The following is a 72089-nucleotide window of genomic DNA, read 5'->3' on the forward strand; positions in this document are numbered from 1 at the left end:
TTCTGTCACCATCCCATTTCCACCATCCCATTTCTCTGCTTCTCTTTTCAGCAATATTTATTGAAAGAATTCCTATTTTTGATCACATCTCCCAAACCCCCATGCTCTCTTCAACCCACTTCAATCAGCGTTCAACCCCATCTACTTCACAGAAGCTTACTCTAGTCTGTACCAACACTCCCTTGGCCAAATTAAGCCAGCCAAATTTGGGGGTTTTTTTGGTTTGTTTTTTGTGGGGTTTTTTGGGCTCTGATTTTATGTGACCTCTCAGAAACATCCAACATAGATGACAGCTCCATCCTCCAAACCTCTTGCCTACCTGCACCCCCCCCAACCATGTCTTGCAGGATGCCACGTTCCTCTGGATCTTCCACCTTAATTTGGCCCCTAAATATTGGGGAGATCAGCACTCTCCCCTCCGCTCCTCCCAGTCACCCCTTCTTCTTAGGTTATCTATCTAGTCTCAAGACCTTAAGTACTACCTACATGATAACTGTTACTAAAGTAGGTTCGATTTGCTAAAGCCCTGACATGCCGAAATCTGCAGCAAAGAGAGGATGTATTTGCAAGTCAGTCACGCGAGGAGACAGGAGAGATCTCAGATCTGCCTCTCTGAAAGCAAAGGGCTGGGGTAATTATAGGATAAAGAATACGAAGCAGGGTGGTCCGAGGCATGGGGAACGTGGGGAAAGGTGATTGGAAAAAGGTGTGGTAATCCTTCTGTGCTGTGCGGGGGTAACTAAGCTACAGGTCTCTGCACATTCAAAAAATTGAGGCATTTGCCAGGCTCTGAGGGTGGAGCTTTTGGCCCTCTGACGTCAAAAGGTCACCAAACTAGACACTCGCGCATGCCCAGTTGGAGAGTTGGTGGTTGTAACCAGTCTTAACCAGCTCAGCTGGAACTAGACACAGCTGACTGCAAACTTCTTATTGTCTAGCCTAAGTGCAGCTTGGGGGACAGGCAAGTCTTTTGAAGACAACCTTGATAAGCGAAGTCAGGTGAAACGGATTTGACTAATGATCATCCATGGTTTCATAACTAACCCTGACCTTTAGATTCAGACTCCTATTCAGCTGCTCACTTGGTATCTCCACTGTATAACAGATGTCGTAGTAAGATACCTAGAACAAAACTCTTGAACTTTCCCTTCTCAATCTATTTCTTGCCTATTCTTCCCCATCTTGGTAAATGACCTGACCATCTACTTAGTTGCTCAGACTAGAAACATGGGAGTCACCTTTGACTCCCTTCCTTAACTTCCCACAGCCAACTTATCAGCAGGTCCTGTCAGTTCTATCTGCAAAATATATTCTGAATCACTCTACCTCTCTCCAACTTTGTTGCTGCCATTTTAGTCCAAATAGCCATCATTTCTCCTGGGTTCCTGCCTCAGCCTTCTGCTTCCACTCTTTCCCCCTTCCCGAAAAATCAGTTCTCTATACCATTAGCTCAGGGTTTCTCAACTGCAGCAGTACTGACCTTTTAGGCTGCCTATTTGTTTGTTGTGAGGGCTGTCCCAGGCATCATAGGATATTGAGCAGCATCCCTGGCCTCTACCCACTAGATGTCAGTAGCACTTTCCAGTTGTGACAACCAAAAATGGCTCCAAACATTGATAAGATGTCCCTGGGGCGGGGGGCAAAATCTCCCCCTGTTAAGAATCACTGCCATAGCAAGAGCAATTTTTATTTAAAAAATGAATCATAGATAATAATGATAATAAATATTAAAATAAAAATAAAATAAAAAATAATGTCACCTCCCTACTTTAAACCCTCCAGTGACGCCCCAGGTCTTTTGCGTGTCCAGGAAGGCTCTGCATGATCTAACTCTTCCAATTTCTCTGATTTTAAGGCTCCCGGTGGCCTTACTTCTATTCCTCATATAAATTAAGCTCATTCTCACCGCAGGATGTTGCCCTTGCTATTCTTTCTATTTAGGATACTTCTCCCCTAACTTCCTAACTTTTGCATGACTTCTCTCTGCACATAATGGCAATTCTTCTCACTACTTCTCTCACTACTCTGCCTTATGTGTCCGACTTTACATTTCCACATCTCCTTTCTTCATAGCATCTACAGATACCCAAAATTACCTTATGTCTGTGTCTCTCCAACTACAGTGTAAGCTCCGTGAGGGGAAGCTCCTAGTCTGTGGAACACCCTGACTGCATCTCCAGTGCCTAGAATAGTGCCAGGCACACAGTAGCTGCCTGAGTAATATTGGTTTTTAAAATTCTTCACGTCTTGGCTAGACATACTGAAGGTGTTACACGTGAAGCTTTGCAGTCTAATGTTTGCAGGTGTTTTTTAATAGAACAGGAAGGATACCTATCACACAGCTCAAATGAATTCCTGTGTTGACACCATGTGTTTGATGTGACAAATGTGGAAAATGCCCCTTTTGTAAGGAAAGGCTGCTAGCCTGATGGGATTGTGATTGGAGCCCAAATGCCAATAAACAAAGTTTGGCAAAGTTAACACCATGAAACTCTTCCTTTCAAGTGACCTAAGCTGTGTGGAAACCCATTCCCAGAGGTGAAATCCTAATGAATCTGTCTCCTGTGCCATCGAGCCTTCTGTTAGATATAAGCTTTGTCAGGGGAATGAGGTATTGATGTTTTAATGTCTGTGGATTATGGTAATGTGCTTAACTATATTGATCTGTTCAGCATTCTGTACTTGCTTTGGCTGCCATCCCAAAAACTCCAAGAGAAGGAGATGTCCAGATGGTCATAACACGGGCTATGAAAAGGGATCAAAGAAGTAGCACATCAGTGTTACTCATAAAATATTAGACATCACATTTTGACACTTCACTTAAGCCACAAGCCTAATGGGAAGGTGCTTAACGGGCTAAATTAATCCTACCACTGACAAAAATCGTGTGTGTGACAAGAATAAGAACTTCCCAGCTGACCTGCAGTCTGGGAGGGACAGAGAAGTAGCTTTCCATGGGTGAAACCTTGGGCTGTGCCATTCAGGCAAGGACCTCAGAAGTAATGCAGTAGTGGGTCACACAGACAGAGGAGGCACAGAGCACTGGGGGGTCCAAGAAGGCCTGGCAAAAGAACCAGAACAAAAATCAGAAGGGTGAAAAGTACTCAGGCTGTGAAGTTGGGCAGTCCGGGGTTATCCCCCAGCTCTGCCACTTGCTGATAACTTCTTATCTGCATACCTGCCTGTGGGTTATTTTACTTCCTGATGCTTTCTTTTTTTTTAACGTATAAAATAAGGTAAATAATGTGTCTTCTCTCATAAGATGGAAGGAGAATAAAATGTGCTAATGTAAAGTACCTGCAGCAGAATAGGCACGACAATTTTCCTCTTCCTTGTTCTCTATTTCCTTCCAGACTCTGTAGTGTCTACTGTAAATAAGAAACCATGTGCATTACCTACCTGACCTTGAAATCAGCAAAGACCTTCAGAGAGGGAGCCCAGAGTCACTCTTCTGTTCCCAGCAGAGTTTTTGTCAGCTGCCTCAGAGGAAAGATTAGCATGTGTGAGTTGCTGACATTGAGTCGCCCTCTGTTCAGTAAAGGTGATCTAAGGTTTGGCAGCAGACATTGGGGGATGGGAGGGAGTGCTTGGGGGAGCATCTGCTCCCACTACCCCAAATTGCCAGCCTGCAGGAGAAGAGCAGGGAACAGCAGACCCCTGTCCTGCTAGGCTGATTCTCGTCACAGATGCCACAGACACTTTACAGCTATTATAATAAAAGCTGAGTCTGCCAGCCCTGGCTTCATAAGATGAGGGAATAAACAATAACTTGTAGATTAAATAACACAGGACATGTTACATTCAAGTTTGAGAGTTTAGTAGAAACTGAGAGCATAATAAATAAAAAGGACTGCAATAGCCTTTAATAAAGCAAACAGACCAAGGAGTCATTCATTTACCATATGAAGGATTTGTTTTCCAGGGCAATCATGCAAAAAGGCTTAGCCTATACTGCAGATGAAAAATTGGCCTGACCCTATCCTGCCTAGCTGAATGAACTCTGCAAACAGGATTTTCAAAGTGCTCTTTTTCAATTAATGTTTTAATATTTTGAGCCTTTTCATGGAAATTATAGCTTTAGCTGCTCAAGATGACTTAAGCGACTGCCTGATTTACACATGCACCCAAGCAATGCCAATGGCCTTTGCAAATTAGATTTTTTAAATAATTCACATGGTGGCTTTTTAATGTACTCAAGTGCTTCCCATATGCTGCATTCTAGCCTCATTCTGAAAAACAGATTTTCAGACCATAGTGCACATTTCAACTCTTTTTTCATACTTTCCCTTTCCCTTTTAGATAGCTTCAACACTGCTTTTATTTATCAGAATAGTGAAAGGAGAGTCATAGGACTCAAGATGAGATGTCAGTCATCAAGGTTTCCTTCACGTTGAGTCTCAGATCATCGCCAGTCTTCAACCCTCTCTCCTCATTCTAGCATCTGTATTGTTGCCGCAGCCCCTTGCTGTTTGATCCTCTCCATACATTGTGGCCAAGGTGTTCTTCTTCTTTTTTTTTTTTTAAAGCATCCCCAGTGACCAATGGCTGGGAATCCTCTTACTAGTTTTATTTATTTATTTATTTTTGGCTGTGTTGGGTCTTCGTTTCTGTGCGAGGGCTTTCTCCAGTTGCGGCGAGCGGGGGCCACTCCTCATCGCGGTGCGCGGGCCTCTCACTGTCACGGCCTCTCCCGTTTTGGAGCACAGGCTCCAGACGCGCAGGCTCAGTAGTTGTGGCTCATGGGCCTAGTTGCTCGGCGGCATGTGGGATCTTCCCAGACCAAGGCACGAACCCGTGTCCCCTGCGTTGGCAGGCAGATTCTTAACCACTGTGCCACCAGGGAAGCCCCAAGGTGTTCTTCTTAAAACATTGCTCTCATCACTATTCCCTGCTCAAGAAATACAGAAACACCCTGCTGCCTCCAGTCTAAACTTTCAATTCCCCATACTGGCTTTTTTTCTCCATTAAAAAAAAAAAAAAAAAAAAAAAAAGGCTATTTTTTAGAGTAGTTTTAGGATCACAGAAAAATTGATCAGAAAGTAAAAGAGTTCCCCTATACTCCTTCCCCCACACACAAATAGCCCCCCTCCCTGCCCATTATCAGCATCCTGACTTAGAGTGGTACATTTGTTAAAACTGATGAGCCTACATTGATACATCATTATCACCCAAAGTCCATAGTTTACACTAGGGTTCACTCTAGGTGTTGTATATTCTCTGGGCTTGACAAATGTACAATGACATGTATCCCCCATTGTAGTACATACAGAATGATTTCACTCCCCTAATCCTCTGTGCTCTGCCTATTCATCCCTCTTTCCTCTCCAATCCCTGGCGACCACTGATCCTTTTGCTGTCTCCATAGTTTTGCCTTTTCCAGAATGTCATATAGTTGAATCATACATTACACAGCCATTTCAGATTGGCTTTTTTCACTTACTAATATACATTTAAGATGCCTCCATGGCTTTTCATTCTTTTTAGCACTGAATAATATCCCATTGTCTGGATGTGCCAAAGTTTATTTATCTGTACACCTACTGAAGGGATTCTTATTTGCTTCCAGGTTTCAGCAATTATGAATAAAGCTGCAATAAACATTCATGTGCAGGTTTGTGTGTGGACACAATTTTCATCTCATTTGGGTAAATCCCAAGGAGTGTGATTGCTGGATTGTATGGTAAGAATACGTTTAATTTTGTAAGAAACTGCCAATTTATCTTCCAAAGTGGCTGTTCCTTTTTGTATTCCCACTAGCAATGAATGAGAGGTCCTATTGCTTCACATCTTTGCCAGCATTTGGTGTTGCCAGTGTTTTGGATTTTTGCCATTCTAATAAGTGTTGCAGCCTGACTTTTTTTTTTTTTTTTTTGCAGCCTGACTTTTAAATCCTGATTTCAATTTACCTTGTCTCTCCAAATGTGTTTGCAGTTTTTTCAAACAAGAGCATCCTACTGTTGTCCAGCTTGTGTTCCAACTGAGTCTCCACCAGCCTCAGTTCAAGCTCTGCGCCTTTACCCATGCTTTCTCTCACATGAAAGTACGCCACCTTCTTCTGTGTCAAAATATCCTTTGCTCTTGTCTGTGGGATCTTCTTGACTGTACCAGACATTATTTCCCTTCCTTTGCTATGAATTTCTCTAAGGATATGGTTGTCAACCCTAGACATCTTTAAGAGATACTGGAGGCTAGGTCCCATCCCTAGAGATTCTGATGTTTTTGAGCTGCGAGCAAGGACTTTTAAAAGTCCTCCAGATGATTCTAGATGTGCCCCCGGTGTCAAGAACCAAACACTGGGACTTACAGTCTTCACTGGACTATCAAGTACATTGTATGATCCGGTTCTCTGGAGGTAGGACTCAGCACCAGTAATTTTTAAAGCTCCCCAAGTGATTACAATGTATAGTTAAGACAGAGAACCACCAGCATTCTACCTTACAATTTGCTTCACATGTATTTTCTCTACCCAGTTAGATTCCCAGTTAATAAATGGGGTTTCTACTTTTTGATTGCTGATCCCACCCCACCCCCTATTCCTAAAACACACTGTAATACTGAACACACAACAGAAATTAGTCAGTAAGTAAATATCTAAGTAGGTAAGTAAGTAAGTCCTTCTGGTGGCCTGTTTGATTTTATCAATTGTTTAGGCCCAAGGATTAGAGGCAAGATCATAGGTTTCAATGTCAAAATGGTTATTTATCTTCACTCAAATTAAATTACTGCCCCATCACCAAAGGCTAAAAATTTACCCTCTGCTAATTGCCTGATAAATGTGCCATCTTTTAGAGCAAAGACCAGCTGAGCAAGTGTAGATGATATGGTACAGCCTGTCACACCATTGAGGAAAAGAAAAATGTCAATAAAAGATGAGGAAAAGAAGCATTCACATTCATTACTGATTTTTTGTTTTGAGGATTTTGCTGAGTCTTGTTCCATGGTTTTGTTATGATGCCACCATTATCACTTGCTGACTTAAAAAAAAAAAAAAAAAGACTGTCAACCAGACAACAAATGCTACTTGCTGGCCCACCTAAGCTGAGCTTCTAGATTTTTCTTACCAACTTCAGTCCATCCTGAAAATATGATTCAGCCCTCTAGAAATTAGTTTTCTTCATTTCTTTCCCAGGCACAAAGCGTATCAGGAAAAATCCACTGATGGTCAGTCACAGCAAAGTTTCCAGGGAATGAGTCCCTTCCAGATAGTGATGCCAAATATTAGTCCATTGACTCAGTTCTCTGCTGGAGTGGTTGAACTTTGCCTTTCCTAAAATTTACCTCTTTTAAAGTTTTCTGCTCACTATGATGCTGCTATAATACCAGAGCAGTAAGAATGTTTATTTTGTGAAAATATATTGCTTTCAAGGATGCACATGATGTTAAAGTGAACTAAGCCCATCAAAATGCAGAAGCCAGGTTCTGGTTCAGAAAGTTGACTGAAAACCTGTATTTATTTCTTCTCCCCCATGTCCCATAGAAATGACAGTAAAGATAGCCAAAGAGGGATAAATCCATAGTAATATGTGACATGCCTCCTTTCTTTTACCCTTTCAAAAAAGAAATCTCTTTTGAGTAACCTTTAAATATTTCTCTGAAATGTGTTGATAAGGTCCCCTGATACCATAAGGATGTAGAAATCCTCCCTCTCCTTTATCATTTATATGCTCTTCTAGGCATATATAGCCATATACATCAGCAATACATTATGAGCTGGCTTGCCCTGGATGGACCAAGCTTTGGAATGTTTGCCATGCCCACAGCCCTTTTAAGATGTGATCTTCCCAAAAGTTGCCTCACTGTTGCGTGTGGTCCCAGGTGAATGAACAAGGGCAGCCAATCAATAAACCTACTGGCTGGAAACACTTTAGGGAGCCAACAGGTGAGCTTTGCCTAAAAAGCTCTCTCTCAAGAGTTCTGAATTTAAGGCGTTAGCATGAACCATTTGTTTTGGGAACGAAGTGAAATACACAAGGAGAGACATCAAAGTCATGAATAATCACGAGTAATGAGGGGCAATAAATAGAAGCCATGTAAAAGAGAGGAAAATGGAGAGAAGTTGGTGGGAAACAGCAGGAGTAGTAAAAGCAGAGATAATAAGTAGATGAATGGACCAGTAGAAGAAAGATAGGGCTTTGGGGAATCCGTTTTAAGGACAGTCTTGACCAGAATGCTTTTCTGGCTTTTAGCCTTTCATGAAAATAAAAGTCCCATACACTAAAAATATCAGTGCAGGAAGTTGGAAAAAGGCAAAGACTATAAAGTTCCTTTTCTAAGCTACTTACCAAGGCAAACACAACCTCCCAGATTTTTTTTCTGCTTAACTGTAAAGAAGCTCTTCAAGTATATGTAGCCTATGGCAGTGAGGAAATAAAGGGAAAAAAGGTCTAGATTTCAGTCCTAGGATTCCTTTTGAATTCAACATCTGATTCTATATGTTGTGTTTATATGACATCAAAGTAACTATTTTAACTTGTGGGGTAAAAAAGGAGTCTTTGACACCACATAGACAAGAGACTCAAGGATTTTTCTTGTTTAACCTCTCCAGTTAGCATCTATAGAAAGAGCCCCTCTACTGCCAGACTGCAGTGTCATTATTTTCCTCTTCCATAGAGGAGCTGTAAATCACTCAGAGGATAAACTGGCAGGTGCTATATAAACACTGAATGCAACTGAACATTCCTTTCAAATAGTGTCATGGTAAAACTGACAAGGCTCAAAGGATTTGCAATACTCTGAAGAAGAAAGCAATACAATAGCCTCAGAAATACTGACATTGCTAGTGAAATAAATCTACAGTATTGACTTTGAGAAGAAAACAACAAAACAACAACAATGTCTATATGTAAAAGGAAGCAACCAATGTTAAAGTAAATAAAATGTCTTCCTATAACCAGAAATACTGCTGCTTCCCACAGGTTTAAAGTGCTTTTATGCTGCAAAATTACAGTTTACAGTTGCTTGTGTGATTAAAGAAGTGCAGTGAAAATGCCTACCTATCTTCTGGAAGAAACAAAAGCCAGGTATGAAGTAGAAAGGATAAAAGCTATTTCCTGTTATTTTTCTCAGGACTTAAAGTCAGTTCACTGCAACAAATGTTAGCTTCATTTCTACATGGAAAGCCCTTCATTTTCCTTTTCTCTTTGATCCAAGTCACACTAGTTTATTGAGCATCTACTCTGCGCCACTGGTGAAAGATGCTGAATATTTAATGACAAAGAAGATTCAGTGGGGGGAGTGGGATTCAAATGGGGACGAGAACCTATGTGGCTGGAGGGCAGAAAAGATACCAGATGGGAAGTAACATCTGAAAGAGACCTTTAAAGAATGAGCAGGTGGAGATGGCTACAGATTGTGTTCCACATTGAAAGAACTGCACAAGCAAAAGCATGAATATACAGTCATCAGGCTCTGAGACAAGAGCAGATAGTTTGGCATAATTGTAGACGGGTAAGAGGAGATGCTTGAAAAGGTAGATGAAAGCTGTATTAGTCAGAATTCTTTAGGTTCAGGATTCTTTAAGCTCAGAAATTGGCCCACAACTGGAAAGTCAAGGGGTGCTCTGGCTTCAGTCGTAGGTGGATCCAGGAACTCCCACCTTGCTCTCTAAATGTCACCTCTTTTCTCTCTGTTGGTTTCATTATCATGTTTTACCTGTTAACTCCTGGCAGCTTCAGTCTTTTATCATACCAATTCTAACAGTCTCAACAGAAAATGAGCTTCTTTTTCGCAACTGTTCAGCCAAAAGACTCAGAATAGAGAACACTGGTCTGATTTAAGTCATTTCTGCCTATCCCTGAACCAATTACTGTGTCATATGTCCACCCCTAGAGCCAAGAAGAGGGATGGGTGCCAGCCAATCCATATGGACGAGGGGATGGGGAGTGGGTCCCCATAAAGAATCTTAAAGACACCTACCAAAAAAAGAACTGGCTTCTGGGAAGGAAAAACAGCAGGTGTCCCAAACAGGGGCCATATTTTGGGGGCTCTGAAACCAAACTGAAGAATATGCACTTGATTCAGCCATGGAGAGTCACCGAACATTTTTATGCAGAGAAGCAGCATAATGAGAACTATTCCAGAATGATCTAGCACGAAGATGAAGGAAAAAATAAGAGAGATGAGATATAAGAGGATCCAGTAATAATTTCTGAAAAAGAAAATGAGGGTCCAAACTAGAATTGTGGCCCTGATGTGAAGGTGATGGATTAGAGATGGAAGATGTATCAACTTGGTTATTGGTTGAATTCTGTGTAAGAGAAAGAAAATGAGGCAAATGAGGCAATCAAAGATTGTTGTTTTCAGATCTGGTCAACTGGAGAAACAGGGAGTCAGGAGGAGAAGTAGTTTGGGGGTGGAGTTAGGAGCTCGGCGGCACTGAGTTTGAGGATAGATGATGCTCCCAGTAGAGATTTTCATCAGGCAGCTGGGAAGTGAAGTCTGAGTAAAATCCAGAAGCAGAGCCAGGTCCATACAGGTAACAATGGGAAACATCAAGGTAATCCCAGGAGGCAGTAAGGTGGGCATAGGACAAGAGCAATCCGGGAGCAGAGAATGACCAGTGGAGCTGGTTTCCATGTTCACACCCATTGGTTGTGTGTGAGGTCCTGATAGGTACTGAAGAGCAGTCAAGGGCCTGGGGTTTTGCCCAGGTGGTCACCATGGATAGGTAACAGAGGTAAGGAAAGAGGACAGGGCAGATTGTTTGTGTGATCAACTGATTCTTTTCTTGATGTCTTCCCTAATAATTGAAAGTTTTCATTTCTTCCTTCCACTGTCTTACTTTTCATTATTCATATATATTCTGATCCTCCAAGGTTGTTAGCTGGTCTGCATAATCTTTCTATTCCCAAGTCTCTAGATTATTGTTGTCAAAATAGCTCCTCTGTGGTTTATCAGTTCCCCCCCACATCTGTCACATTCATTCCAGCAGTTCTTGTGAAAGAAGCCATTCCAGCATGGGACTAAGAACTTTGCTCTGGATCAGAGTTACTGTGTGACTGTGGCCAAATTATTAGCCTTTTGAATCCTCAATTTCCTCATCTGAAAAAAAAAGTTAGTAACCATACCTACTTCATAGGGTTGCCATGAAGATTAAGTAAAATACATGTGGTGCAAAAGCAATAGTGATGTGTTTAACTTACCCAATTTTGTATCTTAGTGGAAAATAATTTGCGAGGAAGGAGTTCAAATCTGGATAAGAATTCCATCTTTCTGTTCTTGAATTTTTTACTCCACTCCTCATGGGCCCTGCTCCATACTCCCCTCCCCAGAAGCACATGGACAAGCTCAGTGTGAGATTCCCATGGACAGCCTTCACTTTCACAGGTCACAGCAACTGAACAGACGGAAGAGTGAGGTGACCTCCTTCACCTTCACTGTGAGCACTGTGAGGCCGTTGCCATGGCAAAGACTCTCCTGGTCCTGGGTGTGCAGCAGCAAAGGAGGATGAGGCGAGCTCCCAAAACTCTGAGCTGCTATCTCCTCCTTCACAAAGAAACCAGGATACCATTAGCATTAGTTCCACCCAGGTGAGGACCTAGGGGTGTGTGGTGTGTGTAGGGTGTGTTGTCGCCAGAGGTATGTAGGAGAGAGGCTGGCATATAATAGTAAAGGCGAAAGGAGCAGGACAGTGTTATAAGCACAGACCAGCAAGTGAACTAGGAATACAGGGGTTGAGAAGGAAATGGTGCCATCTGGAAGAGATGCAAAAGGCAGGACAGGGTTGCCAAAGCCAAGTGTGTGTCTGAGGCCAGCCTCTATCCTCTCACTGTATAGAGGGTAGAAAAGAATAGAAAGCGTTAAGGAAGCCCAGGAATATCTACTTGAGAAAATTCGCTTTACGAGATTTTCTGCTTTCTTGTTTTGCTACGGATTAGAGTCAAGAGCCTACACCTGCTTTATTCTTTAAATGTTGTGGTATCCCACCAAAAGAGTGAAGCAGGAGGACATGGACAGCCAGCACAGGTGGCCTTGGAGGGGAACAGGAGGCCTGTGTGTGCTGCAGGTGCGGCCGCACGCAGCAACACTGATTCCGCATTCCCACAGTGGGACCAGGCCAGCCCCAAGAGCATATGTAGGAACGACTCTTTAATGAATCGTGCTATTTTGAAAGGGCCGTTCATCCGTCAGGCTGACCCAAAATAAATACAACTGTCACAGTCGGAAGCCCTGAAGAAAGCCCTTCTCTTTGGCACTCTGATTACAGCTGGAGCTGACATTCCCCAGAATGCAGTGATTTATGCAGCAGGAAGACGACTGGCTGCGGGGCAACAGGGAGATTTTCTTCTGCAAGAATTTCTGTCGTGGCCTTTCCTGACCCTTCACCCTGGTGATTGAAATTTAAAAGTAAAATGAATGCCTTTTCCATGAGTTATTGAGTTTTCCTACCCTGTACTTAGCATAACTTGCTACTTGGGGGGAAAAAAAGGGATAAAGGGCGCTGTTCAGTCAAATGTCTGAATTAATGATCTCCCTAAGCGTCTTGGATTTAAATGGTAGGTTTGAGGGTGTAGAGAACGTGGGTGTGTTCAGTGAGATATGCAGCTTTAATAGGGCTTGTTATAGAAAGAGAAGCTAATCAGCAAAACGGTGATGAAACTCCAGTGAGGATGATGACCCCAGTTTGAAGTGATTTTAAGCTGTTCTAGTGAACCAGAGGAACTTGGTTTCCAAGTGCTCTCTGCTCATGTTGACCTGGTTTCAGGAAATTGATTCACAAAAGCACCAGCCCTGACACTACCAAAGGGGGGTGGTAGAAAGAGGACAAAGCGTATTTATCTTAGATTTGCCAAAATAAATCTGGTGATTTAATTGAAAAAGAATGGGTATCAATTAGAGCTGGGGGCAGAGAAAGCCAAAAGGAACCATATGGCAGCTCTTCATTTCCCTGAAATTGCTTTACAGAGAATTTTTATATTTAAATCAAAAGTTTCCAAGATCTTTTTACAATAGCCATCTGACACTACAGGAAGTCAGAGAGAATGGATGTATGTTGTACTACAATGGACAAAAAAACCTGTGCACTCAGCACCAGCCTGTGGGTTGACACTGTTTTCTTCTAGCTAGAAGTTTACCCTAAAGCCATCAACATCTGCAACAAGGCAACTTAAAGAGAGTGAGGCTGGAAATACAGAGGTCCACATTAAACAGCTGAGATAAGCAGTGTAATGCAGAGAGAACAGCATCTGATTGGAACCAGGAACACCTTCATCCAAGCTGGCTGCTTAGACAGCCCTCACCACAGCAACCTCACACTGGAAGGACAAAGAGAGGTCTGAGAGAGGGGCTTCCTGAAAGCCTTCCATCCACTAAGCATACCTACCAAGTGTCAAGAGCCGAGGGACTATACACAGAAGCGAGGCACAGCATTTGATGAGTAAGAAATGCCTACATAAACAGCCATAATGCAAAACGCAATGTCATAAGCATACAAAAATCTCATAGTTAGCTTTCTGACAATCTCTGGGAGCCACGAGGCCTATCAGTAACTGCCTGGCAAGTCAAGATGTGACTACAGTACCCAACAAGCACTTATTTAACAGCAGCCATTAGAAGGTATACACCACAAGGCAGGGGATTTTGTCTGTATGGTACACTGCATTACTGTTCCCAAGAGAACAAGAACAACAACAATAGCAGCTACCCCTTACTGAGGGCCAATTATGCCAAGCACTGTGGTACAAAGTGTACATGTATTAACTCATTTCATCTTTTCAACAACCTAATGAAATAGACATCATTATCCCCATTTTATGGCTGAGGAAACTGTGACAGATCGGAAAATCAACTTGCCTAAAATCTGACAGAGCTAAAGGACAGAGAAGCAAAGATGGAACCTGAGCCAACCACTGAAGAATAGGTAGGAGGAAGGCATGGAGGTGGCCCAGCAATAAGAAACGCAGAAGTACAATACGAGATAGTTAGATGCAGGTCAGATTGCAAGCCAGGGTTTGGCAGCTGTGTCAAGTTTGTACAAGGGGATGACAGATAACAGAGAATGTTCTTGCTGGATAGCATTGAGTCTAAGGCTTCTCACACTTTAATGTGCATACGAATCACCTGGGGATCGTGTTAAAATGTAGACTCTGATTCTGCCAGTCCTGAGATTCGGCATTTCTGAGAAACTTCCAGGTGATGTGATGTTCCTGGTCTAAGGCTTCAATTTAAGTAGAAAGAATCTAGTTGATTGGTCCCGAATACTGGCCTAAGAACCAGTGCTCAACAGTCTATAAGGTCCACAAAGCTAAGTAAAAACAATAAAGACAAACTGAGTGGTTTTGTTTTTTTCTGCTTACTAGATTGCCAGGTTTTTTAATAAAAGGATACCACTCAGAACAGCCAGATGGAAGAGGCTCACAGGCCAAGGTATGGGGAAAGGGGTACAGTTTCCATGCCCTCTCCAGGTGTGCCTCCCTCCCAGCACCCCCATGTGTTCACCAACCCAGAAGCTCTCCAAACTCCAGTTGCTGAGTTTTTTATATAGTTAACTTTATTCAGCATTTTCTTGTTATTTATGTTAAGTTGTAATTCACTTTATTTGCAACACAATCCTATTAAGATAGACCAACTGTATGAATATCAAACTTAATCGTAGACTAAAACACTGGAAACCCTATGTCAGTCTCCACATTTTTTTTTTTTCAGAAAATCTAGGAACCAATGATGTGATCCAACTTCTTATTTTATAGATGGGGAGACTGAGGCCTGGAGTGGAAAAGTGCTTTACCAATTGATAGAAGATGTAGGCTGAGAGTCTCCTCGTTCTGAAAGGTAAAGCTAAGGCTACAGAGGTAGGTAGATTAGAACACACTGCAGAGAGCATTACTTGTCACATTGAGAAACGCAGATTTTATCATATAGGCAAAGGCAAATTATTGAATATTTTGACAAAGAGAAGTGTCAATGAAAATTATGAGTTAGGGTAACTAATCTAGCAACACAGCACAGCATAAGTGCCCAGAGGCTGGGAGATCAATTCAGAATCTTATGCCTTATTAGCTTGATCTATAAAATAGAACCTAAGATGCCACCAGTTATAAGAAGCACTTATGTACCCCGAAGAAAGAAAAATGTCTGTCAATAGAACTATGAAAAAATGATTTCTTATTGCTTTGGAATGTTTATTTTATATGTATTGAATTGCTCTTATATACTAATTTAGACATTACTTTTCTATTATGTATCATTCTTATGCATTCATAAAAATAAACCATGAGCCAAAAGGATTGGCTAAGGCCATGGTTCCCAAAATATGCACCAAGCCACCTCAAGGAGTCACAAGGAGTGGTTCCTCAAGGAGTGAACTAACAGGGGTACCATGGGATGATTTTATTTTCAGAGGAAACACAGTAATACTTGACATCTGTTAGACACGGTACCAACTATGAGCTCAAAGTTATTTATAATTTCAACGTTAGATCAGGCTACACTCTTTTTGATGACATCGTATTTTGTGAATCTGGGTTGTTGGCAATTGCTGCGATAAAAAAGCAAGTACTGAAAAAATAACGTGGAACAGGAGATGAGAATGGCAGTGTCCAATTTGATTCCAAGGTTTGGAAAGTTGTGTAGTACCTCCAAAGCACATCCATACCATTAGTAAGTAATTCTAGTTATTTAAGAGTGAAATTAAAAGTCATTTTTTCAAATGGCTATTAAGTTGTTGGACCAAAGCATTAAAAAAAATGAAACTGTTAGTAATTCTTTTAGCCTAGGGGTGCTATGAAAAAGTACTCAGACCCTAGAAGTGTCATGAACCAAGAAAGTTTGAGAATCTCTGGGGTAAGGTATTCCTAAAGCTTCTTCACATTCATAGTGCAACTCACCTGGATCACTCTTTGTTTCAAAGTAGTCTGCGCCCATGTTTTATCTATATAGCACCATCCTCTGTGCCATGGATGCATTGGTGATATGCCATATTTTTAAGAATGCTCCACTACTGTTTCTACAATTTTTAAAGACCCATTCATCCTGAAAATTTTGTTGCTGGCAAATATCCCAGTTTGTTCAATAGAAGGTTTTTAGGCAATAACCAGACCTCATATTCCTTCCTTGAACAATCTATTAGGAGGTAGCAGTTGAGAACAGTGAATTACATTTATTTCACCAGGAAAAATATGTCAGAATGAGCTAGCATAGGCAATAAAAAATACACCACTACTGCTATCTTCTGTTAATACACCACTACTACTACACCAATAACAATTGTATGTTGACATTGAGAGTAAAACCTGTTACAATTTCAAATATATTAAAATGTGAAAAAAGGTATATGTAGCAAGAAACCAACAAAATATGATATCTATCTCACAATGCCATGAGAGTTGAGGTAATAATGTGAAAAGGTGTGTTGGAAGCTATAAAGCACTACCAATATTATTCTGATTAGGCACCAGGAGATAAGGACCTGAAGGAAGGTATTGAAAGAGGCCATAGAAGAAGGGCTACAATGTTAAGAGGCACTGAAGTAGAATCAACAGGATTTCAAAATTAGAACACAAACTTGGGTCATTCAGCAACTCTCAACTCATGAAGATTGTCCTAAAAGTGCTTGGTGAGGTACCTGTACCCACCATAACTCATAAGTTAGAACTTATGAGAAACATACAATCCACCTGGCAACTCCTTGGTCCTCTGTTACATCTTGTTCCAAAGTCACGGCCACAGATTCAAGTTACGTGTGCTTGACCCTGATATTTATTCAGTGGTAGAATCTAGAGCCCTTAGTAAACTTATGAAGAAAATGTCCTAGATATTTACAGAAAATCACATACATTTCATTCTTGAAAAGCAGTTTAGGTTGGTAGCTAAATTTTAAACTGGTTTTGGTAGAAACAGTCCTAGGTTATAGGACTGTTTTTCTTAAAACATTTATAGGACCTTTTTTTCTTTTTTTTTTTGGACCTTTTTTTCTTAATTGAAGTGTAGTTGACTTACAATATTAAATTAGTTTTGGGTGTGCCAAAAAGTGATTTGATATTTTTATAGATTATACACCACACAAAGTTATTATAAAATACTGACTATATTCCCTGTGCTATACATTACAACTTTGTAACTTATTTATTTTATAACTGGTAGTTTGTACCTCATAATCCCCTTCACTTATTTTACCCTTCCTCCCACCCCTCTCCTGTCTGGTAACCACTAGTTTGTTCTCTGTGTCTGTGACTTGTTTCTGTTTTGTTATATTTATTCATTTGTTTTGTGTTTTAGATTCCACCTATAAGTGAAAGCATATAGTATTTGTCTTTCTCTGTCTGATTTATTTCACTAAGTATAATACCCTCTAGGTCCATTCACGTTAACACAAATGGCAAGATTTCATTCTTTTTTGTGGCAGAGTAATATTCCTCTGTGTGTGTGTGTGTACACCATATCCTCTTTTCTCTTCATAAATTTATTTATTTATTTTTGGCTGTGTTGGGTCTTTGTTGTTACACACAAGCTTTCTCTAGTTGTGGCAAGCAGGGGCTACTCTTCATTGCGGTGCACGGGCTTCTCATTACGGTGGCTTCTCTTGTTGCATAGCATGGGTTCTAGGTGTGCAGGCTTCAGTAGCCGTGGCATGTGGGCTCAGTAGTTGTGTCGCACGGGCTCTAGAGTTCAGGCTCAGTAGTTGTGGTGCATGGGCTTAGTTGCTCCGTGACATGTGAGATCTTTCCAGACCAGGGATCGAACCCATGTCCCTTGCATTGGCAGGCAGATTCTTAACCACTGCACCACCAGGGAAGTCCCTACACCATATCTTCTTTATCCATTCATCTGTTGATAGACACTTAGGTTGATTCCATATCTGGGGTGTTGTTAACAATGCTGTTATAAACATTGGGGTGCATATATATTTTCTAATTAAGGTTTTTGTTTTCTTTGTATAAATACCCAGGGGTGGAATTGCTGGATTGTATGGTAGTTCTATTTTTAATTTTGGGGAGAACCTCCATACTGTTTTCCATAGTGGCTTCACCAATTTACATTCCCACTAACAGTGCACTAGGTTTCCCTTTTCTCCACATCCTCGCCAACACTTGTTATTTGTGTTTTTTTGATGATGGCCATTCTGAGAGGTGTGAGGTGATATCTCATTGTAGTTTTGATTTACAATTCCCTGATAATTACAGTAGGCACAGGAAAAGATGTTAAGCATCTTTTCTTGTGCCTATTGGCCATCCGCATGTCTTCTTTGGAAACATACCTATTTAGTCCTCTGCTCATTTTTTAAATTGTATTGTTTGTTAACTATACCTTCTTTTTAGCTGGATCTCTAAGCCTCAGTTTCCTCATGTCATAAAATAGAAATAATTATAATACCCCCTTCATAGGGTTGAAATGAGGATTAAATGAGATAAAGCATAAATCACAGAGCTTGTCTTACATTTAGTATTTAAATGTCAAAAAGACCAAGAGGGGCTTCCCTGGTGGCGCAGTGGTTGAGAATCTGCCTGCCAATGCAGGGGACACGGGTTCGAGCCCTGGTCTGGGAGGATCCCACATGCCGCGGAGCAACTAGGTCCGTGAGCCACAATTACTGAGCCTGCGCGTCTGGAGAGGCCGCGATAATGAGAGGCCCCGCGCACCGCGATGAAGAGTGGCCCCCACTTGCCACAACTAGAGAAAGCCCTCGCACAGAAACGAAGACCCAACACAGCCATAAACAAATAAAATAGTGTTTAAATAAATAAAAATAAAAAAAAAAAAAAAAAAAAAAAGACCAAGATATTCTAGTTTTTTTGCCACTTCTTTGACATAATTGGATTCGTTTCTCATTGGAGTTTGTTCTCCTGCCTAAAATTTCATTTGGAAAAGTTTCATGAGCAATTAATAAACTGAAGCCAAATGTGAATCATATGTAGAATCTTTTCACTCATTCCATCTTCACAAGTATCTCCCTAGTCTGTGCTGCCACCATGTTTTCACTGATGCAGAACTACTCCTTCTAACTAGAAATCTTGCTTCCACTCTCAGCTCACTGGAATCCGTTCTCTACCCGCATTTCTAAATTTTCTTCAGAGTCTGTCACTACTCATGTTAAAATACATCCAGCAGCTTCCCATTGCACTAAGAATAAAATGCAAATTCAGTACCTAGACTTTCCAGCTCTACTGTTTCACCTCACTTCCTGCCATATACTTACCACTTCTCTCCACCCATGTTGACCTGCCTTTTTTTCCTTCAACACGCCAACCTCATTCCCACTGTAGGGACTTTAATGTTCCCTGTGCTTAGCACTTTTCACTCTCTGGCATTTTCCTTGTTTGTTAATTTATTTAACAACCATGTTTTCTTCATCCACCCCCAGCCCCAGCCTTCAGAAGATAAACTCTGTGAGAGCAGATATTGTTTTGCTCTCTGCTATATACTCAGTGCCTAAAGCACTATCTGGCATTTATGAGGTATTCTATAAATAATTGCTTCATCATAAATAAACACATACAAATTAAACATCAGCAAAATACCATTACATATGTACCCTTCTGGGTACACATTTCTTAAGAGACAACATTCTGTAAGCAATAAATAACAGCATATATTATAATTCATATCTGACAGTGAAGAACTGAAAGAATCTTACCCAGATACTGATAAACTGAATTTGCACAAAGCCAAGGAAATGATGTTTTATTGTCACCTCCCTTTGTTTTAAACTGTTCTGTAACCAAAAGCTAACTGTAGGATTTTTCCTTTTACATCTAGAAAGTCTTCTGGTTCTGGTTCCTGAAAGATTTTCTTGTCAGTTTATTTGCTCAGACAATACATCTCAAAGATTGACATTCTATTGCAAATTGAATCCCTTACAATTACTTGATCCTCCTAGCATTTAACAAGTAAGCTATTCCAAAATTCCAGGCTAGTAGTATGCTCTGAATAGCTATCAAAGGAGGAGACATTTATCTCCCTATGTATCAGTAAACATATAGGAATCTCCCTTTCTCTCTCTCTCTCTCTCTCTAATTTTCTCTGTTTGTTATTGGTGGAGAAAATGCCAATTTACAGTAGAGATTTATTTCTTCAAATTCTTTACTCATGAAGCTGGCAAAAACTGAGAGCCAGATACATTTATTCCATTCTGAAGGACTAGTCTCTTTCAAGCAATCAGCAGTAACAGCATATTAATCTGTCAGCATAATAGTAGTTGTCTGAGGAAAATCTGTAACTTAATTACTGAGAAGGTACAGCAGAAGAAAATGGTCCTCAAACTCTGAATCAATGTAAATAAGATTCTATTCAATTCATTTAAATTAAAATGTTCATTGAACAACCACTATTACTCTCCAAGTACAATGCAATAGCAAGTCAGACACCTGAAGAAAGAGCTTTAGGAAAAGTGTATAAAGTGTCAAGCACAAGGCTAGGCACACAGAAGGTGCTCAGCAAACACTGGATTTCTCCCAAAGTCTCTTTTTTTTTTTTTTTTTTTTTTTTGTGTGTAACAATCTTTTCATTTTCTTCACATTTCCACAATTATTAGCATTCCAACTGCCTATATGTCAGAAAAAATATAGACAAAATACAGCTCTTTGTACAGGAAAATACTTCACTCAGGGACCAACTACTTATAGGAAGATTTTGGGAGTAAAACATCTCAATGGTGTGATGTTATTGCCTACTTTCATATTTTTGTTTCTTTTTTTTTTTTTTTTTCACACACACACACTGTATTTTATTTTTACAAGAGATAAATCGACTGACACCAAGCATTGTACATGGATGACCACAACAAAACCAACAATGATTGCAATTACCAAACATGAAACACACTCATACTATGTCATAGTATTGACATTCAGTCCAGTAATCCTCCACTGTAACAGCTCCTTTACTTTGCAGTGAAAATTGATTTGTATATTCTTTGCCTCTGAGTCCTTGTGGAATTTTTTTTTTTTTTTTTTTTTTTAAATTCAGACAGAAAGTCACAAAAATTATACTCATCCTCATCAGTTCACTCAGTCCCATGTAATTAATTTTTTTTTTTCATCTTGATCTTTTGTTAGCACTTTTATGAGTTCATCAGTTTTTCATTAGAGTTCTGAAAATGCTTATTCATTCAGTTCAGCAGTACAGTCCGTTACCAGAAACCTGTACTTGTCAGAGTCTTTTCCATGTATTTCTTGAAGATGAAACCCTTTTATAGGAACATATTTGCAAAATCATCAGAGTACACCCAGAACTGTCTGTAAATGACAAAAGACTTAAAAATGACCACGGTTAAAGATTTGATGACAGTTCATAATAATGCAGTTGACAAGAAAATTAGTTATTTCTGAGATATACATTTTAAAGTAATAACTAGGATTATTACTTATAACATTATACCAGAACATATAAGATTTTTAGAAATTTCATGTAATGTCTGAAACATTTATATTAACATATTTCCATACATATTTCCATACAAATACAAATATGATTTTTAGAAATTTCATGTAATGTCTGAAACATTTATATTAACATATTTCCATACATATTTCCATACAAATACAAATATAAGATTTTTAGAAATTTCATGTAATGTCTGAAACATTTATATTAACATGTTTCCATACAAATAACCCAATGAAAGTTTAGTATTAGTTGTTTTGTTTGTTTTTTTATACTGCAGGTTCTTATTAGGCATCAGTTTTATACACATCAGTGTATACATGTCAATCCCAATCGCCCAATTCAGCACACCACCATCCCCACCCCACCGCAGTTTTCCCCCCTTGGTGTCCATATGTCCATTCTCTACATCTGTGTCTCAACTTCTGCCCTGCAAACTGGCTCATCTGTACCATTTTTCTAGGTTCCGCATACATGCATTAATATACGATATTTGTTTTTCTCTTTCTGACTTACTTCACTCTGTATGACAGTCTCTAGATCCATCCACGTCTCAACAAATGACTCAATTTCGTTCCTTTTTATGGCTGAGTAATATTCCATTGTATATATGTACCACAACTTCTTTATCCATTCGTCTGTTGATGGGCATTTAGGTTGCTTCCATGACCTGGCTATTGTAAATAGTGCTGCAATGAACATTCGGGTGCATGTGTCTTTTTGAATCACGGTTTTCTCTGGGTATATGCCCAGTAGTGGGATTGCTGGGTCATATGGTAATTCTATTTTTAGTTTTTTAAGGAACCTCCATATTGTTCTCCATAGTGGCTGTATCAATTTACATTCCCACCAACAGTGCAAGAGGGTTCCCTTTTCTCCACACCCTCTCCAGCATTTGTTGTTTGTAGATTTTCTGATGATGTCCATTCTAACAGGAGTGAGGTGGTACCTCATTGTAGTTTTGATTTGCATTTCTCTAATAATTAGTGATGTTGAGCATCTTTTCATGTGCTTCGTGGCCATCTGTATGTCTTCTTTGGAGAAATGTCTATTTAGGTCTTCTGCCCATTTTTGGATTGGGGTGTTTGTTTCTTTGATATTGAGCTGAATGAGCTGTTTATATATTTTGGAGATTAATCCTTTGTCGGTTGATTCATTTGCAAATATTTTCTCCCATTCTGAGGGTTGTCTTTTCGTCTTGTTTATGGTTTCCTTTGCTGTGCAAAAGCTTTGAAGTTTCATTAGGTCCCACTTGTTTATTTTTGTTTTTATTTCCATTACTCTAGGAGGTGGATCAAAAAAGATCTTGCTGTGATTTATGTCAAAGAGTGTTCTTCCTATGTTTTCCTCTAAGAGTTTTATAGTGTCCAGTCTTATATTTAGGTCTCTAATCCATTTTGAGTTTATTTTTGTGTATGGTGTTAGGGAGTATTCTAATTTCATTCTTTTACATGTAGCTGTCCAGTTTTCCCAGCACCACTTATTGAAGAGACTGTCTTTTCTCCATTGTATATCTTTGCCTCCTTTGTCATAGATTAGTTGACCATAGGTGCGTGGGTTAATGGCTGGGCTTTCTATCTTGTTCCATTGATCTATGTTTCTGTTTTTGTGCCAGTACCATATTGTCTTGATTACTGTAGCTTTGTAGTATAGTCTGAAGTCAGGGAGTCTGATTCCTCCAGCTCCATTTTTTTGCCTCAAGACTGCTTTGCCTATTCGGGGTCTTTTGTGTCTCCATACAAATTTTAAGATGATTTGTTCTAGCTCCGTAAAAAATGCCATTGGTAATTTGATAGGGATTGCATTGAATCTGTAGATTGCTTTGGGTAGTATACTCATTTTCACAATGTTGATTCTTCCAATCCAAGAACATGGTATATCTCTCCATCTGTTGGTATCATCTTTAATTTCTTTCATCAGTGTCTTATAGTTTTCTGCATACAGGTCTTTTGTCTCCCTAGGTAGGTTTATTCCTAGGTATTTTATTCTTTTTGTTGCAATGGTAAATGGGAGTGTTTCCATAATTTCTCTTTCAGATTTTTCATCATTAGTGTATAGGAATGCAAGAGATTTCTGTGCATTAATTTTGTATCCTGCAACTTTACCATATTCATTAATTAGCTCTAGCAGTTTTCTGGTGGCAGTTTTAGGATTCTCTATGTATAGTATCATGTCATCCGCAAACAGTGACAGTTTTACTTCTTCTTTTCCAATTTGTATTCCTTTTATTTCTTTTTCTTCTCTGATTGCCGTGGCTAGGACTTCCAAAACTATGTTGAATAATAGTGGTGAGAGTGGACATCCTTGTCTCGTTCCTGATCTTAGAGGAAATGCTTTCAGTTTTTCACCATTGAGAATGATGTTTGCTGTGGGTTTGTCATATATGGCCTTTATTATGTTGAGGTAGGTTCCCTCTATGCCCCCTTTCTGGAGAGTTTTTATCATAAATGGGTGTTGAATTTTGTCAAAAGCTTTTTCTGCATCTATTGAGATGATCATATGGTTTTTATTCTTCAATTTGTTAATATGGTGTATCACATTGATTGATTTGCGTATATTGAAGAATCCTTGCATCCCTGGGATAAATCCCACTTGATCGTGGTGTATGATCCTTTTAATGTGTTGTTGGATTCTGTTTGCTAGTATTTTGTTGAGGATTTTTGCATCTATATTCATCAGTGATATTGGTCTGTAATTTTCTTTTTTTGTAGTGTCTTTGTCTGGTTTTGGTATCAGGGTGATGGTGGCCTCATAGAATGAGTTTGGGAGTGTTCCTTCCTCTGCAATTTTTTGGAAGAGTTTGAGAAGGATGGGTGTTAGCTCTTCTCTAAATGTTTGATAGAATTCACCTGGGAAGCCATCTGGTCCTGGACTTTTGTTTGTTGGAAGATTTTTAATCACAGTTTCAATTTCATTACTTGTGATTGGTCTGTTCATATTTTCTATTTCTTCCTGGTTCAGTCTCGGAAGGTTATACCTTTCTAAAAATTTGTCCATTTCTTCCAGGTTGTCCATTTTATTGGCATAAAGTTGCTTGTAGTAGCCTCTTAGGATGCTTTGTATTTCTGCGGTGTCTGTTGTAACTTCTCCTTTTTCATTTCTGATTTTATTGATTTGAGTCCTCTCCCTCTTTTTCTTGATGAGTCTGGCTAATGGCTTATCAATTTTGTTTATCTTCTCAAAGAACCAACTTTTAGTTTTATTGATCTTTGCTATTGTTTTCTTTGTTTCTATTTCATTTATTTCTGCTCTGATCTTTATGATTTCTTTCCTTCTGCTAACTTTGGGTTTTGTTTGTTCTTCTTTCTCTAGTTTCTTTAAGTGTAAGGTTAGATTGTTTACTTGAGCTTTTTCTTGTTTCTTTAGGTAGGCTTGTATAGCTATAAACTTCCCTCTTAGAACTGCTTTTGCTGCATCCCATAGGTTTTGGGTCGTCGTGTTTTCATTGTCATTTGTCTCTAGGTATTTTTTGATTTCCTCTTTGATTTCTTCAGTGATCTCTTGGTTATTTAGTAACGTATTGTTTAGCCTCCATGTGTTTGTCCTTTTTACGTTTTTTTCCCTGTAATTCATTTCTAATCTCATAGCGTTGTGGTCAGAAAAGATGCTTGATATGATTTCAATTTTCTTAAATTTACTGAGGCTTGATTTGTGACCCAAGATGTGATCTATCTTGGAGAATGTTCCGTGCGCACTTGAGAAGAACGTGTAATCTGCTGTTTTTGGATGGAATGTCCGATATATATCAATTAAATCTATCTGGTCTATTGTGTCATTTAAAGCTTCTGTTTCCTTATTTATTTTCATTTTGGATGATCTGTCCATTGGTGTAAGTGAGGTGTTAAAGTCCCCCACTATTATTGTGTTACTGTCGATTTCCTCTTTTATAGCTGTTAGCAGTTGCCTTATGTATTGAGGTGCTCCTATGTTGGGTGCATATATATTTATAATTGTTATATCTTCTTCTTGGATTGATCCCTGGATCATTATGTAGTGTCCTTCCTTGTCTCTTGTAACATTCTTTAATTTAAAGTCTATTTTATCTGATATGAGTATAGCTACTCCAGCTTTCTTTTGATTTCCATTTGCATGGAATATCTTTTTCCATCCCCTCACTTTCAGTCTGTATGTGTCTCGAGGTCTAAAGTGGGTCTCTTGTAGACAGCATATATATGGGTCTTGTTTTTGTATCCATTCAGCCAGTCTATGTCTTTTGGTTGGGGCATTTAATCCATTCACGTTTAAGGTAATTATCGATATGTATGTTCCTATGACCATTTTCTTAATTGTTTTGGGTTTGTTTTTGTAGGTCCTTTTCTTCTCTTGTGTTTCCCACTTAGAGAAGTTCCTTTAGCATTTGTTGTAGAGCTGGTTTGGTGGTGCTGAATTCTCTTAGCTTTTGCTTGTCTGTAAAGCTTTTGATTTCTCCATCAAATCTGAATGAGATCCTTGCCGGGTAGAGTAATCTTGGTTGTAGGTTCTTCCCTTTCATCACTTTAAGTATATCATGCCACTCCCTTCTGGCTTGCAGAGTTTCTGCTGAGAAATCAGCTGTTAACCTTATGGGAGTTCCCTTGTATGTTATTTGTCGTTTTTCCCTTGCTGCTTTCAATAATTTTTCTTTGTCTTTAATTTTTGCCACTTTGATTACTATGTGTCTCGGCGTGTTTCTCCTTGGGTTTATCCTGTATGGGACTCTCTGTGCTTCCTGGACTTGATTAATTATTTCCTTTCCCAAGTTAGGGAAGTTTTCGACTATAATCTCTTCAAATATTTTCTCTGGTCCTTTCTCTCTCTCTTCTCCTTCTGGGACCCCTATAATGCGAATGTTGTTGCGTTTAATGTTGTCCCAGAGGTCTCTTAGGCTGTCTTCATTTCTTTTCATTCTTTTTTCTTTAGTCTGTTCCGCAGCAGTGAATTCCATCATTCTGTCTTCCAGGTCACTTATCCGTTCTTCTGCCTCAGTTATTCTGCTATTGATTCCTTCTAGTGTAGTTTTCATTTCAGTTATTGTATTGGTCATCTCTCTCCCAAAGTCTCTTGATTTTGTCCTGTGACTCTGGGGATGTGTCTTTAAAAGTACTATCAAGCAACTCGACTCAGGTGGGCAAAGGTGGGGGCAGTAGCCCAATGGGACAGCCTTGTCTGTGCCCAGCATGGAGCAAGACACTCACGTACATAAAATCTCATTTCTGTCCTCATAGATAGGTATTTTATTCCCATTTGCCAAAATAGGAAACGGAGGCACTGGGAGATTAAATAAATTGCCCAATAATGTGTGATAGATACAGAATACAAATTAAATCTTCTCATCCATAGCCATACTCATCTCACTCAGGACACATTTATTGATCACCTTGAATCCCTGAGGCTGAGGATTCAAACAAACAGGACATGCTCCAAATACCCAAAGAGCTTTCCTTTAATGTGGGATGATACATATAAAACAATTAACTGTCTTTTTAACATCTTTATTGGAGTATAATTGCTTTGCATTGTTGTGTTAGTTTCTGCTGTATAACAAAGTGAATCAGCTATACGTATACATATATCCCCACATCCCCTCCCTCTTGCGGCTCCCTCTCACCCTCTCTATCCCACCCCTCTAGGTGGTCACAAAGCACTGAGCTGATCTCCCTGTGCTATGTGGCTGCTTCCCACTAGCTATCTATTTTACATTTGGTAGTGTATATATGTCCATGCCACTCTCTCACTTCATCCCAGCTTACCCTTCTCCCCTCCCCATGTCCTCAAGTCCATTCTCTACTTCTGTATCATTATTTCCGTCCTGCCCCTAGGTTTTTCAGACCATTTTCTTTTTAGATTCCATATATATGTGTTAGCCACGGTATCTGTTTTTCTCTTTCTGACTTACTTCACTCTGTATGACAGACTCTAGGTCCATCCACCTCACTACAAATAACTCAATTTCGTTTCTTTTTATGGCTGAGTAATATTCCATTGTATATATGTGCCACATCTTCTTTATCCATTCATCTGTCGATGGACACTTAGGTTGCTTCCATGTCCTGGCTATTGTAAATAGAGCTGCAATGAACATTGTGGTACACGACTCTTTTTGAATTATGGTTTTCTCAGGGTATATGCCCAGTAGTGGGATTGCTGGGTCATATGGTAGTTCTATTTTTAGTTTTTTAAGGAACCTCCATACTGTTCTTCATAATGACTGTAACAAGTTACATTCCCACCAACAGTGCAAGAGGGTTCCCTTTTCTCCACACCCTCTCCAGCATTTATTGTTTGTAGATTTTTTGATGATGGCCATTCTGATTGGTGTGAGGTGACACCTCATTGTAGTTTTGATTTGCATTTCTCTAATGATTAGTGATGTTGAGCATCCTTTCATGTGTTTGTTGGCCATCTGTATATCTTCTTTGGAGAAATGTCTGTTTAGGTCTTCTGCCCATTTTTGGATTGGGTTGTTTGTTTTTTTGATATTGAGCTACATGAGCTGCTTATATATTTTGGAAATTAATCCTTTGTCAGTTGCTTCATTTGCAAATATTTTCTCCCATTCTGAGGGTTGTCTTTTCGTCTTGTTTATGGTTTCCTTTGCTGTGCAAAAGCTTTTAAGTTTCATTAGGCCCCATTTGTTTATTTTTGTTTTTATTTCCATTTCTCTAGGAGGTGGATCAAAAAGGATCTTGCTGTGATTTATGTCATAGAGTGTTCTGCCTATGTTTTCCTCTAAGAGTTTTATAGTGTCTGGCCTTACATTTAGGTCTTTAATCCACTTTGGGTTTATTTTTGTGTATGGTGTTAGGGAGTGTTCTAATTTTATACTTTTACACGGAGCTGTCCAGTTTTCCCAGAACCACTTATTGAAGAGACTGTCTTTTCTCCATTGTATGTCCTTGCCTCCTTTGTCATAGATTAGTTGACCATAGGTGCGTGGGTTTATCTCTGGGCTTTCTATCCTGTTCCATTGATCTATATTTCTATTTTTGTGCCAGTACCATACTGTCTTGATTACTGTAGCTTTGTACTATAGTCTGAAGTCAGGGAGCCTGATTCCTCCAGCTCCATTTTTCTTTGTCAAGATTGCTTTGGCTATTCGAGGTCTTTTGTGTTTCCATACAAATTGTGAAATCCTTTGTTCTAGTTCTGTGAAAAATGCCATTGGTAGTTTGATAAGGATTGCATTGAATCTGTAGACTGCTTTGGGTAGTATAGTCATTTACACAATGTTGATTCTTCCAATCCAAGAACATGGTATATCTCTCCATCTGTTTGTCTTATCTTTAATTTCTTTCATCAGTGTCTTATCGTTTTCTGCACACAAGTCTTTTGTCTCCTTAGGTAGGTTTATTCCTAGGTATTTAATTCTTTTTGTTGCAGTGGTAAATGGGAGTGTTTCCTTAATTTCTCTTTCAGATTTTTCATCATTAGTGTATAGGAATGCAAGAGATCTCTGTGCATTAATTTTGTATCCTGCTACTTTACCAAATTCATTGATTAGCTCTAGTAGTTTTCTGGTAGCATCTTTAGGATTCTCTATGTGTAGTATCACGTCATCTGCAAACAGTGACAGCTTTACTTCTTCTTTTCCGATTTGGATTCCTATTATTTCTTTTTCATCTCTGATTGCTGTGGCTAAAACTTCCAAAACTATGTTGAACAATAGTGGCGAGAGTGGGCAACCTTGTCTTGTTCCTGATCTTAGTGGAAATGGTTTCGGTTTTTCACCATTGAGAACGATGTTGGCTGTGGGTTTGTCATATATGGCCTTTATTATGTTGAGGAAAGTTTCCTCTATGCCTACTTTCTGGAGAGTAAAACAAGTAACTTTTTAAAAGTGGAAATATTATCACAGAGGTACACTTGGTAGGATAGAAGAGAAAATAGCTCACTTTGCCAAGGTGGAGTGAGGGTGAGGGATAGTGAAGACTTTACCAGGATGTAATAACAGATGAGTCTTGAAAAAATGAATAGGAGCCCATGGGGCAATCTATGGGAGGAGGAGAAAGAGGAGATGGTGGCGGTGCAGGAGTGAGGTGAGTTGGGCATAGGGAACTGCAAATGTGGGTCCAGGGGACTTTAGGGAACAGCAAGTCATTTGATTGGTCTGGAATGTGAATGTGTGATGGGGGTGGCAGGAGTTGAGCCTGGAGGAGGGAGCAGAGGCCAGGCAGGAGGGCTTTGTGTCAGGCTGAAGAGTTCAGACTTTATCATGAAGGTCACAGGGACCCAATAACAGATTTTTAAGCAAGAGGATGGCATCCTTAGAATGGTATCATCTAAAGGTCCTCCACCAGTGGTTTGGAAGAAAGATTAGAAAGAGACTTATTCAGGGAAGCAGGAAGACCTGAGAAGAGGCTTCTCCTCCAGTCCTGGCAAGAAAGGCCCCAATCCAAAGCAGTGGCTCAGAGATGCTCCTGTCTGGGCCCTCTCCACTGCATAGCTCAGCGTGGTGTGCTCCTTGAAGCAGCTCTGTTCCCTCAGCGAAGTGAACTGACTTCAAGGAACAGGAGAGCCCTGCTCTCAGCCAGTGCCTGGCACTCACTGTCCTGTTCAGTCCTCCAATTGGATTTTGACCTTGCAAGAGTCCTGAAATTAGCCCATTAGTCACTCCTTTGCATCAAGTTAAGGAGACCCCTATTAAATTTACAGCAGATGCCCTAAGAGGAACGGAACATTATAAGCCACTAATGCCCTGCCCTTAATTGCTTCCCCAGATTTATTAGGCGGCTCCCCAGCAAGGCCCTAATCAAAGGGGGACAGAACAGGTAAATGTTGATGAGGTGAGGGCATAAATGAGATTCAAGGCACTGGGCACAAGCTGGGAGGGACTGCGCTCAGCAATCCGGGCAGAAATGGAGCACCAAATACAAAGGAGCAGAGTCAAGAAAGAAGGAAGGGCAAAGAGCTTTAAAGACAAAGGAGGCCGGCTGGGCTCATCGGGCATGGATTCCACTTAGAGCCCTTTCACCATCTCTGATGGGTCCTCTGTCCTAAAAAGAGATCCTCACCTGGGACAGCAATGGGGACTAATCAATGTCATTTTTACATCCAGCCAGTTCCTATAACATGCTGAGCAGAGTACTGGATGCTTTCTATGCGTCCCCTTAGTCAACCCACATGACCATGCTCTGAGCTACACTTACTGTTTCCAGGTTTCCCAGGAGGAAACTGAGGCTCAGAGAGCTTAAATAAATTGCCTACAGTCATACAACTGAGCACCAGAGTCAGGATTTGAGTCTAGATCCATTTGGCTCCAGTATCTTAACCGCTAAGTCAATCACGCCACGTCTTACCACTCACTCCAACAATCACTACCTCAACTCTTCTCACTGGTTTAGGGTTCCCATGGCCTGCAGAGGTAGTTTGATGTTTAGAAGTCCTTGGATGCATTTAAAAAACCCCAGTCCAGCTCCGTTTGCACCCCATATGGGCACCTTACTGCATCCTCACCATAGCCTGGCGCTGCATTCTGTGGTGCACCAGGAGACTCTTATTCCCTGCAGTCTGAGCCCCAACAGAAGAGTTTACATACCAAGGGAGCTGCTGGATTCTTACAGCAGTAAGTGGTAGAACTGGAATTACAACCCAGGTCTGTTTGACCGTAAAGCAAATGCATATCTATTCTATGACCTTCTCAGGTGATGTTTGAGATAAACTTGAACAATGAGTCACAGGGGTGCAGAAAAGTAGAAATTGTAGGCAGAGGCAACACCGTCGGCAAAGGCATGTAATGTAGGCCTGATGCGGCAAAAAAATGCTTGGAGTACGATGAGGAGCTTAACGTGCTTGTGAGAGAAGACAGATGGCAGGAGATGAGGCTGGAAAAGAAGTCTGGATTGATGTTGGAAGGTGATGATCTGGGAAGCATTCAGTGGAGGGGAATGCCCTCATTGATGAGATGATGCAGGCATCTGAAGACTGTGGGGAGAACACAGCCTGCAGTGCTGTTGGCTGGTTACTACTAAGTTGTATTGAAGCCTCACAGAGGGATAATTAGGAACCAAGAGCTCCTAACAGTTAAAGGGTCAAAGTGAGCGCTTACCTGGTAGTTTACAATGAGGCCTTTATAGCCTGCAGAGGGAAAGCATCATAGCTGAGGAGCATAATCAAGATCTGGTAGTTGAGGTTCCTGAACTCTAGTGATATTTAAGTACTCAGCCAAAGCAGGTATGTGTGATAAGGACTGAAATTGGGAAAACCTGGGACCCTGAAATGTGAAATGGGGACATCTGGGTGGGTGCTTCTTTGTAGAGCTCCCGGAAATATCAGAGCTTGACGAAGTGGCCCACCTCTCTGGAGGAAGAGCTAGCAGCCCCAAGAAGGAAGATTCTGCTGTGTTCTTTTCCCCATAAAGCAATAGATAACCCCCTCAGGAGTTAATTCTACCTGCACTTCTGGCTGCAGACTAATTTCTAGGATTAACCCCACATAATCTGACTGGGGACTTACTGTACCTAAGAAGGAAGGAAAGAGATTTCTGTTGAAGGAGCTGCAAGAATTAATCAGCATGTATTATATATGAGCTGGGGGATTGCCTCTAGGATTGAATTTGGGGGGGGGGGGGTACTTGGTCAAGGGAATCACAACATAAAACTGGATAAGCAAAAATTCAGTAACTTGAGACACTTTCTCAGGACACAGGATTTACCACCCTGGCAAGGACTCAAGGGGATGGGACAAACCTTCAGCTATGATGGCTCTTAGAAGCCTGGAAAACACAATGTCCTATGCTAGACAAAGTAGAAATGCCTGAGTTGTCCTGCACATAATATAGGAGGGAATAAAAAGGCTAAAGAAAGTGGGATGCTGGAGTAGATATATTATTGAAACCAGAAGACCTACTGCAGGATTATATATTCCACAGAGGGGCCCCGAAGGTACCAAGGCCACTGGGAATGTGCTGATGAGAGGGGCACCAGCAGCGTTCAAGAGTTCAGGGCCGGCCTCATCTGCAGGCCAGGGAAATCACAGAACTGAATTCATGATGGGAAGTGAAGTAATAGCGGCCAGTCAGTGGAGCTCAGCCATTAAAAGCCAGAAGGCCACAATTATCATAACAACCAACAAGGATAGAGGGGCAACCAAGGATACTTGATCCAGGAAGTTGTGGAGAAAATTAAAAGAGCATGGTATCCCAAGGGGCAAAGTTGATCAGTGCCACTTAACATCCACAAGCAGAAGCAAGACCAGAGGGCACAAATAAGCTGCATGAACAGATAGCCTAGCCCTTTACCGCAGCTGTACAAGAACCCCTGTCCCAAATCACATCTATGACTATCTATAGGGCCCTTTATGACCAGCTGTAGGAAGGGAAAAAAGCCTAAGCTTGGTTTGCATATGGATCAGGTCAATATGTGGGTACAAACTAAAAATGAACGGCAATTGTATATAGCCGTATTCAGAGATGGCTCTGTAACACAATGGAGAGGCAAAATCTTCCCAGTGAGCAAGTAATATGTCTCATCATTAACTGTGTGTGTAACAAAAAGTGACTCAAGGCAAAAATATATATAGATTCTTCGGCAGTGACCAATGACCTAACCAGGTCATTAACCAGGAGCCTAAAAGGTAAAGCACTGGAAAATCAGAGACAAGAAGTTCTGGTGTAGACACAAATAGATAGCAAATGGTAGTGGGTACAAAGTATGAGGATTTTTGTTTTCCACAGTAATGCCCAGCAGAAAATATCTGCTATGGAAGAGATAGTGAACAAGCAAGTAAAAAAAAAAAAGGCAGTTGACATTAGCCAGCTTTCATTACTGGCACCGCAGAACGGGAATGATGACCCAGTAGAAGAGATGAAGGCTACACATGAATCTACAACATGTACTTCCATTTGCTAAGGCTGATCTAGCTGCCACTGCCTCTGAATATTGAACCTGTGAGCAACAGAAACAAATCGGTGTTGATCCCTCAATCTGGCATTACTCCTTAAGCAAACCAGCCATCTACTTGGTGGCAGGTGAACAATATTGAGACCCTTCTACTTTAGAAGGGCCAGTAGTGTACCCTCAGAGGGATAGATACCTATTCTGGATATGAGTTTGCCTTTCCTCTTCATAGATCCTCAGGCAGCATCCCTGTCTTGAGGCTTACAGAATGCTTGATCCATTGGATGGAATCCCACATAACATGGCATCCAATCAGGGGAACCACTTCTCAGCAAAGAACACAGTTTGTATCACCCACTGTCCCATCCAGAATCAGCCAGCCTCACAGAGTACTGGAACAACCTACTGAAGGCACATCTGAAGTACCATCTTTAGGCACAGCATGCTACAAGCATGGGCTGGCATCAGAGGACCTCTAAATGGTCTCAATAGGAAGAATACATACATCTGGGAACCAGAAGTAGGCACAGAAGTGGCCCCACTTATTTTGACTCTCAAGACCTACTGGGGAGCCCTGTGCTTCTCCCCCATTCAGCTCTGGTCTCTGCAGGGCTAGAGGACCTGGTCACCAAAGGGGCACACTCTTGTGAGGAAGCATAACAAGTGTCCCTGTGAACTACAAACTATGACTGCTGCTAGATCACTTTGGACTCCTCAGGTCCAAGGACCAGCAGGTGAGAAGAGGAGTCACCATCTTGGCAGAGATAATTTACCCCAACCAGCAGAAGGAGGTAGGAGCTGTATTGACAAAATGAGGGCAGAAAAGATATGTGGAACCAAGATGGTCCACCTGGCTGTCTCTTGGTACTCCTGACACAACTGTAACTGTGAATGGGCATGTGCAGCAACCCTGCCCTGAGAAGGGTATGATTTCCAAGATATCAGACCCATCAGATATGAGGGTTTGGGTTATACCACTAGGTAAGCCAACAAGACCAGCAAAGGAGATATCTGGGGGTGAGAGGAATTTAGAATGGAAGGAGGGAGAGCATGGTTATCATTATATGGCAGTCCTGGAGAAGGGCTGTCCAGATCTCCAGCCTGCTGTAAGGAACATAGTTCCTGATAATTCCTCCTTGCTGCCCCTGGCAGCACTAAGACACACTTCCCACAGGCTGCTCCCAGTCACTGACTGAGCACAGCCGTGGTAGGAGAGCCAGTCCACTCCTGCTCAACACAGTTTCTCTAACAGGAAACTTTTTCTCAGTGATGTCTCATCAGCACAGCTGAGATTTTCTTAGAGCTTCGCTATGGCCTGTGACTTTTCTCATCCAACCCTTCCTTCCTTCTCTACTTGTACAGGATCTAAGAGCTCTCCCTGCCTATGCCAGCTCCTGTATCCTGCCCAGGCATTTCCCTCAATATATCTCTCGCGTGTCTAATCCTCTCTCGGCAACTGTTTTTTCAAAAGTCCCAAACTTTTACACCTCCTATACTTTATGTTCCATGAAGGCAGGAATCATATCTGCCTTGTTTGCTACTGTATCCTCAGTGCCTAGCACCATTCCTAGGAATTGAATTAATCAATGCACTCGTTAATCATAGCAGCATCGATTACATGGAAGGAGTGGAATCCAGACTGGATGGAAATGGAGACAATAAGTCCAGGACACACTGTCAGGAATACTGGCAGTGAAAGAGAAATAAGACTGGGGGTTGAAGGTAGCTAGAGGAGATTGACAGGAGTTCTTTTTGGATTGGAGAGGCTTGGTCACATTTATATGCAGAGGAGAAGTCAATGAAGAGGGCAAGACTGAAGGTACACTTGACATGGAAAAAAAATAAGTGAGGAACAGAGCTCAGATGGGAGTAGAGGAGGAATGAGAAGTTGAACACCTGCCTTGGGGTCTCTATATTTTTAGTGTCATAGGAGGAAAGATCATCTGCTGAGAAAGAGAATGGGTAGTGAGGGATAGTAGGGTTCATGAGGGGGAATGAGGCAACTAGCCCCCAGTGGTGAATGGATACAAGAACACTCTGGGCCATGTGTAAGGCTGACAGAAGGAGTTCTTCTGAGGCCAGAATCATGAATCTATAATTCCAGCCACGGGATTTTCTTCAGCATCCCTTAGGGGTCCCTATGAAGAACTGGAGATGTTAGACAACTATGGTGATACAGGGTGGGGAAAGGCAGCCTATGAGGAGGGCTCTGGGGTGGAACTATAGGAATGAGAGGAGGTTGATGGTGACTGATTTTAAGCAGTGATTTACCAAAGTCCAAGTTTGGAGGAAGGAACTCCCATTGAGGGAATAATAAACTGACCACATTTCCTCCCTGTATCTTGTCTAATTCTCCCACATGAAAGTATTTTCTGCCCACAGATGAGGTCCTGGAGGCTCAGAGAGGTTTGTAGAACATGCCCAATTTCCCTCAATTTTTGTGTATTGAAAAACTCTTCCAAGATGTAGAATTGGCTCATTCCACAAGAAGGTTTTTCTTCAAGGGAACAGAAACAATTGCCCTGGTTATGTTCAAAATGGGCTCTGACAAGAATTTTAAGAAGTTTTGCAAATGAGATTGCTCCCAGAAACTTGTTCGCTCATTATGAGGGCCCTCATCCATTATCTGATAAAGATAATTTGAGTCAAGTAAAGGGTGAAGTTCAAAATGAAAGCAATAAAGGATTTATTTTCAAATCTGGTGATGACTGTGTTCCCATGAGCATCCTAGTGAATTCAGATTTATGGACATATGTGACTCTGCAACATGTCTTAAAATTATACTGCATTCCCTGTGGTGCCATCTTTGACAGCTGGTCCCATGTAAATGTGAGACTGGACTATTAACCACACAACATCACAGATGAATGTGAGAAGCATGGTTCAGGCTGTCATTCGTTTTAATTTTTTAAGAAATTAACTAGAAGAAATGTGAAAAGATTCATTATATACAGAAGAGGAAGCAAAATTTCTTTCCTGATGTTTTCCTATTGGAGTTGAAAGAAATAGTTCACTGAATTATCAGTAATGGATAAGCTCTTCATTAAGGAGGAATTTTATTAAAATAATATTTTAAAAATCCAAAATGAATCAAATCTACCAAAAATTTGTGAATTGTTTAAAAAAAAAAAAAGTTCTATAGGAGTACCAGGAAGAATTTGTGCTACAGGTTGATTCTGAATCCCTGTTAATGTGGTAAGACCCTTGCTCATTACAAGTAATACCCAATTTACAGTGGGTTTATGTTTCCATTTTTTCATAAGTGGGTAATTTAGAGCTTCAGAGACATCTTGCTAAAGAAAAAAAAAAATACTGCCACAGAACCAATATGGGTCAGACTCATAGTAGGAGTTTTAGATACCTAATCCTTTAGATACCTAATCCTGCAAGGCTGCCCATTTCATAAGTGAGAGAGTGGAGGCCCAGAGGTTACCTGTGTGGAGCTAGTCAGGACCAGCAGTGTCAGTCTAAGCTCTGCATCCTGTGAGAGGGCCATGGCATTCGAGAGGAAAGACATGAAGCTTAGAGAAATTCTACCTAATTCTTAGTCCTGGAGCAGGGCAATGAAGAGGGCAAGTGCTCAAAAGGGCAAGTATCCTGAAGGTCTGGAGCCTTAAGGTTAAGAACTTTTTATTTTCTAAATCCTGACCTTTTTTTTGAATAGAGAAGGAGGGCTCTGTTAATTGAATAAGAGGGAAGAACCCAGCTATAAGTAGAAGAAGTGGAGGGGTGGTGGGGTCTAGTGGTTGATAGTTGTGCCCAGTGGCTGACTTGGGTGCAGAGGCAGCAGATGCAATGATCAGCAGAAAACCACATAATGACAAATAATGAGGATCTCAGTGCAGTTCTGATGAGCTCAACACCAGGCTACTTGGGATTCCTATATAATGCTTATAATGCTAGAGAGGAAGGCCTCCTAAACAGGACTTATACTGAATTTCTTTGCATGCAATATGATTTTGAAAACTTAAACAAAATATCCTTTGTTGTCCCAAAGATTTTTTAAACCAATCCTGCCCAGTTATATACATACATTTCTGAATGACAGATATTACCTTAACCATCCCAGAAGCTTTTGCAATCCTTATAAGAGGCTTTGATATTAATTAATTAAATGAAATTCTCATTGGTGAGAATTTTAAGCAACGTAAAATAATGAAAATTTAAGAAAAAGTCACGGGAAGATAGTCATCTGGGCTTTGGGGGATCCGTTAAGCTGCCTTGCTCCTTAGCATACCATTCCTCCACTTCTGAAATTACAAGATCTTTCGAAGTTCCAAGATGGTTTCAGCTCTTAAAGTTTCCAAGGTGATTTTCATTTGTTTATTTGTTCCCTCTGGTGGAGATGTCAAATGCAGAAGTTTGTGTAACACAAAATATCCAGGTACACATAGCTATTGCTATGAATCAAATCTTCTCTATACCAGGGAAGATCTCCCAAACTACTCTCATTTTATTTCTCAGTAGCCTTTAAAATAACCAGGTAAGATCAGTCATTTGGGTTTAGAGACCCAGAAACTGATTGCTGGAAGCATTTAATCCTTAATGTTGCCTCACTGAAATAAACCAGTCATTTGTCTTTGTCCATGAAATAAAACTAGATTGACTAAGGTCTCTTCTCAATATTTATTTTTTTCTCTCCTAAGTATGTATTACACTTGATCAGAGCAATTAGACATGATCCAATTCAGGTAGGAAGGTATTTTCAAAAACCTGACAACCAATCTGAATTCCAAATCCATGAAGGAGACTTGCCAGAATGCTGTTAGTGTGTGCAAATATACGCACTGTTCAAAATCAAAGAGAAAAAAGATGAAATTCTGTTAAAGGTGGCGCAAGATAAAGGCATTGAAACTCCTGTTCCTGAGAACTGCTGCTGAGTTCTTTCAATGTGAGGTGCGCTGCTGCGTGCAGACAGGACATAAAGGGATCAAAGGAACAAGTAAACAAACAGAAAGTGTTCTCAGAACTCCTGCTTGATGGCCTCAAAGAAGAAGTAGAAATAGATCAAATCAAAGCCTTTTTTATAGGTGCTGAGATGGCTTTTTAAAGATCAGCATCCTAAATGCCAGATGGTTAATGAAGGTCAGGCAGGCAACTTTCATAATTTGTCATTATGAGTTTAGTCGTGTGCCTTTATTAGGAACTGGTGGATAACTTCCCAGTTGGCAATATTTTAGGGAGTATTTTTCCTATAATAAGTAAAGTTTTAAAAATATGAGCATAAAAGTATAGCATAAAAGTAATTTAAAATTCTTTTTTTTTTTGATAGAGTTAGGAAGGCAAATGAATTCTCAATAGCCATGTTTATGCAGCCAAATGAGATTAATTGCTTGCTTCACTTTCAGCTGGAGCGGTTTCTGTGAATCTGAATCACATTTTTGCTGACTTTTGAGTTCAAGAACAAAAGTTAAGGCAGATAAAGCTGAAGCAACCACTGTTAAAATGGCTTTTGCAGTACAGATTTCAGAGGCTAGAGGGCATAATTGTTTTAGCTGATCCAAAGCAAGGAAAAGCAAAATCTATTCATCTGTTTCTTACACAGTGACCTAGAGGCTTTAAAATTTGGATCATGAGTGCAAGCTCGTTTCTCATTAAAAACCAAATCGGTATCAGCAGAAAGGAGCAGCAGAATAAGATGTGCATTTTCTATGGTTGTTGGGGGTGTTTTTGCGGAGGCCTTGGGCTTGTGAGAGAATGTAGAGCACGCTCAAAGGGACCCTTTGGTTCTGCATATATTCCTATCTTTAGGTTTATCAAGCGGTCTGCTTGATCTCCACTTGGGCTAGTTTTCCCCCAAAACCGCAGCCCTCCCACCAAAGAATATGTATATATGTATGTATGTATATATACAGTGTCGTCAAGGATCTTGATAAGTAATTGAATATCATTAGGAAATGAGAAGGTTGATTCCAGGTAGTGAGATTTGACTTTTATGAAAATTCTTTCTTTTTAAAATGTATGAACCTCGATAATTTTTCTTCCAAAGTGGTTAGCTAATCAGTGACATTGTATGGAACTAACGTGGTTTCTACCTTTATTTGGCCTCTTCCTACTTAGGACTTTATGGGTCTTCTTTGCCATTTTACCTTCTTTATTATGATATACTTCTTATTTTCCCTCCTCACATATTGTATGTGACCCCGAGCCCCAGATCACCTACCTCTTCATTCATTTATTCTACTCCTGTTCATGCCAACATACCCAAATGGAAGAACAGTGGAAAAAGTAACTTCCACACTCACAAATTCCTCCTTAATTTCATCATGTCTTTGCCTCACAAACCACAATTCCTATGACCACATTCAAATTTTTCTTGAATGACAGTTGTCTTTCCCCTGTTTCTGCACACCGAAAGCCCTCAAACAGGATATTTGTAGACTAATGAATGCAAGTACTCAAGGAAATGATGGGGGTCTTTAAGAAGTTTCTAAATAAGGATAAATGTCTCATTAAATAAAATGTTAAACACTTTTTGAAGCAAATCTTTTCACCTCCACCTCCAAAATATATTCCAAACTTATCTATGGTAGGCAGAATTTTGGTCCCCATGATCGTTATTCCCGGATGTTACTCCTGTGAATATGTTACTTTGTGTAGCAGAATGGATTTTGCAGGTGTAATTAGGGTCACTAATCAGATGACCTTAAAACAGGAAGATTATTCTGAATTATCCTGGTGGGCCCAATGTAGTCACATGAGTTCTTTAAAGCAGAGATATTTCTCAAACTGTAGCAGAAGATGAAGTCATATTTGAAGCATGAGAAGGATGTGTTGATGTACCACTGTTGGCTTGAAGATGAAGAAGACCATATCAAGGAAATGGAAACCTAGTCCTATAACCCCCAAAGAATTGAATTCTGCCAACAACCTGAATGAGCTTGAAAGCAGAATCTTCCCAAGAGCCTCCAGATAAGAGCACAATCCAGCCGATACCTTGATTTCAGTTTTGTGAGGCCCTGAGTAGCATACTCAGTTGAGAGATGCTGTGCCCAGACTTCCAACCCATGGAACTGTGCTTGTAATTATTTACAGCAACAGTAGAAAACTATTAGACCACTCCTTCTTGTTATGTGGGATTTTAAAAGTCTTTGCTATTTAATGTCTTCATTTTCACTCTTCTATTATTTATAATTGAAAAATAAAGTTTTATATCTGCTTCTCAAGCTGTGAAAAATAAGTCCTAAAATTCAGACTTTCCCTTCTTTTCTGATGGACTATTGTATGTATTGGCCTTTTGATGAAAGAATACAATTCTCTTTGCATTAGCTGAATGTCTATCAAGGACAAGGTCCTATACTATTCAGTTTACAGATCCTACTTCCAATCTTCAGAACAACTTTTATGTCCCAGAAGGGAATATAAATGTTCAAATTGGGGAAGAAACAGTAACCATCTCAGATGGTAAGAAGAACAGGAAACAGTATTCCAAAGGAAGCAGGTATGTAAGGAAACAGTTTATTTTTGAATCTGACTCCAATTTGCAAAATATCCAGAATTTCAGGAACCAGCTACAGAGCAGAAATGTTTCTATTTTTAAGTCTTATGACACAAACTGAACTGTCCAATAAATGAAATTTAAAAATTTTTATATGACAGCTTAATTGTTTACTTTCGAGTCCTATAAAAGAAACATGGTGCCAGACCAGTAAAACAGTCAGGGAAAACTTTATTCAACACAGTTGTAATAGGGGAGAGAAACTGAATTCAACTCCACTGAAACAAAAGGTGGGAGGATTTTTAAATGCTGGGATGAGCTAGTGGAAAAGTACCGGGGACTTTAGGGAAGTTGGTCACTGTGATTAGACCATCCAGATTTACTAATTGTCACTTTTCAAAGTTAGGATCCTACCTTCCCCCAGAGACTATGAGACAGGGCCTCTATCTTTCTTGATGAATTACATTTCAAAGGGATGGCTCCCTTGTTCTTGAGAAAGACATTTCTGGGTTGTATAAAATTTACATTACAGGGCTTCCCTGGTGGCGCAGTGGTTGAGAATCTGCCTGCCAATGCAGGGGACACGGGTTCGAGCCCTGGTCTGGGAAGATCCCACATGCTGTGGAGCAACTAGGCCCGTGAGCCACAACTACTGAGCCTGCGCGTCTGGAGCCTGTGCTCTGCAACAAGAGAGGCCACGATAATGAGAGGCCCGCGCACCGCGATTAAGAGTGGCCCCCACTTACCGCAACTAGAGAAAGCCCTCGCACAGAAACGAAGACCCAACACAGCCATAAATAAATAAATTAATTAAATTTAAAAAAAAAATTTACATTACAAAGAGACAAATGATTTACAGCTGCAAGTTTTCTAAAATAAATGCTCTAAGAAAAAGTTGGTCAGGAACCTATAGTCAAGAACAAGCTTGTCTAAAGTTTAGTCAAGTTGAGGGGAATATTAAGCCTATCTTGGTCAGTCCCCATTTTGCTTACCTTCAGGAAATTTAAACATAGTCTTTTTGAAGAGTTTTACTTCTCAATTCCAGGATTTATTCCAACCCCTACCTACCTCTCAGCAGTTAAGTTGTGGTTCCAGGCACCCCTCTGAATATCAATTGTCCATCTGCCCAGTTTATGGCAGAATGGTCCACTGTGCTGGTTAGCACAGCTCCTTCAAGACCAAAGGCTCTCTGCTGCTTCTATGCTATATTTAGAGCACAGGAATATTACTTGTAAGTGGCTTGTGAGCCAGTCCGCCTACATAACCAGGATAGTTCTCTCTCTGCCACATTTCTTATCTAATCAAACTAACACTTAGCCTGATGGAGACAACAGGAGTAGAAGAAATAAAAAGAAAAATAACAGTTAATTTCTCAAACATATTTTCCTGCCACACATCCTAAAGAATAGGCGGATTCAGGCAACAGACACGAAAGCATTAAGATGCTAATGTTTTGCATTCACATGCTAATTCAGGAAACAAAGGAAATGTATCTCATTAGCCTAAAGTCATTAGAGTGAGCGTCACCATCCGTTCAGTGTAGTTTCTATAGTATTCAAAGAACTTGTCAAGATGGAGCAGTAAATTTAAATATTAAATACATTTTCTTTTCAGTAGCACCCAGTATTGGAAATCATTCAATTTTAAAATATGCTTTTTACTCTCATATTTTTAAAAGTTTTTGATTGTGTACTATTGTTAGCTATATAGGGATTTTATTTTTTAAGTTTTTTTTCTTTTTTACCTTTCTGATAATCACATTTAGTGAAAAAAGAATAGGACAAGGTATAACATACCACATAGAATGCATCTATTTGTGTAATTCTGCAAAAATAAGGTATAGTCATTTTTTTTTTGAATTTTAGAATTTTATTTATTTTTTTTATACAGCAGGTTCTTATTAGTTATCCATTTAATACATATTAGTGTATATATGTCAATTCCAATCTCCCAATTCATCACACCACCACCCCTCCCCCACCACTTTCCCCCCTTAGTGTCCATACGTTTGTTCTCTACTTCTGTGTCTCTATTTCTGCCCTGCAGACCGGTTCATCTGTACCATTTTTCTAGGTTTCACATATATGTGCTAATATACGATATTTATTTTTCTCTTTCTGACTTACTTCACTCTGTATGACAGTCTCTAGATCCACCCACATCTCTACAAATGAAGCAATTTCGTTCCTTTTTATGGCTGAGTAATATTCCATTGTATATATGTACCACTTCTTCTTTATCCATTCCTCTGTCGATGGGCATTTAGGTTGCTTCCGTGACCTGGCTATTGTCAATAGTGCTGCAGTGAACATTGGGGTGCATGTGTCTTTTTGAATTATGGTTTTCTCAGGGTATATGCCCAGTAGTGGGATTGCTGGGTCATATGGTAATTCTATTTTTAGTTTTTTAAGGAACCTCCATACTGTTCTCCATAGTGGCTGTATCAATTTACATTCCCACCAACAGTGCAAAAGGTTTCCCTTTTGTCCACACCCTCTCCAGCATTTGTTGTTTGTAGATTTTCTGATGATGCCCATTCTAACTGGTGTGAGGTGATACCTCATTGTAGTTTTGACTTGCATTTCTCTAATAATTAGTGATGTTGAGCAGCTTTTTATGTGCTTCTTGGCCATCTGTGTGTCTTCTTTGGAGAAATGTCTATTTAGGTCTTCTGCCCATTTTTGGATTGGGTTGTTTTTTTTTGATATCGAGCTGCGTGAGCTGTTTATATATTTTGGAGATTAATCCTTTGTCCATTTATTTGTTTGCAAATATTTTCTCCCATTCTGAGGGTTGTCTTTTCGTCTTGTTTATGGTTTCCTTTGCTGTGCAAAAGCTTTTAAGTTTCATTAGGTCCCATTTGTTTAGTTTTGTTTTTATTTCCATTACTCTAGGAGGTGGATCAAAAAAGATCTTGCTGTGATTTATGTCAAAGAGTGTTCTTCCTATGTTTTCCTCTAAGAGTTTTATAGTGTCCGGTCTTAAATTTAGGTCTCGAATCCATTTTGAGTTTATTTTTGTGTATGGTGCTAGGGAGTGTTCTAATTTCATTCTTTTACATGTAGTTGTTTAGTTTTCCCAGCACCACTTATTGAAGAGGGTGTCTTTTCTCCATTGTATATCCTTGCCTCCTTTGTCATAAATTAGTTGACCATAGGTGTGTCGGTTTATCTCTGGGCTTTCTATCCTGTTCCATTGATCTATATTTCTGTTTTTGTGCCAGTACCATATATACAGATTCAATGCAATCCCTATCAAATTACCAATGGCATTTTTTACAGAACTAGAACAAAAAATCTTAAAATTTGTATGGAGACACAAAAGACCCCGAATAGCCAAAGCAGTCTTTAGGGAAAAAAACGGAGCTGGAGTAATCAGACTCCCTGACTTCAGACTATACTACAAAGCTACAGTAATCAAGGTATAGTTTTGTATATAATCTCTGTACATGAGGATGAAGCCTATGATAAAATTTTTAGAGATCATTTATATGTTAAATATGGATCTGGTGTTCACATCAGGAATAAGCATCATAAGTCCATGGAATGATTTCTGAAAAGATTGAGAGATAAAAAGTGAAGACTTTTTTTTTAGAAAACCTTGCAGTTTTAAATAACATAGCAGACATCAACAGACATTAAGGTTGAACTACTCAGTTCATGATGTTGCCATGACAACAGATCTCAAAAACTGAAAGGCGAGGATAAAGTTGAATGAAAATTTGGGTTTTAGACCTTATGATCAAATCCTTAATTTTTTTAAAAAGAAATTTTCCAATGAACAAGGTTCCTGTAGGAATCCCTGGACAATAGTACTTCTCTCTTTGCCTCCTAAGGGTTTCCTGATGCTGCCACTGCACCCAGCCTCTTGAGTCTTTCTGCTTCCCTTGACTGTTGGTTGAAAAGTGACCAAAAAAATTCCATGCCTTGGTAGTGCAACAGAAACAGCTTGGAACGCTCCAAGAGAGACTTTAATAAGAAAACAGAGAAAATCAAAAAACAATATGAAAGCTCCCCAAATCATTTTTCAATGATTCCTAGGTGTGTCTCTCTTGTGTGACCAGTTATGGAGCTATGACTAGGGAGACTAACCTGTCCAAGCTTTCCCAGGAATTCCCTGGTTTTAGTAACTGAAAGTCCCACATCCTAGGAAACCTCTTAGTCTTGGGCAAACTGAAATGGTTCATCATCCTACCTGTCTGTTAGGGGGAATTCCATAAAGGGCTTCTTTTCCAGTCCTTGGACTTTTTCCTATTCAACTCCTCCAGTGTCCCTTGATGGTAGACACAGATGATAAGAAGGTTGAATGAGCTTGTTTCAATTTGAGAATGGAAGGGTCCTGCTTATTCAGATATGTTAGTGTGGCAATAGCTAGTCAGAGGGTCATTGAGCCATGGACTTGTAAATGAGTATTTCACCATAGACCTCAATCAGTACTCTTAGAAACAGATGTCATCAAACTCCAATAGTAGACAGCTGCCCAAAAGTTTATCACACGTATAGCAGGTGCTGGTGTCAAAGATAAGCTGGATCTTTGGGTAGTGTGAATAGTCAAACAACAGCTATTCAACTGAGTAATGTGTAAACAGTCAAAACAAAGTGGCTCTGAAGACTTTTTGACCCAAAAGTCCAGCACGCTTGGTCTTTTGTAGACCCAATGCACAAGTATGGACAAAGAGAACACTCTCAGAAATATCAGAATACCATATACAAATTACAAGTGGAGGATTGACTTTACTAAAATTAGAGCTGCCATTAACCTCAAATATGTGTGGAATTTTTATAAGTGACTTTTATTCTTTTTTATATGTACCCATGTAGAAGTATATATCTATATAGAAAAGAATAGAGAAGACAATGAAAATCACCAATAATCTTATTACACAGAGAAATCCACAGATAACAATTTATCATTTCTTCCTGATCTCTCTCTGTATATACTAACACATATATGCATATGTATCACATAGATATAATATATGTAGTTTTCTAATCTTTTTTTGACCTAACATTTGTTAGGGACTGAATGTTTGTGTCCCCCTCCAAATTCATATGTTGAAGCTCTAATCCCCAATATGATGATATTTGGAGATGGGGTCTTTTGGAGGTAATTAGGGTTAGATGAGTTAATGAGAGTGGGACCCTCAGGTTGAGATTAGTGACATCATAAGAAGAGACACTAGCTCTCTCTCTCTCCCTGCCATGTGAGGACACACCAAGAAGGCAGCCATCTACAAGCCAGGAAGAGAGCTCTAACCTGACACCAAATCAGCCAGCACCTTGAACTTGGACTTCCCATTCTCCAGAACTAAGAGAAATAAATTTCTGTTGTTTAAGCCACCCAGTCTGTGGTATTTTGTTATGGCATCCCCAGCAGACTAAGACAACAACCATGAAAATTTTCCTATGTTAAACCTTCTTCAGATACATTTAAAATGACCAATCATCCACCATACAGTATGAATGTACTATAACTTATTTTACCAAACCACTAGTTTAATTCATTTAGATATACAATGTACACTTTTGGTTGCCCTTCCTATTTTCCAGAAAAGAATAACGATTTTGTTCAGGAATATACTTCTCCTCCATGTAACCTTGCACCTCAAAGAGAAATAATTCCACCACAAAATCCAGGAGTGGACCTGATTGGTCTAAGAATAATATAATTCTTTCCCAGTGATTGGTTCAGAAATGGCATATGGCCACTTCTAGCCAATAAGATATGAAGGGAAGTTCTGATGGAGAGATTTGAGGAAGTTTTCTGACATCTAAGACAGAATCATAAGAAGTAACAGACTCTCTTCTTCTTGAGGCCATTGTGAATTGTGGATGTACAGCCATCTTACTTTCAGCCAGCTTTGAAGACTGTAGAAGAGATTAATGAAACTTAGTTCTTTGGTGACATTGATGAACCACTGAATCACAACCCTGAAACCTACCTCCTCCTCTGTACTTCCTGTTATGTGAGATAAATTTCCTCTTTATTTAAGTCAGCTTGTGTCAGGGTTTCTGGTACTTGCAGCTAAAATATTTTATAAATTTTGCTGTTACAATCACCTTTGTACATAAACCTTTGTCTTTGTACATAAACCTTTGTACATATACCTCAGATTATTTCCTAGGATAGACTCTCTGAAGAGAAAATCCTAGGTCAAAGGTAGGAACACGTTTAATATTCTTCATACCTATTGCCAAATTTATTCCGAGAAAGGCTGCATGACTTTACACTCCCATCAGCAATATTTAAGTGACTATTTCAATGTACCTTTACTAGCATCAAATACTATCCTTTTAAAACCTTTCATTGCTGTGATGGAAAAATAATGGTACCATGTTGTGATATCAATTTGAGTCTTTGTTGAGGGGGTTGAATATATTTTCATATACAGTATTTATTAGTCACATATTTAGGCATCTGTACATTGTCTATGGCTGCTTTTGCTTACTGTTTTCTTAAGTGGAATTTGAGGACAAGTAGTCATTTTAAAATGTTGGTTATAACATACTTTTTATTTTAGTATCTTTCTAGTTTGGATGGAAAGGCATATTATTACAGGGAAGAAATTGATTTTGGCTTTTTAGTTCATAAAATGAAAAAAAAACCCCAAAACCCTGAAACTCACTAGAGACACAAAAAGCTTCTCTTCTTTTAAAGATGTTCTTATCTATGGAGTTTGGGTAAATTCGTGAAATAGTTTGATTGTTGTAACCCAAATTCACATGGAATCTTCTTTTTGATTTCTCTAATCAGTACTCTTAGGCTATCTAACTACTCATTTTAAAGCTTCATTTATTGTAAAACGGATGGCTAGTGGGAAGCTGCTACATAGCACAGGGAGATCAGCTCGGTGCTTTGTGACCATCTAGAGGGATGGGATAGGGAGGATGGGAGAGAGGCTCAAGAGGCAGGGGATATGGGGATATATGTGTATATATGGCTGATTCACTTTGTTGTACAACAGAAACTAACACAACATTGTAAAGCAATTATAAGATATCCAATAAAGATATTTTTTAAAAAAAGAAATACTACAAAAAAAAAAAAAAGCTTCATTTATGACCTGTTCAGCAATATTTAGGTTTCCCTCTACTGTTTTGATAACTCACTATGACTTTCTTCATGTACCTTCTTGCTAAAAATTGCTTTATGTCAGGGCTTAGCAAATTTGTGATCAGCTGGAGAAAAACATGGGTGTGGGAAAGAAAAAATGAGCTCTAGTAATAATACATACTCAAGATATAGGAGCCAACACTTGTCCATTTTTATTCTGAATGTGCCAGTTTTCAGTGTGTCTGCAAAATAGCATAATGCAGTCTTCATTATTAATTTGTTCAATTACACCTTTTTATATAGGTTGGCATTAGCTAGGTGCTCTCTTGAGGGAAAAGGGGAGATGTGATTAATGATACGTACTTCCTCATTGCCAAACTCCTCCCATGATTTTGGCTGGATTGGAAAGAAGAATATTGCCAAGTATGGCAGCCTGCTTTGCCCAGAAGCTTTGTCAGAAGGAAAATTTATGTCACTCTTGAGTCTGGCCTTGTATGTAGGTGTGGAGGAAGAATGGCAGCCTCCTCAGTGTGACTCAACAGGTACCTCTCAGGCAGGAGCACAGGAGCCAGGAATCCTGGATGGGTGATCCTTGAGTCAGACAGGCTTATCCTAGAGGTCAGTCCCCAGACCAGGCAGCGGGGCTGCAATCACTGAAGTCTTGGGGTAGGGCTTTAGTGACCCAGGAGAAGCTGGCAAGGGGAAGACAGGGTAGCAGGACCAGATTAAAAAAAACAAATCCTGGAAACTGAAACATAGTGGTAGAAAGAGCTTCTGCCAGATTTGACTGGCGGCAAAGGAGACTCAGACATGTGGAAGCTCAGTGGTTGGCTCTGCACAACCCAAATTCCAGGTCTGTTGGAAGTAACAAATCTTTGCAAACTAGTTTTAGCAAAAGAGTGCGGTACAAAAGGGTATCATAGGACCCATGGGCAGGAATTCAAGAAGGGATTAGAATCAAGAACAGGAAAATCATCACCAAGCCATGTTCTGCCATCTCTGCTTCCCATTGTCCATCTGCTACATTCTTCTCTCCATGTACCTGTGGATAACTTACCTTGCTCCACACAGAATGTAGCAGCTCCCAGCTCCAGAGTTTACATATTATAGTCCAGCCACACAGACCCCGAATCTTTTATCACCCTTAGTCTCTTGCAAACGTTTCTCTTTTTTTTTTTTCAAACGTTACTCTTTAGATAGATAGATAGATAGATGGTAGGTAGGTAGGTAGATAGATAGATAGATTCTATTCCAATTTCTATTCACTAGTGGGCCCAGCTTTAGCCCAATGAGCTGTGTTTATGGCAGGTGAGGTCACAGTGAACAGACAGGACTGTGGAAACTCAACCCTGGGGATTGGAGTGAATGAGGGGTAGCAGGATGGGCAGTTAAGAGATTATTGTGAACCATTTACTCAAATTCTGAATTTCATTAGATTGGAGAGGAAGAGTGAGGCTATTAATATACTGCCTGCTGCATAATGAGACTGGCCTTTGATCTATGGACACAGCTATTATTGAATTAAGGACAGTAGAAGCCACTACCGACGTAGTTCCTTTCTTAAGAAATATTTCTGAGGAAGTGGCTATGTAAGTGCTTATAAATTGTTTTGTTAAATAAGCATATATATTTAATATGTATTTGTTTTTATACTTTAAAAAAAATACTGAAAACTTTCTGCCATGATGGAACAATAGTGTCTAGATTTGCCCTCCCACCTTCAACAGTTAAAAAATCAGATAAAATGTATAAAATGATGGTTTTCAACCATTAAACAATGAGTACTACAGGACTCACAATCTACAAGAGTGGAAGCTATGACTACCCCAGTTTACTGCCTGGAGAGGCTGCAGAACAGGTAAGCAAACCCAGACACAGCCCAGCACTTTCATGAGTTGAAAGTTCAAGGAGGCCAAGGGAGCTAGAATTTGTGGGGCATGGTGTTGGAGAGAAGGAGAGAGAGAGCTCCATAGATCTGCAAAGGGCCTTCCTCGTATCTTCATTTGAGTAATGATCTGAGTAAGCATGCATGTGAGGAAACTACCCGAGGCCAGGGAATGAACCAAGAGAAAAGAATAAGCATAAACATCACTGGAATTAATGCATTGCTAGGAGTAAGTCATGTTCCTACTAGCCCAGATGAAAAGATTTCCTAATACATAAGGCATTGGGTAGACCCCTCAAGGGCTATATTGCCTTGGTGGTGGGACCAAATTAGCTGTAGACCAAAGGCCATTCTGGTCCAAACCAAAGCTTAAAAGCAAGCCTCAAAATGATTAAAACTCATTCCAAGTGACTTAACTATGTCCCTAAACAGAGCTCATCAATGGTTATCAAAAACAAAAACAAAAACAAAACCACTTAACAACATAAAATTCAAAATGTCTGGTATCCAACCAAAAATCACCAGACATACAAAAAGCAGGACAATATGATCCTTAGCTAAGAGAAGATCAATCTCACATATGTTAGAATCAACAGACTAAATATTAAAACAGCTATTGTAGATGTATTCCATATGTTCAAGAAGATAGACAAAAACATGAATACATGAATATGATAAGAGAAATTGAAAATATAAGAAAGACCTAAATGTAATTTCTAGATGAAAATACAATATCTGAAATGAAATCTGAAAACAATACCTGAAATGAAAAATACATTGCATGGTGTAGAAGAAAAATTGTCACTGGCCATCTGCCTTTACAAGGATTAGGTCACTATCCACTGAAGTCACTGACCTTCAGAAAGGAGTTCAGGGCAGAGATCAGAAATGAGGCACCCTGTGCTCTGGGAAAAACTGGCAGAACAGGCTTTCAGATGGTTAGATGTTTTCTGGAGAAGATTTTATGAGCCCAATTTCTTGCATCTTCTCATATCTAGTAAAGCACTAAAATCCTTAATGGAGACACATCTGCTCCTCGAGACTAGAAGCAACATTCGGCCAAAATGTGTGCTTAATTGCACATAGCCCCCCTTCGCTAAAATCATATATATACTGACCACCCCCCTACTTCTTCAGAGCAATTCCTCAAAGCTATCTGAGGGGATGTCTTCCAGGCTATAATCCTTATTTTGCCCCAAATAAAACTTATGCAGAACTCTTGCATTGTGCTTTTTTTTTTTCTTTCTTAAGTCGACAATGGAATTAACGGCAGGTTAACACTAACAGAAAAAAAAAAATTATTGGACTTGAAAAATGCAGCAACAGAAACTATCCTCAAAGAAAAAGAGAGACAGAAAAAAAAATAAATAGAGCATCAGTGCCCTGAAGAACAGCATTGAGCAGTCTCATACACGTTGATTGGAGTCACAAAAGAAAGGATGGGCTGCAAAATGGAAAAAAAAATTTTTTTGAAGAAGTATTTTCCAGCAGAAGCAAGAAGAACTACAATCCTCCAGCCTGTGGAACAAAAACCACATTCACAGAAAGATAGACAAAATGAAAAGGCAGAGGACTATGTACCAGATGACGGAACAAGATAAAACCCGAGAAAAACAACTCAATGAAGTGGAGATAGGCAACCTTCCAGAAAAAGAATTCAGAATAATGATAGTGAACATGATCCAGGACCTCGGAAAAAGAATGGAGGCAAAGATCGAGAAGATGCAAGAAATGTTTAACAAAGACCTAGAAGAATTAAAGAACAAACAAACAGAGATGAACAATACAATAACAAATAAAAACTACACTAGAAGGAATCAATAGCAGAATAACTGAGGCAGAAGAACAGATAAGTGACCTGGAAGACAGAATGGTGGAATTCACTGCTGCGGAACAGAATAAAGAAAAAAGAATGAAAAGAAATGAAGACAGCCTAAGAGACCTCTGGGGCAACATTAAACACAACAACATTCGCATTATAGGGGTCCCAGAAGGAGAAGAGAGAGAGAAAGGACCAGAGAAAATATTTGAAGAGATTATAGTCAAAAACTTCCCTAACATGGGAAAGAAAATAGACACCCAAGTCTAGGAAGCACAGCGAGTCCCATACAGGATAAACCCAAGGAGAAACACACCGAGACACATAGTAATCAAATTGGCAAAAATGAAAGACAAAGAAAACATATTGAAAGCAGCAAGGGAAAAATGACAAATAACATACAAGGGAACTCCCATAAGGTTAACAGCTGATTTCTCAGCAGAAACTCTACAAGCCAGAAGGGAATGGCATGATATACTTAAAGTGATGAAAGGGAAGAAGCTACAACCAAGATTACTCTACCCGGCAAGGATCTCATTCAGATTCGATGGAGAAATCAAAAGCTTTACAGACAAGCAAAAGCTAAGAGAATTCAGCACCACCAAACCAGCTCTACAACAAATACTAAAGCAACTTCTCTAAGTGGGAAACACAGGAGAAGAAAAGGACCTACAAAAACAAACCCAAAACAATTAAGAAAATGGTCATAGGAACATACATATCAATAATTACCTTAAACGTGAATGGATTAAATGCTCCAACCAAAAGACACAGGCTTGCTGAATGGATAAAAAACAAGACCCATATATATGCTGTCTACAGGAGACCCACTTCAGACCTAGAGACACATACAGACTGGAAGTGAGGGTATGGAAAAAGATATTCCATGCAAATGGAAATCAAAAGAAAGCTGGAGTAGCAATACTCATATCAGATAAAATTGACTTTAAAATAAAGAACCTTACAAGAGACAAGGAAGGACACTACATAATGATCAAGGGATCAATCCAAGCAGAAGATGTAACAATTATAAATATATATGCCCCTAACATAGGAACACCTCAATACTTAAGGCAACTGCTAACAGCTATAAAAGTGGAAATCGACAGTAACAAAATAATAGTGGGGGACTTTAACACCTCACTTACTCCAATGGGCAGATCATCCAAAATGAAAATAAGGAAACAGAAGCTTTAAACGACACAATAGACCAGATAGATTTAATAGATATGTATAGGACGTTCCATCCAAAAACAGTAGATTACACTTTCTTCTCAATGTGCACAGAACATTCTCCAGGATAGATCACATCTTGGGTCACAAATCAAGCCTCTGTAAATTTAAGAAAATTGAATACATATCAAGCATCTTTTCTGACCACAACGCTATGAGATTAGAAATGAATTACAGGGAAAAAACGGGTAAAAATCTCAAACACATGGAAGCTAAACAATACGTTACTAAATAAGCAAGAGATCACTGAGGAAATCAAAGAGGAAATCAAAAAATACCTAGAGTCAAATGACAATGAAAACACGACGATCCAAAACCTATGGGATGCAGCAAAAGCAGTTCTAAGAGGGAAGTTTATAGCTATACAAGCCTACCTCAAGAAACAAGAAAAATCTCAAATGAACAATCTAACTTTACACCTAAAGGAACTAGAGAAAGAAGAACAAACAAAACCCAAAGTTAGCAGAAGGAAAGAAATCATAAAGATCAGAGCAGAAATAAATGAAATAGAAACAAACCAATAGCAAAGATCAATAAAACTAAAAGCTGGTTCTTTGAGAAGATAAACAAAATTGATAAACCATTAGCCAGACTCATCAAGAAAAAGAGGGGGAGGACTCAAATCAATAAAATTAGAAATGAAAAAGTAGAAGTTACAACAAACACTGCAGAAATACAAAGCATCCCAAGAGACTACTACAAGCAACTCTATGCCAATAAAATGGACAACCTGGAAGAAATGGACAAATTCTTAGAAAGGTATAATCTTCCAAGACTGAACCAGGAAGAAACAGAAAATATGAACAGACCAATCACAAATACTGAAATTAAAACTGTGATTAAAAATCTTCCAACAAACAAAAGTCTAGGACCAGATGGCTTCACAGGTGAATTCTATCAAACATTTAGAGAAGAGCTAACACCTATCCTTCTCAAACTCTTCCAAAAAATTGCAGAGGAAGGAACACTCCCAAACTCATTCTATGAGGCCACCCTCACCCTGATACCAAAACCAGACAAAGATACTACAAAAAAAGAAAATTACAGACCAATATCACTGATGAATATAGATGCAAAAATCCTCAACAAAATACTAGCAAACAGAATCCAACAACACATTAAAAGGATCATACATCACGCTCAAGTGGGATTTATCCCAGGGATGCAAGGATTCTTCAGTATACGCAAATCAATGTGATACACCATATTAACAAATTGAAGAATAAAAACCATATGATCATCTCAATAGATGCAGAAGAAGCTTTTGACAAAATTCAACACCCATTTCTGATAAAAACTCTCCACAAAGTGGGCATAGAGGGAACCTACCTCAACATAATAAAGGCCATATATGACAAACCCACAACAAACATCATTCTCAGTGGAGAAAAACTGGAAGCATTTCCTCTAAGATCAGGAACGAGACAAGGATGTCCACTCTCACCACTATTATTCAACATAGTTTTGGAAGTCCTAGCCACGGCAATCAGAGAAGAAAAAGAAATAAAAGGAATCCAAATTGGAAAAGAAGAAGTAAAGCTGTCACTGTTTGCAGGTGACATGATAGTATACATAGAGAATCCTAAAGATGCCACCAGAAAACTACTAGAGCTAATCAATGAATTTGGTAAAGTTGCAGGATACAAAATTAATGCACAGAAATCTCTTGCATTCCTATACACTAATGATGAAAAATCTGAAAGAGAAATTATGGAAACACTCCCATTTACCACTGCAACAAAAAGAATAAAATACCTAGGAATAAAACTACCTAAGGAGACAAAAGACCTGTATGCAGAAAATTATAAGACACTGATGAAAGAAATTAAAGATGATACAAATAGATGGAAAGATATACCATGTTCCTGGATTGGAAGAATCAACATTGTGAAAATGACTCTACTACCCAAAGCAATCTACAGATTCAGTGCAATCCCTATCAAACTACCACTGGCATTTTTCACAGAACTAGAATAAAAAATTTCACAATTTGTATGGAAACACAAAAGACCCCGAATAGCCAAAGCAATCTTGAGAACGAAAAATGGAGCTGGAGGAATCAGGCTCCCTGACTTCAGACTATATTACAAAGCTACAGTAATCAAGACAGTTTGGTACTGGCACAAAAACAGAAATATAGATCAATGGAACAGGACAGAAAGCCCAGAGATAAACCCACGCACATATGGTCAACTTATCTTTGATAAAGGAGGCAAGCATATACAGTGGAGAAAAGACAGCCTCTTCAATAAGTGGTGCTGGGAAAATTGGACAGATACATGTAAAAGTATGAAATTAGAACACTCCCTGACACCATGCACAAAAATAAACTCAAAATGGATTAAAGACCTAAGTGTAAGACCAGACACTATCAAACTCTTAGAGGAAAACATAGGCAGAACACTCTATGACGTACATCACAGCAAGATTCTTTTTGACCCAGATCCCAGAGAAATGGAAATAAGAACACAAATAAACAAATGGGACCTAATGAAACTTAAAAGCTTTTGCACAGCAAAGGAAACCATAAACAAGACCAAAAGACAACCATCAGAATGGGAGAAAATATTTGCAAATGAAGCAACTGACAAAGGATTAATCTCCAAGATTTACAAGCAGCTCATGCAGCTCAATAACAAAAAAACGAACAACCCAATCCAAAAATGGGCAGAAGACCTAAATAGACATTTCTCCAAAGAAGATATACAGATGGCCTACAGACACATGAAAGTATGCTCAACATCATTAATCATTAGAGAAATGCAAATCAAAACTACAATGAGATATCATCTCACACCGGTCAGAATGGCCATCATCAAAAAATCTAGAAACAATAAATGCTGGAGAGGGTGTGGAGGAAAGGGAACTCTCTTGCACTGTTGGTGGGAATGTAAATTGATACAGCCACTATGGAGAACAGTATGGAGGTTCCTTAAAAAACTACAAATAGAACTACCATACGATCCAGCAATCCCACTACTGGGCATATACCCTGAGAAAACCATAGTTCAAAAAGAGTCATGTACCAAAATGTTCATTGCAGCACTATTTACAATAGCCAGGACATGGAAGCAACCTAAATGTCCATCGACAGATGAATGGATAAAGAAGATGTGGCACATATATACAATGGAATATTACTCAGCCATAAAAAGAAATGAAATGGAGGTATTTGTAATGAGGTGGATGGAGTTAGAGTCTGTCATACAGAGTGAAGTAAGTCAGAAAGAGAAAAACAAATACAGTATGCTAACACATATATACGGAATCTAAGGAAAAAAAAAAAAAAAAAGGCCATGAAGAACCTAGTGGCAAGACGGGAATAAAGACACAGACCTACTAGAGAATGGACTTGAGGATATGGGGAGGGGGTGGGGTGAGATGTTACAGGGTGAGAGAGTGTCATGGACATATATACACTACCAAATGTAAAATAGATAGCTAGTGGGAAGCAGCCGCATAGCACAGGGAGATCAGCTCGGTGCTTTGTTACCACCTAGAGGGGTGGGAGGGAGGGAGATGCAAGAGGGAAGAGATATGGGAACATATTGTATATGTATAACTGATTAACTTTGTTATAAAGCAGAAGCTAACACACCATTGTAAGGCAATTATACTTCAATAAAGATGTTTAAAAAATAAAAAAAATTAAAAAATTAAAAAAAAATGATATTGGATGGAAAAAAAAATCCTTAAAAAATGATAACTGACATTAAGCAAAAACAATAACAGTGTACTATGGAGGTTATAAAATGTACAGGTAACATTTATGACAATATGACCACAATAGCACAAAGTAAGAGAGGAGAGAAATGGAAGTGAACTGTAGCATAGTTCTTAAAAGATACTTTCAAGTGGTATAATATTATTTAAAGGTATGTTGTGATACGTTAAAGATGTATATTGTAAACCCTAGAGCAGATGTTGGCAAACTATAGCCTTTGAGCCAAATCTGACCTGCCATCTGTCTTATAAATAAAGTTTTATTGGAATACAGCCAAGCCCATTTATTTTCATATCTGTATGGCCCACAAAGCCTAAAAGATTTACTCTCTGGACCTTTAGAGTAAGATTTGTCAACCCTGCCTTAGAATAACCACCGAAAACCCAGCAAAACAAAGGAGTATAGCTAATAAATCAGTAGTGGAGCTAAAACAGAAACATAAATAAATACGCTTAATCCAGAGGAAGCCAGAAAAAAGAGGAACAAAGTAACAGTCTTCCTGCTCCATCTTATGCAGTTGAGCATGCTGTCCTTGATTCTCCTTCTCTGGCTCGGGCTTCTCCTTCTGTCTCCTTCCCAGATTTCTCTTCCTCTGCTCCTCTCTGAAATGCTGGCCCCTAGCTACCAGCTTGTCTACCTCACTAGCTTGTCTGCCACTTGCCACATGCGTCCTCCTCTCCAGACATGCAGAACCAGCTGAGTCTTTGCCCAAGATATTCCCTCTATGTGGACCTCCTCACTCCTTTCATCCCTCAGTCCCTACACCAGCTACTGCCCTGTGCCCTTGCTAACTCTGGTTAACTCTAGTTCAAGTTTGAGGATTTAACTTAGACATGATCTCATCCATCCCCAAAGCCTTCCCTCAAACCACCCCACACATGCCCAAGCTTGTTTCTGCTATTAAGGCTCTTACTGCATTGAACTGTAATTATAAGGTTACATGATTTTCTTCTCCATGAGACCCTAGGATCCTTGAAGCTAGTAATAATGTCTTATGTGACATTTTTTTTAATACCCGATACCTATACAAAGTAGGGTGTTGAATAAATATTTGTTAAATAAATACATGAAAAGTTAAATGAATATCTACTTGTAAAATAAGGATATTATAAAATAACTTGAATAATTATTAAAGGATACTTATGTGCCAGGCACTGTCCAATGTGCTTTACATGCATTAACTTATTTAATTTTTATAGTAATACCTATTAGAGAGGTATTATTATCCTCATTAACTGATAGGTTAAGTAATTTTCCTAAAGTGGTAGAGAAATAATCAGGATTCAAACCGAGGCATTCTGATCCCACAGCCTAAGATGCAGAATGTTAGAGTTAAAAGAAACCCTAGAGATTGTGTGTTCTAACCCCTTCACTTTAGAGATGAGGAAGCTGAGGCTCACAGAGCTGATATGTCTTAATCTTCAAGAGGATAACTGAACATTCAGAAATATTTATAAATTTGTTGTCTTATTTAATTTATGAACTAAGTATCTTCAAACTATTAACACCTCCAGAGAGTGGCATTGTGTAATCCCAGTTGGGTTACAGGAAAGCAAGCCGTTCTCCTGGCAACCACTGTCTTAATGAAAGAGTGGAATGTGAAGAATTTAATAAACATTTTGAAATCCTTGGAAGAGAGAGAGATGCTGCCAAAGATAGAGGAAGAAGGTTAATTCAAAGAGAATGTATGGATTAAAACACAGCAACAGAAATCTTTGTACTTAAAATTAAAAATGAAGAAAGATAATAGAAGGCAGGAATACAGTAATTTTGTTATCTATAAATAAGCACTCATGATGGACACTGTGTGACCTTATTTGTGCTTGTGTTTATGAAAATGTAATATCCAGTAGTCTATATGCTGAGGTTATTTTTTCACTAATATAGACATAACATAACAAGAAATGAAGTCCTGTATTCCTACTCAGTCCCTGGTAGTCAGGTTTTGTTTGTTCATCTTTGAAAATAAGTAAGAGACTCTGAGACTGGCTGTTTTTACCACCCCCTAAGTAGGATTTAAAATTTTTATATCATGTTTTAGAAATGATTATATTTGATTATTTCAAGTAAAGTTTTTCTTTTTTTACCTCAAATGTTTATCTATATCTGTGAGCAGATATCAATAACAAAATAATCCTTTGTACAGTAGTAATTCTAATGGTGAGACTGGTGATACCAGTTGCAAAGGACAGGTAAAATATGTTCTACATTCCTGGTGTCCTAACACAAAGAGATTATCAAAATAGTTTATAACTGAGACCTAAGAAATAATTGCAGACAAAGCAAACAGGCAGAGAATTTTACAAGAGTAACTTCGTATTCACAGAGTACAAGGTCTGGCAGTTTTAGATTAAGTTTTTGCCTAATGAACTTGTAGTAAAAAAATTCTCCAAATTCCCAAGGTTGGCCACCTAGATGGGTTCAAATACTGAACGTTAAATTAGAAACAAGACTTTGATTATGATGGAAAAAGGATACAGTCTTCTATTATTCATTTTTAAGTTGTTGTTCAGTCTAATTATCCTATGAGGCACTTTTCTAGATTTAAAGAAAATATCCATGGTAACAACCACATATTAAATAAAAATTACACCCTAAGCCACATTTGGATTTTTTGCCCACTTTTTATTAGAAGACCAAAAAAAAAAAAAATCTTTAGAATGAATATATATTTCCCATCAACAATTACAGTTTTCAGCTTTTCAAACTCTGGGGACTTTTAGTCCTCTTAGACCCACCTCTGGATTTATATCAATCTCTCTCTCTCTCTCCTTAAGGAGCTGGGTTGTGGGTGCTTTTCTTTTTATGAGGCAATAACTGCAGTCTCCACTAAATAAACTCAGTGGCTGAGGCATTTATAGGAAATAAACTCAAGACTAAAAAGCTAAAGGGTTTTTTAGCTTAGGATTTGATGATAATTGAGTATTTCCTGGAGTACACCCTCAAGTTAACTCTGTTATACTGAACTGGCATCTCTCTCCCCCTTTCCATTTTTCTTCAAGATCTTAACTGACTCCACATTTAAAAGATAGCTCTAAAAATTCTGTAATTAATTGCTCATTTCTCCATAACAAATGCTTTATTTTTAAACTGTCAGACTTCAAACTTCCTGCAAACTCACCAGTTACAAAGTCAACACAGAGCATTCAAAATTTTAAAAGAGAGGGGCTTGGGTCTCCTCTTTCTCTACTACAAGAAGCATAGGAAAAACATTTATTAGCACTCATGATTTAGAATCAGTTAAAAACTATAGTCATAAGATAAGGAAATAAACAATTTTAAAACAGTCCTGAGCTCTGTCCCTTGGGGAAATTGGGATTCGATGGTTTACTACCTTAGCTTATTTCAGTTCTGAAATCCAGTTTGTTACCTATATAAAGAAAACGGGGTCTCAAATAAAATGGAGTCTTTGCTTGCTTATTGCTACAGCATGAAAAAAGTAGCTGAACAGATTTTCACCAATTTTGTAGGGTATGTTTAGAATGGTCTGATGTAACAAAAAACAAACAAACAAAAATTAGTTTACAAGGGTGTACACATGATTCATTTTGAAAAGTCATTAGGTTGGCACTTCAAAGAGACAGGACAGTATCCTCCAGAACAGCTGTAGGCTTTCAGATTTGCAGGGCAGTTCGATCACATGTACATACATATTACATGTAAAAGCAGCATTTATTTGACAATGGTTAGTGATACTCCAAAGCAATGCTGGGTTGGCCCAGTTAATGCTGCCAATGTTTTTAAATATGTAAATCTATAATCAATTGTAGTATGGTCTTAGAAATGAATATCATTTTAGTTTCTCTTTTTATATTATAAGCCTTCCTTAAATTGGGAATTAAAAGTTGAAAGCTAATTTATTCTATGATACAATTTGACTGAAGCAGAAATTTACTTATTTATGAAGTAAACTGTTCTAATACAATTAATAACATTTCTGGTGATTAATTGTTTTGAATTAATTCACATCCTGTAGCAGATGCTGTCAACGTCCCACTCATATCTCATGGGTCCAACCCGTGTGTGTTTCAGTGGTGGTTTCCACATATACCAAGGATATCCTTCCTTAAGCACCTGCATCTCCTGCTCAGCACATGTATGCTACAGGCCAGAAATGCCAGGGAATTCACCTCTTTAGGAACTACAGTCAATCAATGAGGGATGAAAACTGGCAGATAAATACACCAACTTCCTTGCCCCTTGGTCGGTCAGTTTTGAGCCATGTTCTACACAGTATCTCATAGTTCCCAGGGGACTGAGCCCACACAGTAATGTATTTGTTAATGCACGCTTTATCAGCTGTCCTCCTTTCTCTGCCTTACCTCCTCACACTGTGCCTCCCGAGATCACCTCTCAGATGACCTCGCATGCATCCAAAGCCTTGTCTCAAATTTGCTCTGAGGGGAATCCAAACTAAGATAAATTTAAAGCAGTAGCAATTCCATAACTTGGTAGCACTAATTTTTTTCTTTTTTACATCTAATTAGGAGGTTAAATTACGTGCTTTTCCACCAAGTAGGCCCAGATTTAAATCCTGACTTCCCCTCTAATTAGCTGGGTAATTTGAGCAAGTTACAACTTCTCTGAGCTTCAGTCTTCTGTATCTATGGCGTGGGGATAATAACAGCACCTATTTTAAGGTGTTGTATCTTGTGTCTATGGAATTAAATAATACACTCAGCATAGTGTAATACATATAGTGCCTAATACAGGCATATCTCAGAGACATTTCAGGTTTGGTTCCAGACCAATGCAACAAAGTGGATATTGCAATCAAGTAGGTCATAAAAATTTGGGGGTTTCCCAGCATATAAAAGTTATGTTTACACTATACTGTATATTAAGTGTACAATAGCATTATGCCTAAAAAATAATGTACCTACCTTACTTAAAAAATAATTTATTGCTAAAAAATGCTAAACATCATCTGAGCCTTCAGTGAGTTGTAATCTTTTTGCTGGTAGAAGGTCTTGCCTTGATGTTGATGGCTGCTAACTGATCAGCGTGGTGATTGTTGAAGGCTGGAGTGACTGTGGCAATTCCTTAAGACAAGACAATGATGAAGTTTGCTGCATCTATGCAGTCTTCCTTGCACAAACAATTTCTCTGTAGTATGCAATGCTGTTTGATAGCATCTTACCCAGAGTAGAACTTTCAAAACTTGAGTCAATCCTCTCAAACCCTGCTGCTGCTTTGTCAGTTAAGTTTATGTAATACAATCCTTTGTTGTCATTTCAACGCCTTTCACAGCATCTTCACCAGGAGTAGATTCTATCACAAAAAACTCCTTCCTTTGCTCATCCATAAGAAGCAACCTCTCATTCATTAAAGTTTTATCATCAGATTGCAGCAATTCAGTCATCTTTTCAGGTTCCACTTTTAATTCTAGTTCTCATGCTATTTCTATCACATTTGCAGTTACTCCTTCCACTGAAATCTTGAACCCCTCAAGGTCATTCATGAGGGTTGGAATCGACTTCTTCCAAACTCCTGTTAATGTTGATACTTTGACCTCTTCCCATGAATCACAAATGTTTTTCATGGCATCTAGAATGGTGAATTTTTTCCAGGAGGTTTTCAGTTTAATTTGCCTAGATCCATAAGAAGAATCACTGTCTATGGCAGCTATAGCCTTACAAAATGTATTTCTTAAATAATAACAATTGAAATTCAGAATTACTCCTTGATCCATGGGCTGCAGAATGGATGTTGTGTTAGCAGGCAAGAAAAGAGCATTAATCTCCTTGTACATCTCCATCAGAGCTCTTGGGGGACCAGGTGACCATTGTCAATGAGCAGTACTATTTTGAAAAGCATATTTTTTTTGAGCAGTAGAAAAGTGGGCTTAAAATATTCAGTAAACCATGGTGTCAACAGATGTGCCGTCATCCAGCCTCTGTTCCCCCATTTACAGAGAACAGGCAGAGTAGATTTAGTATAATTCTTAAAGACTCTAGAATTTTTGGAATGTTAAATGAGCATTGGCTTCAACTGTAAGTCACCAGCTGCATTAGCCCCTAATAAAAGAGTCAGCCTGTCCTTTGAAAATTTGAAGCCAGACATTAACTTCTCCGCTCTAGCTATGAAAGTCCTAGATGGCATCTTCCAATAGAAGGCTGTTTTGTCTACACTGAAAACCTATTGTTTAGTGTAGATTCTTTCATTCATTATCTTAGGTGAATCTTCTGGATAACTTGTTGCAGCCTCTACATCAGCACTTGCTGCTTCACCTTGCATTTTTATGTTATGGAGATGGCTTCTTTTCTTAAACCTCACGAACCAACCTCTGCTAGCTTCAGACTTTTCTTCTGCAGCTTTCTCACCTCTGTCAGCCTTCATAGAATGAAGAGAGTTAGGACTTTGCTCTGGATTAGGTTTTGGCTTAAGGGAATGTTGTGGCTGTTTTGATCTTCCACCCAGACCGCTAAAACCTTCTCCACATCAACAATAAGGCTGTTTTGCTTCTTTTTTTTTTTTTTTTTTTTAATCATTTGTGTGTTTACTGGAGCAGCACTTTTCATTTCCTTCAAGAACTTTTCCTTTGCATTCACAGCGTGGCTAACTGTTTGGTGCAAGAGGCCTAGCTTTTGACCTATCTTGCCTTTTGATATGTCTTCCTCAACTAAGCTTAATTGTTTCTAGCTTTTGATTTAAAGTGAAAGATGTAGGACTCTTTCTTTCACTTGAACACTTAGAGGCCACTGTTGGCTTATTAACTGGCCTAATTTCAATTGATTGTGTCTCAAGGAATAGGGAGGCCCAAGGAGAAGGAGAGAGATAGGGAAATAGCCAGTCAGTGGAGCAGTCAAAACACATACAACATTTAAAGTTAAGTTCACTGTTTTATATGGCTGTAGTTTGTGGTGCCCCAAAACAATTACAATAGTAACATCAAAGATCACTGATCACAAGTCACCATAACAAATATAATAATAATGAAAAAGTTTGAAATATTGTGAGAATTACCAAAATGGGACACAGAGACACAAAGTGAGCAAGTGCTGTTGGAAAAATGGTACCAATAGACTTTCTCAAAGCAGTGTTGCCAGAAACCTTCACTATGTAAAAAATGTAATATCTGTGAAGTGCAGTAAAGTGAAGCACAATAAAATGAGGCCTGCCTGGACATACAATACAGTGCCTAGTAATAAAGTATAATACAGTGCCTAATACATATTGTAAATATTCAGTAAGTGTTAGTGGTGGCTTCTTGGTTTAATATCTTCTTGTTTTGTTGCTAGAAGCATGTAACCTATAGATACTTGTTGAACAAAAAATAAATTAAATTTTAAAAATCACAACCTTGGATGTCTAGAATGACCAAACACACTTATAGAATCTTAATGCAGGAAGGGCTCTTACAGATGCTTTATCCTCCTCACTTTAAAGTGTGAATGAGAAACTTAGGCTTTAAAAGGTCACATAGCCAGTAACTGGCACTGCTTGATAGAACACAGGCAGTGTTCTTTACTTCAGTGTTCTTTACTTCAGCCTGACACTTCCCTAAAAAGCAGGTGGCACTCAAAGCCCTGCCAGAGGCAGCGTGGGGCCCCTACTATTGCATCTCTTGTCCACAGCCGAGACCCCAGCATGTTCTTTCAGCAGCACTGCCCACCAGCACCATTGTTGATACATAACACCCTCAAGCCCTTGCCCCAAAGTTTCCCAACCTCCTATTCCTCTGGATTCTTGCTGGCAAAAAACAACTACTGATTCTAGATAATTTAGACTAAAAACAAACCAAATGAACTTACTGTAAGTAGCCCATTGAGCTGGTAGGGCAGCTGGAACCTAGGCTCAAAAATGGACAGGAGCGAACAGGGCCAAGCTACAGTCAAAATTACATCATAGTAACAGCCTGTGGCCATTGGAGGGATACTCATGCCACCCTGCTGGACTCCACATTCTGGCAGGGTGACATGAGTACTGGCTACCATGAGGCAACCATCTCAGGCTATCCCCTGACCCTCACCCCACAAAGCCACATCCAATTGGCCAAGACTGGTTTTATCCACCATACCCTTCCCCTCCCCAAGTGCATTACCTTCTGAGAGTGGGACTATTTGCTGCTCTTCAACTTTAATCATGGGAGGCAGTGCCTTTTTTTTTTTTTTAATGGTTTCTATGGGAACTTCTTACTAATACATTTCAACAAAATCATTGCCTGTGGTATAAATTAGAATTAAGATTAAAAGTACATGTAATTTTCTGCTCTTGGATTGGAAGAATTAATATTGTTAAAATGGCCATACTACCCAAAGCAACCTAGAGATTTAATGCAATTCCTATCAAAATACCCATGACATTTTTCACAAGACTAGAACAAATAATCCTAAAATGTATATGGAACCACAAAACACCCAGAATTGCCAAAGCTATCCTGAGGAAAAAGAACAAAGCTGGAGGCATAACCCTCCCAGCCTCCAGACAATGCTATAAAGCTACAGTAATCAAAACAGAGTGGTATTGGCACAAAAACAGACATATGGATCAATGGAAAGGAATAGAGACCTCAGAAATAAACCCACACACCTATGGTCAATTAATCTTTGACAAAGGAACAATGGAGAAAAGACAGTCTCTTCAGCAAGTGGTGCTGGGAAAGCTGGACAGCTTCATGTAAATCAATGAAGTTAGAACACTCCTCCACACCATACACAAGAATAAACTCAAAATGGTTTAAAGTCCTAAATATAAGACACGACACCATAGAACTCCTGGAAGATAATATAAGCAAAGCATTCTCTGACATAAATCATAGCAATATTTTCTTGGATCAGTCTCCCAAGGAAAGAAAAGCAAAAATAAACAAATGGGACCTAATTAAACTTAGAAGATTTTGCACAGAAAACCATAAACAAAACAAAAGGACAACCTATGGAATGGGAGAAAATATTTGTATACAATGCAACTGACAAGGGGTTAATATCTAAAATATATACAACTCAATATAGAAAAAACAAACATCCCAATCAAAAAATTGGCAGAAGACCTAAACACACATTTCTCCTAGGAAGACATACACACATAGCCAATAAGCACATGAAAAGATTCTCGACATCACTAATTATTAGAGAAATGTAAATCAAAACCACAATGAGGTATCACCTCACTCCAGTCAGAATGGCCATCATCAAAAAGTCTGCAAATAATAAATGCTAGAGAGAGTGTGGAGAAAAGGGAATGCTCCTACACTGTTGGTGGGAATGTAAATTGGTGCACCCACTGTGGAAAAAAGTATGGTGCTCCCTTAAAAAAACTAAAAATTGACCTACCATATGATCCAGCAATCCCACTCCTGGGCATATATCAGGAAAAGATGAAAACTCTAATTTGAAAAGATACATGCACCCCAATGTTCATAGAAGCACTATTTACAAAAGCCAAGACATGGAAACAACTTAAATGTCCATCAACAGAGGAATGGATCAAGAAGATGTGGTACATATATACAGTGGAATGTTACTCAGCCATAAAAAAGAGTAAAATATTGCCATTTGCAGCAACATGGATGGACCTAGAGAATATAACACTAAGTGAAGTAAGTTAGACAGAGAAAGGCAAATATTATATCACTTATATGTGGAATCTAAAAATTAATACATGGACATAGAGACTGTCATACAGAGTGAAGTAAGTCAGAAAGAGGAAAACAAATATATTAACACATATATGTGGAATCTAGAAAAATGGTACAGATGATCTTATTTGCAAAGCAGAAGTAGAGACACAGATGTAGAGAACAAACATATGGATACCAAGGGGGAAGGGGGGTGTGGGGTGAATTGGGAGATTGGGATTGACATATATACACTACTGATACTATGTATAAAATAGATAACTAATGAGAGCCTACTGTAAAGCACAGGGAGCTCTACTCAGTGCTCTGTGGTGACCTAAATGGGAAGGAAATCCAAAAAAGAGGGATATATGTATACGTATAGCTGATTCACTTTGCTGTACAGCAGAAACTAACACAACATTGTAAAGCAACCATATTCCAATAAAAATTAATTTAAAAAAATAAAATAAAATAAAAAGTAAAAATTAATACAAATGACTCTATGTACAAAACAGAAACAGACTCACAGACATAGAGAACAAACTTATGGTTACCAAAGGGAAAGGGGAGGTTGGTGGGATAAAATAGGGGTACAGGATTAACAGGTACAAACTACTATACATAAAACAGATAAGCAATAAGGATTTACTGTATAACACAGGGAACTGTATTCAACATCTTGTAATAACCTATGATGGAAAATAATCTGAAAAAATATGTATATATATAATGGAATCACTTTGCTGTACCTCTGAAACTAACACAATATTGTAAATCAACTACACGTCAATAAAATAAATAAATAAATAAAATTAAAAAAAAAAACATTTCCAGCACCAAAAAAATAAATAATAAGTACATGTAATTTTCATGGAGTTGAAAATTGAATACGGCGTATAATGATGGAGTGCTAAAGTTACTCTAGCTGTGCTAAAAATCTTAATATATTCACTGTTAGAGCCTCGTTAGAGATTTTTCCCCTTTCATACACCCCACAGTAGTAGGCTAACAAAGTTACAACTGTAAGTTTGATAGGATTGTGATTATGATAGGAACAAATTATATTTAAAACATATCTTAAAATTAAAGTGTAAAATTTTTTAAATTTCATAAGGACATTACAAAGATACTGTGTTGTCTTATACTCTACGTGTTGCTCAGATGTTTGGTGTGTATTTCTCTATTCTCACCAAAGTGATTGTAAATTCCTTGAGAGCATAAGGGAGGCTGTACCTTGTATTATTTTCTTGGGCCCCACGGACCTCCAGTATTCTGTGAATAGCAGACATTTAATGAATGAATCGCTGGCTGGTGTACTAAATGAATATATACATGCACTATGCATTGCTTTTCCAGGAGTAGATTTATATTAATTTGCAGTCACTTTCTTGCTCTTCATCACAATGAGAACCACTGGCATGAGGTAGTGTCTGTGGCTGCAGAACATGTGGGTTTTCCTGTAATTGGGATTCTATCCTGTTAGGCTACACCAAATATTAGTTCCTTTGCCTCTGCCAGATTCATGTGTCATGAATTCTGCTTAGTCATGAGAGACAGAACAAATTCACACTCTAGGAGGGTGGCAAGGGCAGCCTGTGCCCTTGGGCAGGTTCTTCACCTTGCTTGTACATGCAGACCATAATGGTACCTCCTCCTCTTGAGATCATCCTAAGAATTAGAAGAAGGAATAATGGCCTCTGACAAGCACTCCAAGAATGCTAATCGTTGTTATTACTTCTGTCTGTGCATGGTGTCGGTGGTAAGAATGCTGCACTAGTGAACCCATAGGTTCCATTCCTGGTGGCCCTGTTGTTGGCCACACCACCTCTTGTGCTGTCCTTAGGACAGGGTTGGTAAACACAATGAAGTCACGGGGGCTGGAGGTTTTGGTGAGAGGCATAAACCTATAAAGGGCTCTACTGTAGGTTTTAAGATGAAGGAATGAAGGTGTTTCTAAAACATTTCTATATATTACAGAGATAGGACAGCAAATGGAGATGTGGGGTATTCTATATGATTAAAATATCACATGGTAAACGTTTGTAAAAATTTTTAACCTATCTTTGGTGTTGTAATTGAGCTACTAACGCCACTTGTGTTTCAGGCAGTGTGGGATGAGTTTTTTCCCCATCTTATTATGTAGAGATGTGTACAATTGATAAAATAAAACTTTATTTTCTAAGGCAAGTCAAGGAAAATTTAAACATAAAAAGTTTCCCTGCCCTTTGACCTTTTCTCTCCCTTTTACTGTGCACAGTGTATCCTCATTATGCGTCAACCAAACTTCCCCCTCCGCAGAAATAGCTGCTCAGCCATTAAGAGCAACATATCCTAGCGTCAACAAGATAACTCCTCAGAAGGTAACCATCCTGCTTAATCTTGGAAGGGGCCACAATGACCCATGACCCACTACTCGTTTTGTATGCTTAGATCTGGATTGTGTAAACTGTCAATAATATGTTATTTAATGTACAGCCTTCTGTCTCAAAAACTTATATATAACTGTGCTTTGACCTTACCTAGTGGAACAGTTCTTGGAGCTTTCTGGGAGGCTGTTCCCAGATGATAATCCTCAATTTGGCTCATATAAAATCTTCCATTTTTTTCTTAGATTGACTGATTAATTTTTTCATCAACAAACCAAAGATAGCACCTCCAATTTTACTTCTTAGAATTTACTGTATTCTCAAAGATGCTCATATTTAGATTGACGTTGATTGGTTCATTGTTTGTAATAGCAGAATGTTGTAAGTGTCCTACATATCACCCCCCGACACACACACACACACACACACACACACACACACAACTGGGGACTGGTTAAGTAATTTGTAGTGGATGGATACTGTGGAACACTGTGTGGTTTACGGTCACTTAGCATTCAGCACCCATTTCTACCCCTCTCTATGTTCTTTCCCAAAGGAAAAAACTATTTTTCTCAAACTCACTTGCAGATAGGCTTCTGGATGAGAATTTGCTTCCACCAATGAGAAGTGTGTGTGTGAGACTTGGAAGTTGGAAGTTAGAGGGAGGCCTCCTTCATAATGAGCTGCCAGCTTATTAGTATTTGCAGCTAGTCTCAACATTCCAATGTCTCGTTATCTCCCTTGTCATTATCTAGAGGCAGCAGCCCAGATGCAACAGTCAGAGTCTAGTCACCAGCTTCAGGGGGAACTGAGGCAGCTGTGGGGCTCTAGCAGTAGAAACATCAGCAGTTTGCCAACCTCTGGATTATAGTGGTGTGCCCTTGAAATCGGTATTTGGTAACACATCACTGTCTTCTGCTCCTTGAACCCAAACTACAATTTTGTAAGCACCTAATTCGAATCCCTTTCTATCTGAAGTACTTAGAGTGATTTCTGTTTCCTGCACTAAATTCTGACAGATAAAAATACTATATGGATGTCAAGAAGAATTAAAATAGCTATGGGCTGTAGAACAATATTCAAGTTATAGCATTAGAGTACAAAAATAAAAGTAGAGAATAGTGTGTAAAGTGTATTTTCATTTCTGTAAAAATTAAGTGTGTGTGTATATTAACTTATATTGTTGACCTGAAACAAATGACTGCCAGGTATTTCTCCAGCAAGGATGGATTTATTCTGGATCAGCAAAGAATTGCAGTTGGGGGTCTGAAACCAACTGCATGCAAGTCACCACCTGGCAAGGGAAAAAGAAGTCTTTTATAGAGAGGAAAAGGAAGTTGGGAGGGCTGTAGTAAACAAAGAGTCCATGGCTTTTCATTGGCTGAGTCCCTGCCAGGAAAGAAGAGAAGTCTTTTTCCTGGCCTCTTATCATCACAGGGCATGAGAGTTCCCCACTCTGGCCTCCCAACCCTATTTAATTATGGTTTCTGTTTATTAATTTTTTTACAACATATATGTACAAATGTATGCTTCTTTATATGTAGAAAAAATTCAAAAAGTTTATATAAGAAAATGAAATCAGTAATTGCCTCTGGGAAAACAAAAATGGAGTCTGGGATAGGAAAGAGCTTTACATTTCATTTATATACCCCTTAAACTGTTGACTTTCTTTTTATATGTTTATGAAATACATTTTTTTCAATTAAAAACATTTTTAATTATAAGAAAATGGCAAGTTTTTGTAACAATTTGCAAGCAAAAGGAAAAACACCCATTAACCCACCAACCTGACATATTATCATGTATTTTCATGTATGTTTTCTCCAAATCTTACAGAAAGATATGTACACAGACTACTTTATAGTCCAGTTTGGTTTTTTTGTCTGTTTTGTTTGTTTTGTTTTTGTTTTGCTTATCATATATAACTAGCACTTAGGAAGTACTGTTCATCTGTCAGGCACAATGGTTAGAAGTTTCCTTGAATTATATTTCATTGAAACTAAGATGTTATTGATTGTAAGATGCACCATTACCTTATGTATCATTAAGAAAGGAATTTTTTTTAAAATACTGCCTGCTAAATTCTTACACAAACCACACATGGGCTTTCTCCCTCAAATGAACCATGTACCTCTGGAAGTTAAGCAACTTCTATCCGAAGGCAACAGGACATTTCTGACACACTGATGCTACCACTCTGATGATGGTTTTACAGAAGGCATGAATTGGCCAGACCAACCTCTCACTGCTTTGAGATTTCTTTCATCTCTTTCAAGCTATTTCACAGTTTCTCTTGCCTTTAATGGCATTGGCTGGTGTATGACAGGTTCATCTCACAGTGACAAAATGCAACACAGCTTCCTCGTCAAGGTTGCTTTGCATGAATGTGTGGAATTGCAGTCTTTCTTTCAGGGACAAATATTTGTTTGCTAGGATCGTATATAAGCCCTCCTGCTCTACTTCTGTACCTTGTCCATACACAATAACATTTATTTCCATGCTGAATCATAGTGTAATTTTAAGGCACTTAAAATGGCAGTTAAATTCAAATTGTGGTACCACGATGTACATAATTCAGTTGATGTGACAACCACATGAACAGAGATGGCCAGGTTTACATGGGTAAACAATACCAACTCTGTGATTGTAAGACACCTTCAACTGTAAGTCACAGCCCAATATCAGAGATGTTAAAATAAATGTGAAAAAAATATTCTCCTTAGAATAGATGAAACATTATCCATTTGATCCTCAAACAACCTTTAAGTCAATTCTATTAAGCCTCAAGTAAGAAAACTGGGAAACAAGGAAGTTATCAAGGTATTTAGCTATTAAAAAGCAGGTCTTTTTAAAATGTAGTCAATCTGGTTCTGATGCCCAGAGTCTTAATCAGTAAGCTGTGTTGTCCTCTTGTTGTTATAAAACTTTTCCTTTATTGCTACATACTATTCATAATATGGCTGCTTAGTATTCCATTAAAAGGACAAATCAGAATTTAATAATTATCAAATATTAGATAGATTGCTTCTAATTTTCCCATCATAAATTATGCAATTAATGTATCAATGCATATGGCTTTTCACAACCCAAAGAGATATATTTTATTTTTTTAAATACAAAAGCAACACATGTTCTAGAAATTTTGGAAAATGCAGAAATTATAAAGAAGCAAACAACAAAGTTATTATAATCTCATCACCTAGGGGCAGTCATTGCCAACATGGTAGGAAGTTTCTTTTCAGTTTTTTCCATAAGCCTTTTCATATAGTTAAGATTATAGTGGAAATACCTTTCCATGTTCTACTTTATTCTCTTAGAGTGTTGTATTAGTTTCCTGTGGCTGCCATAACAAATTACCATAAACTTTGTACCTTAAAACAACAGAAACCTATTCTCTCACAGTTCTGGAGGCCAGAAATCCAAAATCAAGCAGTGAACAGGGCCACTGTACTCCCTTAACCATAACTGATCAAAACATGTTGCTTTTATAATGTTCTAAGATTACAATCATAAATGAAGAGGGTAATAACCAGTTGTGAATACTGGCACCTCACTGCATTCTCTTTAGAAGCTAGACACACTCAAATCAAGGAAGACTCATTCTCTATAGTCAGTAATCAACACTTTTCCTTTTTAAATTTTATTTATTTATTTATTTAGGCCCTGCCACTTGGCTTGCGGGGTCTTAGTTGCCCAACCAGGGATTGAACCCAGGCCTGGCAGTGAAAGCGCTGAGTCCTAACCGCTGGACCGCCAGGGCATTCCCAATCAACACTTTTCTTGTTGCTTTAAAATTGGCTTGGAGAGATGTGGATGTGACTCATTTGTGACTGTGGCAAATGAGGATGTGACTTCATCAAGTTGACGGGTCCTGTGCC

The sequence above is a fragment of the Balaenoptera ricei genome, chromosome 3 (genome assembly GCF_028023285.1).
Source record: "Balaenoptera ricei isolate mBalRic1 chromosome 3, mBalRic1.hap2, whole genome shotgun sequence".
In the NCBI taxonomy this organism is placed as follows: Eukaryota; Metazoa; Chordata; class Mammalia; order Artiodactyla; family Balaenopteridae; genus Balaenoptera; species Balaenoptera ricei.